Raw genomic sequence first — 72,089 nt, 5'->3', positions numbered from 1 at the left:
CCGAGCCAGCCCCCACCTCGGACGAATCTTCCTCACTTGACTCTTCATCGGATGAGGATGACCCGGAGTTCTCGGCCCGGACTGCAGCCGTGGATTGGGCCGCGTGATCAGACTCCATGGGTAACGGGGGCTCGGCCACCTCGGCCTGACGAAGCTCCACTACGTCGGGCTCATCTGATGTGGAGCCCAACAGGTCTATGGTGGGAGAGTGAATGGGGAGTTCTCGGCTCGGACTCGTGCCCTCTGCCGCCCTGGCGAGCAGTTCGCCCATAGGACTACTACAAACTGACATGCTGGGCGGAGAAGACTTACTGGTTGAGGAAGAGCTGAGCGGGAATGAAACGACAGCCGAGTTGATCACGAACGAAGCTTCGGCCGAGACGATCGCGGAAAACTTGCCGAGAAGCCTAACGAGATCTACCGAGTTGACGGACCCAAACTTGCCGAGAAGTCTGAGCAGACAAGCGACGAGATCAACCGAGGTGAAGGATTCAAACTTGCCGAGAAGTCAATAACTTAAAGCAGTGAAGAATGAATAGTTAGGAGTCACCTATTTATAATCGTTGGGTCCTACTGATCCAACGGTCGACCAGAGCTAAACATGATCCAACGGCCCAGATCAAAGGACGTTTCGAATTCCCGAGCCCGCCATAATGACTGCTGACGTGACACTGACGCCCAACCGTCAGATCGTGCAGCGTGAAATCCGCGGCAATAAATAATCTCGGCCCAACCGCAATAATCTTCCCGACAAGCACCCAGGAAATTTCACTCATCGGCGCCGACCCGACACCGATGAGTGGGGGGGCCTGTGATGAGGCATAAAACACCCCACCTGTCAGAGGCTGCCACGTGGTCGACCCGACCTCAATCCGAGAACCGAGTTTGGCCGAGAAGGAAGTTGGGCCGACCCAATATCTGAGAAGTTACCCGACCTGGCCTGTTTTGAGCGAGCTGGCCGGTGGCCGAGGCCGAGATTATACGGGTCAGCCACGGATTCCTAGCCGACCTCATGGCCGAGACCAACCTCCTCTCGGGCCGACCTCCATGGCCGACCCCACGGGCCGATCTCCATGGCCGACCCCACTGGCCGACCTCGTAGGCCGAGCCCTCCTCCATCGAGGCTCCCATAGCACCCCCCGGGGATCTCCGGGCCACGTCAGCACATCCCGAGAATCACGGGAGGAGGGCCGAACCACGATCCCAGCACAACACAGAATCACACTCTACATGGACTCTTACCTTAATAAGAGTCCGACCCCGAAAATAACTCTCCACTCCGCTCTACGCGGGAGAACCTTCCGAAACAAGGACTCCTACCATACTAGGACTCTCCCAACCGTCTCATCTCCTCCTTATTCTATAAATACCCAGGTATGGAGCTCTATTCCACATCTGGCTTTTACTACGCAGTTACGCTGTCGCGTTGAAGACCTGACTTGAGCATCGGAGAGTCCTAGGCCGGAGCCACACCGGCCCTCTCGCGCTCATTGCTTGGTTTTTGCAGGTTCATCCACGGGCGAACCAAGCACCGGAGGTTTTCACACGCAACACCTACCTTTGAGCAAAATTTATAACTCATTATAGTTTGAGTTAACTTTATTGAATTGACCAAGTTCAATATTCAATGATAGACTGATGCTCATTTTAACTTACCTTTGGGCAAAAGTTATAACTTATAGCAGTCATTTCTAAAATAATAAGACTAAGATGTTTCATAGCAAAACAGAAAAATGTTCCACACCTTTGGGATGAAGAAAATCATCGTGTCTTGTAGTTTAACATCTTATCTTATTTCAACTATCATCTAGAAGAGATAAATATTTCTTTTTTGGATGACATCCATTATTGATGTTTTAGTTTCATTTGTTAATTATTTTTACCCTCATACTAAAAAGTGTAAAGTCTTATTGACATATTTAATTTCCAGGGTTAAACCTATGTGTATTATGATTTACCTTTGGGCAAAACTGATGCCGCTCAAATAGTACAAAGGGATGAAGATGTACACAATGGTATTACTAAGTTGAAGAAACAAGTCAAAAAAACGAGGGTACCACTCAACTCTGGGTTTCTTAGTTGATGCCGCTTAAATAGCACAAAGGGATGAAGATGAAGACAATGGTATTACTAAGTTGAAGGGAAAAGTACAAGAAAACGAGAGTCAAAGAGGAACACTTAACTCTGTGTCTCTTGGGGACTCTCTCAAACCCAAGTATGGGACAATATCACCACCAAAGGACCTCTAATACTCTCAATGGGGCTTCAAGCACAACCAAATATGACAAATAGTAGCAATCTACCCATTCAAATACTAGACATGCATATTTAAAGGAGGGAGGGGGAAAGAGAGAGAGCCGTTAGGGGAAGGGAAGTGAGAGCCGTTGGCTCTCTTTGGAATTAAAAAAAAAAAGGGTGTTTGAAATGGGGGAGATGACGAGGTGGATGGATAGTGGTGGTTGGCATTTTATGCCTTCCACCAATATTGTCTTCATCATTCCCCTCTTCTTGAAAGAACTCGTCCTCAAGTTGATAATTTGAGTACTTAGATCGCTGTAGTAGGGGTAGATGTCGAAAATATTAAAGACAGGGTTAATGCTCATGTTTTCGGGCAATTCAATAAGATAAGCATTTGGCCCAATCTTCATGAGAATATGACATGGACCAATCTTCTTGTGCTTGAGTTTGTTGTAGGTGCCACTCAGAAATCTTTTCTTTCGCAATTGTATCATGGCAAGGTCACCCTCTTCAAATTCCACATGTCGTCGGTGGGCATCGGCGGCTTTTTTATAATGTTCATTGGCTTTTTGGAGTTGGACTCAAACTTGTTCTTGGATTTCCCAAATGTGACTCGCAAGCTCTTCCGTTTCAATGCTATTCTTGCTTGGATTTGGAATTGAAACACAATCCCAGATGTAGTTTGGACTTCGCCCATACACAATCTTGACTGGGCACTTTTGAGTGGACTGACATTTAGAGCTATTGTAGGCGAACTCTGCTTGTGGCAAAATAAGATCCCATTGACAAGCATGATCACTTGCAAGCAAGACAACGAAGTAAGTCGCCAAGTGATCTATTCACAATCTCGGTTTGACCATCGGTTTGAGGATGGTAGGAACTTGAGAATTGGAGTTTGGTACCCATAAACTTCCACAAAGTAAGCCAAAAATGACTCACAAACCAAGTGTCACTAATATAGCTTTCAGACAGAGAAAACCGACCAACAAGATAAATACAGTGTCCATCTAAGTGTGGGCCAACCTCTTATGCCTTCTTCTGCCATTATAGAAACATTATCATTCAATGTGCAAAATATCTTTCATGAACAAATAAGCAAGGCAGTGTGATTTATACAGATCACATAAACAAAGTCTAAAGGAAGTTCTTGCCACATGGAATCAATTACCATATAAATAACAGAAAATAAAAAACTAAACTAAGTTTCACAAAAAAAAAAAAAAAAAACTAAACTAAGTGTTCCATGTTCTTCAATCCTTTACAACTCAAAAAATGATTGTCAAGAAGATTATCTGTACCTTTAAAATCAAAGCTTCATCAAAGGAAGTACAAACCATCCCAAATTCCAATGCTGAAGCTACAAAACAGAGTAAGTTCAACATAAAATGCCAATGATCAAGGAACATGAAGAAAAATAAAACAGAACTACTCAAATTATATGTTATGAAGCCTAGACAACAAGTTGACCATCATCTTGATGCCCAATGTGCCGCAATTTATATAGTAAATGAAAAAAATAAGAACTACACAGACGAGATACACGACCTTGTCTCCTCTGCAAATGAGATCCCAGTGGTTGAGCCAAACATGCACACAACCACACTCACAACTTACTAGGACATGGCAACCACACACATACACACAAGAACACACATGCACACACACGCAAACATAAGCACAAGTAATAGCATCGCCTCCTCTTCTCCTTATTATTTTCTTTCTTTTCTCTTCTTTCTTACTTTTCTTTTCAGTTAGTAGCTGTGGCTGAGGCCAATTGAACCTCAACCAAGCAGCCAAACACCACAAAACACACACACACACACATACACACAGCCTAATGGGCAGCCACATAAACACCCAGCAAAGACAAACACACTCTCGCAGCCAGTTGGGCAGCAACACACGTGCACCTGGACTTACACAACCCACACACGCACATCAGTCTCTCTCTCTGTGCTGGCCGAGCTCCTCTGCCCCACGATCTAGGAATTTAACCAGGTCTGATTATAGCCCTTTGATTCGAAGCATATTACCATGAGGTCTTATAGTCGAGGTTTCCGAAAGAATTGGCAACATGTGAAAAATTGTGATTTGGGTAATTTCCTTGATAAGATGATATTATAATACTTCAATGGTATGCAATTTTTATAAACTCCCAATGGAATCATTCTTCTTGAAATTTAAGAATCACATATTGAAATGCAAGTCTTTTATATTTGTTTTTTGTTGGGTCTTTCTAGTTGTTACTATGCCTACTGAAGTATAACTTTTCACTATTTGTCACATGGGTTAGTCCATATGATAAAGGACTCCATATAGATTTCAATGACAAAATTTTAGTCCAAACTCCAAAGTAAGGAAAGTTGCTCAAGCTCTGAAAAGCATAGAAAGAACAAATCAGTGAATGGGTTATAATGGGACAAACAACTTTCTACCATAGACTATCTGACTATGGAATGAACCCCCCCAGAAGAAAGGGTAGACCAACAACTCTAAGAATCATTGGACACATTAAAAAGATCAAAAATCTTACATTGACATTTGACACAATTGTGTCACTTACTCCATCTTTCAAAGTGGAAATTAATGTCTTTGGCATGTCATCAAAAAGGCTATTCACTCATTGGGTCTCCTAATAGTCTTTAATTTTAGCCAAACATATATGCATGAACATTATAATGGAAAACACATTCTTCGAATCCATTTGGTGTTTGGATGATATATGACAATGTCAATGCTTGAGGGGTCTTGCAAGCAAGAGGGGACAACGACATTTCTTTGAAAACAATATTTCTTTGAAAACGCCGTTAATAAAAATATTAAATCATCTTCGCCCCGCAGACTACAGTGGCACTTGTTGAAGAAAACGCCGCGGAAATTAATTTGTTTTGCGGCGATTGTACACAAACGCCGTTATATATTCATATATAATGACGTTTGAAGCTGTACGACGTTATACCTTTATATATGAGGGCATTTTTAACAAAATATCGGTATATCTTTATATATGACGACATTTGTAAAAAATACCGCAATAGCTCAACCCAAAGTGCCACCGTTGCACTATTTTCTTGTAGTGTCCTCTTAAACCACCATTATGTAGTTCGGAGATGACTTGGAGTCTTAGGGACCCTTCTGGTAGGCAAAGTTGCTTTCTTTTGAATAGATAACCATCTATATAGCAAAATCATCATGTTTTCCATTTTGGCATGTTTTTCAAATTTTTCCAAAATATTGATCAATTATGTAATTTTTTGATAAAATTTCAAACCCAATAATAAGACAATGTCTTGAGAAGACAAAGCTTACAACTTAGAGCGCCGGCCACTTTGTTCATTGAGCCGGATTTGTGGTGGATTACAAAATTAAACTCTTGAAAATAAGAAACCCATTTAGCATGTTTTGAATTGAGTTTCTTTTGGGCATTCAAAAATTTAAGAGCCTCATGATCGGTATACAAGACAAACTCTTTGTGAATCAAATAATGACGCCAAAATCTCAACGCTTGAACAATGACATAAATTCGAGATCATAAGTAGAATAGTGTTTTTTAGCTTCATTAAGTTTTTCATTAATTTAAGCCACAGGATGGCCCTTCTATCTTAAAATGGCTCCAATGACTACATGGGAGGCATCACACTCAACTTCAAATACTTCATTAAAATTAGGCAAAGTAAGGATTGGGGCCTTGGTCAATTTTTGTTTAATCAATTTAAAACTTCTATTGGCCTCTTGAGTCCAAATAAAAGTTTTGGATTCAAGGTAATCGGTTACCGGGGCAATGATAGTACTAGAATTTCTAACAAATCGTCGATATATAAAAGGTAGCCAAACCATGAAACTCCTCACTTCTGTGATTGACTTTGGAGTTCGCCAATCCATAATTGCTTTGACCTTTGTCTCATCCACCTTAAAACCTTGAGAAGAAATAATAAATCCCAAAGAGGATATGCTCTCGGTCATAAAGGCACACTTCTTGAGATTAACATAAAATTTTTCCTTTTACAACACTTCAAAAACTTGATGCACATGGTTAGTATGTTCATCACAAGAAGAACTAAATATGAGAATGTCATCAAAATAAACAACCACAAATTTTCCAATGAAAAATCTAAGAATTTGAGTCATCAATCTCATAAAAGTATTTGGTGCATTTGGTAAGCCAAATGGCATAACAAACCATTCATAAAATCCCTCTCGAGTCTTAAAAGCGGTTTTCCACTGATCACCATTTTCAATGCGAACTTGGTGATACCCACTTCTAAGGTCAAGTTTTGAAAATTATTTTGCATCATGTAGCATGTCAAGCATATAAATCGGGGTATTGGAAATCTATACTTTACCGTAATTTTATTGATGGTTCGACTATCAGCATACATCCTTCAAAACCCATATTTCTTTGGTGTAAGAAGAACCGGAACCTCACATAGACTAAGGTTTTCTTGATTAAGCCCTTTCTTTAGCAAGTCTTCCACTTGCCTTTGGAGTTCGGTATGCTCTTTTAGGCTCACTCGATGATATGGCAAATTTGGTAAGGTAGCTCCCAGAACTAAGTCAATCTTATGTTGATTGTCATGCATTGGTGGCAAACCATTTGGTAGTTCTTCCGAAACAACATCGGAGAATTCATTGAGGAGCGTGCTCTCTAATGTCACTAGGTATTTCTTCTTTTTCTTCTTGGTTAACTTCTCTACCATTTAACACATAAGCTTAAGAAGTCTCTTTATAAATCCTATCAAATGTTTTTACCGATAAAAAATTGGACTTCTCAATCTTATGATCTTGGGAGTGTAACTTCTTTAATGGAATCAAGATATACCTTACTCCATCAAGAGATAATGCATATGAATTTTTTTTCTCCATCATGTTGTGTTTTTCAATCAAATTGCCAAGGCCTCCCACATAAGAGGTGGCAAGCATCCATTGATAAAACATCAAACCAAAGTTTATCACAATAATTTTCAATTGAAAATTTTACCAAACATCTTTGATTAATGGGAACCTCACCTCTCCTTTTAAGCCAAGGAATTTTATAAGTATTGGATGGGGTTCACATTTCAAATTCAATTTTTCAATCATGCTCTTAGCCATCATATTCTCACAACTACTGGAATCAATTAAAAGTAAACATTTTCGACCATAGGTGGTACAATAGGTATGAAAAATATTAATCTGCAACCATTGGTCATTTTCTAATTTTTTGGTGCGGACAAAACTCGTCTTATGACAAGACTTTCTGCTCCACTATGGGGATCACATATATACCTCTTGAGGTTCAACATCCTCATCATTTGTCTCATAATCACAATTATCTTCTATGTCCTTAACAAAATTTAAACGATGATCATTACTTCGCTTAGGACATTCACGCAATTAGTGAACCTTTCCTCCAAAATGGAAACACCCGGAAGAGGACCCACTATTTGTAAGTTTTTCATGTGATGTGGGTGTTTAGGTGGTTTGGGGTTTAGGTTTAGTGGGTTGGGTACCCCTCTTTTCCCTAGATGTCTCATTCTGAGAGTGCTTAACAAACCATCTAAATGAAGTTTGTTTCAATTTCTCCTTGACCTTGGAAGCTAACCCGTGAGCCTTTTCAAGATTAGGTACATAGTGCAAGGAAATTTCATCTTGGATGGTTTGTTTCAAACCACCAATGTACCTAGCTACCAATTGATCATTGGCTCCTTCCAAAGATAGTCCACTCAAATATTTGTAAAATTCCTCCGTATAGTCTCTAACATTTTGATTATTTCGTTGACGGAGGTGGTGAAACCTACGGTATAAGATTTGGGAATAGTCATCCGGGAGGAATTTATCATTTAACTTTAATTTCATTTCCGCCTATGTTCTAACAGGATGGTTTCCTTGCTGTTCACGCGACAATTGATATTGTTGCCACTAAAGTAGTGCATGGCCTTTAAGTTTGATAGCAACAAAATCAACTTTTCTCCATCGATCATTTCTTTCCATTTAAACAATGTTTCAAGTGAAGCAATCCAACCAATATAAGAATCGGGATCGAGTTTACCGTCAAAGTCAAAAACATCAACACGAATGCTCTTATCGGCACTTTCAAGTGCACGTGCAAGATGCTCCATTACCCAAGAGGATTGTTTATGGGGTGGCAATGGATGGCAGGTCAATGACCGCAACAATGGGTGTGATTGGGTTGACATGGAGCTTGGCGCGTCATCTCATTCTTCATCAAAATTGTGGATTTCAAACGGGGTAGGAGGTGGCGGATTACTCAATGAAGGTAGCCTCTTCAAGATTTCTACTATTGTTTGTCGTAACTCGTTTACCTCGTCTCGGAGAGAAATTTCATCAACGGGTGCTTTACGGGGTTGTCTTGCTCTTCCCTATGCCATGGTGCTGAAGAGTCGAAGCGTGCTCTGATACCAAGTTGCCGCCACTTAAATAGCACAAAGGGATGAAGATGAAGACAATGGTATTACTAAGTTGAAGGAACAAGTACAAGATAACAAGGGTCAAAGTGGACCACTCAACTTCGAGTCCCTTAGTTGATGCCGCTCAAATAGCACAAAGGGATGAAGATGATGACATTGGTATTACTAAGTTGAAGGAACAAGTACAAGAAAACGAGGGTCAAAGAGGACCACTCAACTCCAGGTCTCTTGGGGACTCTCTCAACCCAAGTGTGGGACAATATCACCACTAGAGGACCTCTAATACTCTCAATGGGGCTTCAGGCACAACCAAATATGACAAATAGTAGCAATCCACCCTTTCAAATACTAGACATACATATTTAAAAGAGGGAGGGGGAAGGAGAGAGAGCCATTAGGGGAAGGGAAGTGAGAGCCGTGGGCTCTCTTTGGAATTTAAAAAAAAGATGACATTTGAAATGGGGGAGGGGAAGTGGTGGATGGATGGTAGTGGTTGGCATTTAATGCCTTCTACCAATATTGACTTCATAAAAAATCCATAACAAAAAATGGCTTTAGATTTCGAATGACAAAACTAGAAGACATCACTTCAAAACAAACTTACCTTTGGGCAAAGTTATTATGGTGTTTATATTTCTATCTTATCCCAACCAACATGCACAAAAAATGAGCATTTCTCTGTTGGGGGTCAGGGAATGATGTCCATTCTTTACAATTAGTTTCAATTTAAATGCACTTTATTGTATTTAATAAATAGCCAGATATATCACTTTATGGGATTTAATGATAGTAACATGACAAAATTAATGAATCATTAATGGAAATATATTGAATCAAGAACCCAATTGGTACTCTAAGTGTCACTCTATTAATACCTTACATGATAGGTACAAGGATTCAATAATTTTAAAAACTGAATAAAAAAGCCCAAAATCGAACCTAATATATATCAAAATGTCACCAAATATACATTTGTGATACATGAGTTCAGACTGATTCATAAACCAAGTACCACCAAAAAAAAAAAAGGCTATACTAATTGCCCAAAGGCCTCAAAATATATTACCATTCATAATTTCAATATTTCTCATTTACAATTGATCATCAATTGTACCATTCAAGAAAGATACCCTTTTTTTTTTTTTTTTTTTTTTGATAACCAGCTTTATTATCTGAACCCACGGGGAGAAACAACCCCGCAGGCATCGGAGTACAAAAACGGGCAAAGAAACAAAAGAGGGGGAAAACCCCAAACAAGTTGCACTATAGCCTTCAGCTCCGACAGAAGCAGGCCAATCTGCACAAGAATTCCCTTCACGCTAAGTGTGAGAGAATTTGACAAAATCAAACGAGGACCAAAGAGCAATACAATCTTCAATGATAAACTTGATCCGCCAAGGACTAGATGTTGCAGTACCCCTGAGAATGGAGACAACAATCAAATTATCACTTTCAATACAAATATTACGCAGCCTTTGCAAATGAGCATGAATCAAAGCCTCCTTAATTGCTAAACACTCAGCTTCCACAGCCAAATTCTGACCTGATCCTTTTAGTAAAGCCAAACAGAAAATTACCAAGATTATCCCTTCCCACTCTGCCAATACTCGATTTACTTGAATTGTTTCGACTTGCTCCATCGACATTAACCGGCCTTAACCACTCCCAGACGAGGAGGAACCCAGCAAGAAGAACGTATTGAACATGTAGCCTGCTTGATATATAGGATTCAAATTGAAGTCGGTCTTCCCCAAAACGAATGCAAGGTAAGCTATCCAAATGTGCCACAGAGTACAAAGTAGTTTGTATCCTAACCTGAAACAAAGACTAGCCGGTTACTTGAATGCACAATTGCATTAGATCGATAAATTCCCCTTCACATCCGCCCAACCATCCACTAGATGCACTCGATTGAAAGCCCAAATCTATTGAGTAAAAACTAAAAAGGGCATGAAATGAACAAATAATTGGGATCCAAATAATGTTCACCACATCTTTGGCAATGGGGAGGAAGATTAGCGTGCCTCCTGTTCAGGCAAGCAACCATGCAAAAGTTAATTTCCAAATGAAAAATAGAATCTTTGGAGGAGCAGTTTTCATATGCCACATTTTAAACCAGATTTTATTTGATATATGGGTGCAAGTTATCCTTGATAACCAACCAACCTGTAAGCAGAAGACACTGAGAAAATTCCACTTGAAGTAGGCAACAAACAAATCGATCTGATTTGGGTGAGAGAGGATCCGGAATAGGAATAAAGAGGATAAGATGATAATTAAATAGAATGAGCCACAAGCAAATTAAAGGAGCATTATGTAAAGGAAAAGGAGCAATACGTACTCGGCCTATAATTTGCGATCCAGAAGTCAGACCAGGGACCACCCACCTGAATGAAAAGCCCTTGTTGAAGAAGATCGAGATCGACTGAGCTCTAATAAATAGACGACTTTCACCCCCTAGACGCAATGGATGGAGTCGTTGCATGAAGGAAATCCGATGTAGGGAAGTAGTATTTGGCCTTGATTTCTTTACCGTACCCCACAGTGAATTATCTGGATTTAAAAGCTCCCACGCCTTCTTCGCCAGCAAGGCAAGATTCATTGCTTCAAATGTCTTCAAATTTAGACCCCCACATCTCTTTGGTTGGTGAATCATGTCCCAGCCGGCCAATGGTACCGGTAGGAACTAATTAAGGATTTATCTCCATTAGACCAAAAAAATTCTTCTAACTAATGGTGAATCGAACTTGGAAAGTGAAAGCAAGGCATGTAGTATGATTGCATCATATATAGACAGAGTAGATTGAATTAAAACATGCTTCCCTTCCCTGCCGAGGTCAAGAATTTTGTTTTCCAGGACGGACTGCAATCTATTGTTAACCCGTTGATCAAATGAGATTATTATTGCAGTGCCCCTCCCTTAGTTTAATTACATGGAGAAAGATACCATCTATTGTAAAGATCGAGATGAAGCATTTTCTTGAATTGAGACGAGTGTTTCTCTCCCTCGATATGAGGGTTTGCTTTTCTTTCCTCAAGATCTGAGGTTTTCCCAGTTAGGGTTTCTTGGCCATCAGCTCTGTGGTTTTGGTTTCCTCGGTGTGGGGTTAGCTTCCTGAGAGGGGTACTGTGGTGGTGCATGTTCTCTATTTTAAGTTCAAGTTCGCGCAGTGATTCTAGTTGAGTGCAAAGGAAGATCAGATCGTGGTTTTTCGTTCTTCATCTTTTAAGTCGATCTCTTTGTTCTGGTTTGCATAGTTATTTGCTTCTTACTCTTGCCTGTGGATTGCGTAGTTTCGTTTCGGCTTGTGTAATTGTTTCTTGTTCTTTTGGTTCCTAGTTAGGGTTTTGTGTTTCGTCGATCTGTATTGTGGTTCTTGTTGTGTTTAATCAGTCTAGTTTTTAGTGTCGTGTGGTATAATTTGTTTAGTTCTTTGTTCTTTTTGTCAACTAGAGTTTGATCTGCATGTGTTTGTTCCGGTTTGTTCAGATCTGGTTAGTTCTTTGCTTGTTAGGTTTAGGGTTTTTGGTGTAGTTTCGAATCTATTTTAGGTTAGAGTTTCGAGCTAGGGTTTCTGATTAGGGTTTCAGTTAGGGTTAATTTTGTTCTCTTGCTTAATTTGTTACTTGCTAAGTTGGTTTCTTTGTGTGTTTGCAGGTTAGGATGGATGAAAACTTGTAGGCACATGATCGATCAGCTAGGAGATCTGAGTTGTTTTGATGATGATATTTCAGATCTCACTTCTGATGCTAGTGATCTGATCTTGTGAGGCGGGAGAGGCAGGGAGTGACGGTTTGATCAATTGGTCATTAATGCTGGTGGGGAAAATCTTTGCATCAAAACGAATCTGGATCTAGTGCTTCTTCTATGTCTAATTGTTTAACTATTGCGTGGGGATCGACTTTGATATATCTGAGGTAAAGATGCTTCAAATAGCATTTAAATTGTTGCTGATTCAACTTGACTCGATTTTTGTCAACTATATATGTCTATTACCCTAGGGTCGCGGAGCCCTTGAATTGGGTTCTTAAGCATGCAGCACCTTCTGCTACCTTGGAGTCATGATTCCCCTCCTCGATCATCTGCTGCGTTTTCATACTATGGAATTTTGGGTTCAACTATATGGTTTACCCATGAACCTTTATACTTTAGAGGTTGCTAATTAAGCAATTAGCAGCTGGGAAAATGATGGTACTTATTGTGTTCTGCTCGGTTGCCTTGCCTTCTGGGCTTCTTCCTTCTCTGATTTGATTAGATCCTTAATTTGCTATTCGAGTGAGCATACCTCTTCGCCATCCTTTTAGAAATGCATAACTGTAGGGAAAATCGTATACGGCCTGCCGATTTCGGACTTCCTTTAGTGCCTCCTCATTCTTGTGCTTTCTGTTTTGAGGCTTCTTTAGGTGAATGGCTTCGGTTGGGTGGGTCTGTTGCTCGAACCCCCAGCACTCTAGCTAGCAGATGAGGCTAATAATGGCTGAAGCTATTATTGTTGATCGGGGTTGTATTTTTCGATACAGTTTTTCTGTTCGTAATTAACCCTAATATGCGTGCAGATTAAACATCCAATTCATTGAGTGCATCTTTTATGCCTCTAAAATTCCTATTCAGCCCAAATACTAATTAATTCCTCTATAAAGTCCACTATTTATTCTATTTATCATTGTTAGAAAACCAAACTTTGTCAAGACGAGTCATATTTTTTTAATAAAATATGAAGAAAAGTTTCATGCACGGTCATATATATAAGAGGAATCATTTATACTGTTTTTAGTAACCGTCAGATTGAAGTGTTTTAATCTGAACTATTCAAAAATAAAGTAATGATAGATACTTTTTCGATCTATACGGTTACCTTTCAGTTACTTTTTCAAATCCGTAAAAGATTTTTGTGTTTATCTATGTGATTAATAAAAAAAAAATGAAATGAAACAAACTTCCCTTTTGTTTCGATCTCTGCAACTTTTACCTCAAAAAGAAAAATCTCTCCAACTCCCTTTTTCAAATACGCTCCCCTCTTCCTTTTGTTTGTTTCTCTCTCTGCAACTCCCTCATATGCTATTCTATCTCTTCCGCTTTTCTACATTTACAAATCCTAAGTTTTCTTTGCAATTCAATCAAGCCTTTGGAGATGGTGAGAACCAAGCAAACAGCGAGGAAGTCCACTGACGGCAAGGCTCCGAGGAAGCAGCTAGCAACCAAAGCCGCTCGGAAATCTGATCCGGCAACCGGTGGAGTGAAGAAACCTCACAGGTTCTGGCCAGGAACAGTGGCGCTTAGAGAAATCAGGAAGTATCAGAAGAGTACAGAGCTTTTGACCCTTTCCAGAGGCGGCTTGTCCGTGAGATAGCGAGGGACTTCAAGACTAATATGAGATTCCAAAGCAGTGTCGTTTCGGCTTTGCAGGAGGCAGCGAGGAGGATTATTTGAAGACACGAATCTCTGTGCTATTCATTCATTCTAAGAGAGTGACATACATTCAGTTGGCCCGGAGAATCAAGGGGGAGAGGGCTTAATCTGATGTCACCATCACTGTCCAAAACAAAAATTTCAGTTTCGAATTACCTCTTTTTTTGTTCATTTTAATTTTATCTTGTATCAAATCTGGGATTTATTTGTCCATGGATGAAGAAATCTATTACGTCTAATCAATACAATTGATCATCCTTTTGTTCGACATTTTTTGTCGATCTCTCTGATTAAATTGGTAAGTCGTCAGTCACAACCAATTCTGGTTTAAATCGGCCAATTCCTAAATCCAATTCCCGGTTCTTGAAACTGTGTTCCAATTCTATGATTCACACCACAACCTAAGGACTTGAAGAAGTCCGTGTTCAAATCCCTGGCTTTTAGAAATTCAAAGTCGAAAAAGTGAGTTGAGAAGAGGTGAGGATAGGCAAAGTTTCATCACACACGAAATGAAACCCTTACTGTCTGGCCAGAGGTAAGAGGAATTGGGCAGTGCCGCGAGTTGCAGAAGAAGTGATGAGAACGTATTTAAAAAAGGGAGTTGTAGAGAACAAAACAAAAAGGAAGTTGTTTTTTTTTTTTTTTTTTAATCAGTTAGATAAATACAAAAATCTTTTACACGTATGTATTTGAAAAAGTAACTGAAAGGTAACCAATCGTATAGGAGAAATATCTACCATTACTTTATCCTTGGATACTTTAGATTGAAACACTTAAATCTGATGGTTACTAAAAACTAGTGTAAAAGATTCCTCTAATACATAACTGTGCATAAAAATCAAATCCATAAAATATTAATATATTATATTTTTATTAATTAATTAATACTATTAAGTTTTAATCTGTAATGGAAAAATGAATAAGACTCAAGTAGTCAAGTAGAACCTCCAAATTTAATACTGTATGGGAAAGCAGCACTCATCTATGGCATGATATTAACTCACATGATTTTTAATATGGCATGATAATAATAAATAATGTTCATCACTCATATCTTCCAATGAATGACGTTAACCACTCAGACTTGTTTAACGGATGATAGTATGAGACATTACACATATGCGAGAGAGAGAGAGAGAGAGAGAGAGAGAGAGAGAGAGAGAGAATAAATAACTATTCATCAACTATACATAGGGATTTGGGGAGAGAAAATGCAGTTGAATGTAAAGATAAAAAAATTAGCTTATTGGAATTAATTCTTGTGAGTTACAAGAAAGACTTACTGAGTTCATGGTGATTCGGGTAAAAAGATCGAGTCTCATTTGACTCGGGTATTTTTTGACAGAGTCTGGTCATTTTTCATCCTGATCGAGTTTACATGACTCCTGATCAGGTATCGTTTTCTAAAATTTTGACCCAACCTAATTAGGTGACTCACCCGAGTCAAATCCTGATTTTCCAACATTGCTATTTATACGTTTCAATTTACGAGCGACTTGGGCAATGTCTTGCCTATCCTACCGATTTTGGTTGCTCAAAGTGGATGGCCCTTTATTATTGAAGCTCTTAGCGTTGTAAGAAAATCTCCTCTCCACACTCCACAGTGTGAAAGGAATTCATGACTAAGTCTGTCATTTCCTCTATTTTAGTGTTTGCAATCCATAATTCCATATTCTAACTACCTTTAAACATTTGTCGTTAGCTTGCCAAATTGCTCTGCCGATTTCGGTGGAAGGATGCATCAGATAAAACTGTTTTCAAGACTAACTAGTAGTACTAATAAAATCCCTTTTTGGTTTGTTTTCCATTTGCCTTTTCCTTTTATAACTGTGAGAATGAGTTCACCCTCAAAAATCCTCTATCTCTATAGTCTATATATATATACACACAACGAACTTGCCAAAACTTGCATCATGTGTTAGAGTTTATGGACATTATTTTCTATGTATTATCTTCTTTGCTCTACTAATGGCCATTTCCTTCTCCACTGCTTCCCTCTCTCTTATCCAATAATTTTTTTATTTTATAAATAATATTAAATATTTATTGTTAGGTTTTTTTCCAAAATGGGAAATATCTTAAAAGCCATTCATTAAAAAAACAGATTCTAATATGAAATTTAGTGTTTACCAAATTGTTATGTATGTTGAACCCTCTAAAGACAAAAATTATAGTCAATATCCTTTTTATTACAATATTTTTGTTCTAGAGTATTGAAATGTTTAAAAAAAAACTGAAATTTAACTTGTTGATTTAACTTTATCGGTAGGAAGAGGATTCTTCGAGCCACCCTCTTTGATGGCATAGCAAAGAACTATATCATCAACATAGGGTCCATAGGGTCAGAATAGGAGAGAGAATATAATTTAAAAAATTCCATATGAAAGGACCTATGGTACATTGTTTTTGTATGAAACTTTTTTTTTATCTGTATATAAATATCTGGATAAATATATGAACATTAAAGAGTTGAACTTTTTGTAGGTAGTTCTAATACTTTGATGGTACTAAGAACTTTTGTAATTCTATGATTCTAAAACAACTAAAATACCCTGAGAAGGTGTTACTCGAAATGGATTTTTTTTTTTTTTGTTTGGGGGGGGGGGGGGAGAGGGGATTTAATGGACATAAAGGTTTAAGCGGGTATAGATATTTTGACCATTTAATTTAGTATTTAGGTAGCATATGTTTTTTTTCCCGATACTACAGGTCCCATATCAATGTAAATGTGTAGATGGCGAGCGCGACGCAATGGTAATGTTGCTTACATATGACCCTCCCCATATCCCACAGTAATGGGAACCTCGTACACTAGGTATGCTCCTTTTGTAGAATGCAAATGTGGTTTTCCACAATTCCACACCAGGTTACTAATTAACACATTTATTGTGAGTCTCAAGGATAATGGGCTTCATATTAGAGAGAATCCCACATAGACATTGAGAACCATATAGTCATGCCCTATACGGATATTCTAATTATGTAATAGGCCCTATCATTCTTCAAAATAAACTAATAACTATGAAAAATGAAAAGATCATCCATCTAGGGATGTGAGTGGGCCAAGCACAGATAGGCTTAGTATCATAGCCCAAGAGCTAGCGGGTTTAGAACGGCCCATCCAAGTAGTGTGTACATAAGTGGGACTCTCTTTATTTGCTGCGAAGCATAAGATTATGTTAATCATTTATATGATAAGCCCATTACAAATATAATGTTTTAAAGCTTTAAATTGATTACAAAAATCCATTTATTTCAATATAAAATGAATGAAATTAAAAAAAAAAAAAAAGATCTTATTTTTAAATTATAAATATATTTAATAGTTTTCAACACTAGAAAGAATTGTGAATTAAAAAGCTTCCCAGTATCTGTTAAAGATAGCTTTTGACTAAAGAATCGTGGTTTTGATTAAAGAAGGAAATTAATAAATAAATGCTAAATTAAAATATAATAATAATAAAATAAAATCACTAGTCCGAACTGGATGGTTCACAAAAAAGTAGATAATTTTCAAAATCACCCGATTTTGTGTGGTTTTGAAGAGGGGGTCTTAGAGAGGACCGGACCAAAAAAGAGAGTAATATTGATTTGGTTTGGTTTATAGTTTGGTCCAATTTTTAAAATTATGGATTTTTCATCGGAAGCAATAGCAAATGATGCATGGTTTTATGTTTGAGGCATAGTTGGAAAACCAGGTTTTTTGATACGACTCGCTCTCTTCAAAACTTGGTGATTCAGACGAGTCATACATGGTCAAACCGACTATTACATTTCCATGTTTTACATAAACTGCTATTAATGTCACAGTAAGTTAAAATAAAGAAAAAAGTTATCGTCATTCACGATACATATTGGGAAAGACCGAAAGAGGATAAAAGTCAAAAGAAATCAAAGCACCATCACGTTTAGTGTTTACTACTTGTAGACACCACATTTTGAAACCTTGGAAGTGTGTCTGGGCAATGATAGTTAAGGTCGTAACTCGTGTGGTGACTGAATGGCAAGAATTACCAAATTGCCCCTACCTCACTTTTTATAACCAAACTATCCCAAATAGAGCCTAAACCCTTAACATAGTCGTATTTAACCATTTTAAGTCCACGTTTGAAGTTTCACTCAAATCCAACACCTTTATAAAAATGACCATTTTGCCCCTGGCACGGTTCTCAGTATCTGGACCACCCAATTTAGTCCGAAACACTTTGGATGACCTCATTTGGTCATATTAAGCTTTCACGTAAAGTTTCGGCCAAATCGGATAACTTTTATAAAAATGACCATTTTACCCCTGGCACGGTTCTCGGTATCTAGATCACCCGATTTAGTCTGAAACACTTTGGATGACCTCATTTGGTCATATTATGCTTGCACGTAAAATTTCGTGTAATTCCGGTATCATTTGGACCTTGATCAGCGTGAAACACCATTTAAGTGCTTTTCTCAGTATCCGTGCCACTTTTTGGAAATATCCGACCATATCTGCCACACGGATGGAAATTACGTGTTGAGACCTTCGCGTCGATAGGTGATGCATCAAAATCGGCCATCCGGATCAAAAGATATTGATGTTTGAATGTGGACCCTTAAAATGGAATCTTTGTTTTTATTAAAAATAAAATAAAATAAAAAAGGAGGGAAAAATTCTGGTCAATCCGGGTTGACCCGAACCAACTTGGGCCAACCAGAACTGACCCAAAAAACCAGCCACCAACCCCACATGGGCATGGGCCGATGGGTGTGCCAAGGTCAAGCCTGCACCGACCATGACTCAGCCATCAGCCTACGCCCAACCGCCCTGCAGGCCTAGCCCAGACGCACAAGTCGCGCCCGCTGTGCGGGCAAGTCAAGCCCGCCAGCCCTAACCCCCTTTTTTGTCAATCTGCCATTAATGCCCAGGGTTCATTCAGTCTTTTCATCGAACACATTTTTTCCTACAAATAGTCTGTGTTTTGGAAGGTTTAAGGACAGATAAAATTAGTGAAAAATTATCTTCATGCAGTCCTTGATCCCCTCTTTCCAACTCTGGTTTTTTCATCCATAGGTTATGCTTCATTACTGATATAAAATTCCGTAAATACCCCTTCTTCACCACTCTTGCCATTCGGAGCAACCACACTTGGGGCGGCTTTTGGAGGTCTCCGGAGACTATTTAAGGTAAAAAAAGGTTACTCAAGCTGAGCCTAGGCACTTCCACGCTTCAAGGGTATTTTCCCATATTTTTTACTTATTTTTAAGTATTTGGTTTGATTTTCTTTACAACAAAGGTTGTTTTTCAGTTATAAAAATGTTAAAAATAATTCAAGAGTGATAAATTTATGAAATTTTTAGGGATGATTCTTACCACTATGTTTGATATTCAATAATTTTCTCAAGCTCTAAATCATTGTTTTTGAGACATTTGTGTCCCTATGAAGGATTTTGGATTATGTAAAATATGAACATGTGGTTGGGTATTTGGACAAAGTTATTGTGACCATGTTAAAGATCATGTTTTGATTAGTGGCAATGGGCTCTGGTTGATCCAATTCGGATCAGTGATGGGGATTTTGTATTTTTCTTTGTTTTCCCTTCTTTTTCAGCATTTCAGAAAATATTAAAAATAGTATAAATGCATAAAAATTCACAAAAAAATTATGGAATGCATATTTCATCATGCTTGATTTTATGGAATCATTATCCACTGACATGCATGAGTGATCGTTTTTATATGTGTTCTGCGCCCCATTTAGGGATATAAGTGTCATTTTTCTAATTAAAATGAAAAATTCTGGAAAAATAAGAAAAAATATTTTCATTCATGATATGCTGTTTTAGGATGTTTTAGGATGTTTTCATATGCAAACGTAACCATCATGCATGATAAATATGCATAAAAAGTCATTTTCGCCCTTCGGGGGCATTTTGATAATTTACCAAATGAGGGCCCAGACTATCATTATGGAAATATCATTTGGTGTGTACAGTCATTTTAGGATGTTTAACATCTTTCGATGCCTACAATGATCCTAAGCGTCTTTTTGACATTTTTACCATTTTGCCCTTAGGAGCATTTTGGTCATATTGTGACCAAACCTTGTTTAGGATACCGGAAAGGCTCCTGCTACTTTTGCCGCATGTTTTAACATTAATAAACATGTTTTAAGCATAATTCAGCATTTTCATGAATTATCATGCATTTTCTATACGTTTGCCATAATAGGGGTATTTTGGTAATTTTTACAAACTCACATTTCCTTAGCATTTCATATGCTTTTGATGATCCAAATGCATGATGTTAATGTTATTAAATCATGTTTTGCTTATTTACAGCATTTAAATATGATTTCATGCCTTTGTACATATTTTGGCCCTCTAGAGGCATTTTCGTAATTTTGACCATTTCGGCTCTTAATTAAGTTTGTATTCTAGGTAATTGTCCTTCTTCATGATATAATCATAGGATTAGGGTCTTAATCACTTTTGTACAGTTAACCTTATTTTTATCATAGGGTTAGGTTTTCTAACTCGAATAAAACACAAAAAAATTAGTTTAATTAAGTGCATAATATGTATAACACAACAGTACACAACAGAGTTTGGTCTAGGAAGACCGGTCGTCGGCCGGGCGGTTGCTGGGTGCCTAACATCTTTCCAGCCCATAACTTGATACTTACCCAGAGATCTGGGGTAGACCATCCATTGAGTCATTGGAGTTAATTTAGCGCCCCTTCTGCAAAGGAGGGGCACCATTCATGGGTTCTAGACCCTAAATCTAGGTGGCGACTCCCATTTTCCCATTTTCCTTCTTTCCCCCGGGTGCACGCCCAGCGACCCTCCGTCTGCTACACCTACACTACTTCACTCTTAAAAAAATGTCTTTTTACCTCCCCTTTCTTGAATATTCTACAAATGGCTAGTTGGATCCAGTTGCAACTCCACAAAAGTCATCAATTAGTATATGCACGTCCTCTTCCCATGTAAATGAATTATGTAATTTAAACTCCCCCTCAATTTCTGTCACTTTCCCCTTTGCATCACCATGAATGTCTGGTAGACGACTTGCAGACTTGCAGTTGCACTGTCTCCTTTTCTTGCTATCCTATATTGTGTAGCACCACTAGTTCGATCTACAGATAGTCCTCCCTTTCATCGTCACTCTCCATCGTTATATAGCACCACCAATCGTATCTCCTCTGCCTACCATTTATATACCTTCACACATATGCAACCAATGATAGTAGTGTGGGTCTGAGGGAGAGAGAGAAGCTGTGATGTCCAAACCAATACCATTAAAGTTGTCATCCCACCTCACTATTGCAAGTTGGTTCAAAGAAGAAAGCAATAAGTCTAAGATTTGATCCAAAGGAGAAGGGAGGATGAAGGGCTATGTATCAATTCGTAGACCATGTAAAAAACAAAAGGCTGAACTCGAAGAGTTTCTTGTAACTCAGATCAAATCACAGAGTCTCAACTAACTCGGACTGATTTAGACTGAGTTTGGTTACTTCTTATATTAACTGAGTCCATGTAACCCATGACTAAGTTTTGAAAATCTTTGACTTGACTCGGCCTAGTGGTTGGATAGAAGTTAGTACAAACTAGATCTTAATTTTTGGGATTGGTTCGAGCTAGATAAATTAAAGAAGTAATTTTAAGGTTGTGTGGTTGATTGGACTTTAGACTAGCTTATCCCAAGAAAAAAAATCTAAATTTACGAATTGATAATGCTCCTTCAATTATTAGCAATTCATAATCCAAATAAAAAACAAAAAAAAAAAAAAAAAACTAAATTAACTGCTATTTTTATAGATATGTTATTTACCCTATTAATTCATTTTGCATTATCTTTGGACTGATTACACTATTCAGTTTGTTCATCTTTTGTTTTTTCAATGAGCCACTTAAAATAGTATAGAAACCACAATCCAATAATATATATTCAAACAAATAAATTCCATAAGCCCAGGACCATCAAATAAACTCCATCGTCAATGACATACATATAGGTTCTATTGTTACTTATCGTAACTATAAAATACATGTGTGACACATAGCCTTATATATTGTATCTATACATAATGGGAGAGGACACACCAATCAGGTGCAACAAAATGGTATCATACATTAGAGGGCAGCGAGGTCATTTCATGTGAAGAGGAGAAAGATAGATACAACTCCAATTGTAAAGAGTGTGATGTTTTCATCACGTACGGCTTAACATCTAGTCATTGTATAGGTATAGATTATTGGAAAGGTATTGACTAATGGATTTGGCTAGATAGAGCCCATTAGTGAGCTTATTTATAGTTATGCATTATTATAGGGGCTTCAATTAACCCTCTATAAAGTATAAAGTATTATTTTATGCGGCGACCTATTGACACTTAATATAGGAGAGACACCAACTGTTCATAATTATATAGTTAGTCTATACTCACAACTATGAAATATTAGCAATGCCCATTAGTTGGTAATTCTAACCATTACGTAAAGAAAGGAGAAAACAAGATCAACAGAGAAAGAATACCAGAGTAAGTTGAAATACAATTTTTTCAATCGATATAGATTCAGGTATGTCTAAACTCATCTCCGTGTGCATACTCATTTGATATCCACGCAGTATGTATATATTCTTTCAATTGGTATCAGAACAGACATGACAAATCTTTGGTTTATAAGTTTTTTATTAAGAGGTATATAATATTAAAAAAATGACCACGAGCATAATCATTGCCAATAAAACAATCCAAGCCACAACTAAAGTTTTTCTGATGCATGCAACAAGTAAACCCCGAGAATCGAACTGAATCGCTTACATTGAAACTTTTTAAAATCGGGACCATTTAGTTAAATGGTTTAAACCAAATTGTTTAAATCATTGGTAAACCGTTTAAATCAAAACATATACTAGTAATATGTAATTACAATAATTAACCATTGATGCCATTATACAATAGGTTGCTGTTTAATTTAAAAATAATGAAAACCAAACATGGATTGCTAGAAATGTACACGTGGAAATTGTTATAAAATATTTGGGTTTGATTCATTCAAACACATTAATATCATAGTATTCAATGCTTCTATGAATATTTTGGCTTTTCTATAAATTAGAATCATATATTTTTCAATGTGGTTTGTTGAGTATATCCAGCAAGCATTAAATTCAGTGTAAAACAGGCAATCTGTATAGAAACAAATATGACAGATCGTTGGGGTATAATTATTTTATTAACAAGGACTATCTTTTTTGCTTCTAAAGCTCTAGAGCATAGGGTTTCTTAAGTTTGGTGGTTGCACTCGTCCTGTTTTTTCTTTCATTCTTCTCTTGAATCCAAAGGAGGGAGGGATCAGTAAGAAGACACCTCCCTAACTTGAGGAGCAAGGCCTTACTGTGAGTTAAGCTTCATTGAAAATTTAAAACTCCTAGAGATTAAAGTCGACAGATAGTCATCCACGGGACTCACATCAATTTTTTCTCTGCTACAATTGTTCCCCTCTTGGAAGCTAAATGATAAAAACAAAGTACATTATAGCCTTTTGAAGAGAAAAGAAAAGAAAACATCAAATAAGATGGAATTGAATTTAATACTGTTTTAATCAAAATTGAACGCTTATTTTGAGATAAAAGGTGGATCTGCTACCCAATCACTGTATCTTTTACTCCATTAACCTGACACTTTGTCTTGGGAATAAACATAGGGGTCCTTAAGTAAAAAGCCATATTGAAATCCTTATCACCTAAGTCCTTCTTATTAGGGGTTGTTGTTTGGGAACCCACTTTCCCCTCCATTCCGTTGCAACTTGAATCTCTATTTAAGCAACATCTCGTCTCCCTTATCGTAAATGTACCCATCTTCATCTTTTTCAATGCCTTAACCAAGATTTGTGGCATGTGAGCCATCTCACCTACTGGAAGAGCATTCTAGAAGAATTAAAATCCTCTGCAGTATCAACGGGGCGACAATGCATATCTGACTGCACGAAAAAGGACAGTGCAGAGGATTCTTGTTTTGACAAAATATGGCAAATTCCAACAACTTTCTGAGTGTCCTCTTTCAAAAACAACGAAGGCCATCAAAGAAGTCCTTAGACATTACAGCTCTCACACCATTTTTGTAAGAAAATACTTTATTTTAAGAGAATATTTTGGTGTAATTGCTAATGCTTGTGCCTGCCGTCTCGTAAAATACATCTGTCTTTCAGGCGTATATAGAATGCCACAATCATCTAGCATTGGTCACCTCATCATCCGATTCCCAAAAAGACACAAATAAGATTAATAAGTGTTGTTTAGGCTTAGCTCCATAGGAAGTAGTATACTTAGTGGATCTTCTCCATGACCCTCTCTTTAGTCAAAAGCCCCGTTTAAGCACCTCTTTAAGCTGTCTCAACTAGCAACACTGACCCGATATCGTACCACTACAATGTTGCAATCCTCTCTCCTTTGTGGAATACTTTTGCAGTTTTAGGTTTATATTTGGATTGGATCTAATGAATTTGGCAGAGAAGGTTTGAAAGTCAGGGATTTCCATGCAAAACTGAGAAGATGAGGATGAATGGAGATGAAATTCCCAAGTAAGGGAATCTCAAAATTTCATGTCAAATTAGGCTGGTTGTCCCTCTTTTTTTTTTAATGCTCCATTATGCCTGACAAAATATGGTGGCAAATTTTCTTGGGTCAAATTTAGCTAATAACACATGCAAAGAGACCTTTGTTAAGGAGAAAGAGAAGATCAAGGTTAGATAAAAGGTCAAAATTACTCCCCTCCACAACCGCCCCCCCCAAAAAAAAAAAAAAAACCACTTCTCTACAAAGTTCCAATAATGCCCTTACAATGCCCAAGAGTCCCATCTGACCTCAATAAAAGGTAATGACGAAGAAATTATAGGTTGACCAAGTGCATGTTTCATATTAGTCTTCACGCCATTCACGTTTGCAGTTTTCATTGCAGCACTGATAAAACGTTGACATGGGCTCATCTGCAGACCTAATTTGTAGTTGCCTGTAGTATGCTTGTCCAAAGTTGCAATAAGGACAGGTCGCTGCATAAATAATTTAAAGCATAATGAATAGATGAAGCCAAGAAAATTGGGGGTAGGGAATGGGGAGAGGGAGAGGGAAGAAAAAAACACAAATATGTATATAGTGAGGGGTCTTTGATACCCTCTATAACTATATCTAATGTTCTAAATGTCATGTTGTTGCATGTATCAAAGATGAATATCAAGTAAGTTGGGGCACCATCCCACTATTTGGTGAGAAATAACGTGTCCAAATCATAGTTGTCAGGGCGACAAGACGATCCAGTTCGTTGGAAGGGTGCTTATTGGACACCCTAAGTATGCATTAATGACATATAAAATGTAGTAATGATAATTTGCAACACAGATGCGATACCAATGCAATATGATATAAATATACTAGAAATGGCCTAATATGAGAGCCTACATATAATAAACAAAGCATAGGACATAGTATAAGCATAATCATCAAAAAACAAGCAATAAATATAAATAAATGTAAAATCATGAAGTGTCAACAAGACGTGATATCACTTTGAACCCAAGAAAAAGCCTGGACACCTAGATGATGCCTTGACAACTATGGTCCAATGGATCTTATCAAGTATACTAGGTAGTCCTTAAGATACCATACTTTTGGTGACATACTTGTTAGCTTACGTAACCTATCTACAATGGGCGTACATAATGTGGTATGTGTGTACATAACATGATGAGGGGAATGCCCCCATCGTGTTGTGTTGGACAGCTAACTTAGTAAATTAGTTCTGCTTTTACATTTTCTTTTCTATTCTCAGTTTGTTTCCTAGTTAGACTAGGGAAGCTTCTAGTTTGTATGGACTGCATTACAGAGATATGCAGGTTTTCTTCCCCAGTAGTGCAGATTTAAACCTTCTGTCTACACCTTTATGATAAGCAGCCATTCCCCTCTTTTGCCAACATATAGTTAAGGTTTCTTATAGTAAACAGAATCGTACAACTCTCGTCACAGATACCTAATTCGAAACCCTCTTTAACCATCTATTTTTACACTCCAAAAATGCTGCAATCATTGAGATAATTCAAAGCTGAAACTCTGAATATCATCCTACTTGTTTAGCTTAAAGAAAAGCCATAAATTTATTCTACAGAGAACAGAGAACCACTAAAATAGGAAACATAGTACATAAACTCAACTCAACTCAGCCTTATCCCAACTAAATGGGGTTGGCTATAAAGATTCTCTTTTGTCAATCAACTCTAGTCAAAGTCATACTTGTTAGTTGTTACTAGTCCCAAGTTATGCACTTATAAATCTCTTTCCTCACCTCATTTTAGGCCCACCCTTGATTCTTTAAGTTCTTCAATCTGAATCATATTAACCATCCTTATGGAAGCATTCAAAGGCCTCCATCGCACATGTCCATATCATTTCTTGTTTTATCTTTTCTATTCAACCTCCGAAACAAGAATCTTGTCACCTAGTTTTGATTTTATGCAGAAGAAAACTTGCTATTCCTATACAAGATATGGAAAAATGATGCAGCTTGCTCTTCCTATACAAGATATGGAAAAATGATGCAGCTTGCTCTTCCTATACAAGATATGGAAAAATGACGACTTAGCCTATGAACATTATTGTGACCACAAGCAAACTGATTCACTTAGTACGTCTATGATGAATGTGGAATTCAAAGCTCATGTAAAAATAAACCATTGGTATTGATGCAATCACAGCAATAGTGCCTATGATCCACAATGTGAAATGATGGAATTAATAAGGCCAAAATATCTTTGGCATGATGATAATAAATATATAGTTCACCAGAACCCAGAAGAATCACCAACTGATTTTAAGAGAAGCCAAAAAGAGTATCTACTTCATAGATCTACCAATGATGTGGTCAATTTGCAATAACCTCCAAAAACCGACTGTGAAGCAGGTAACAAACTAAACGAAGCATGGACCAACACAAATGCTATTGCAATGCGATTCTATGAAATCAAACTCCAATGAGATAGCATTTGGATAACTAATGATGCTGAACAAATTAATGATTTTCTTTACAAATTGATGAGCAGATAAGAAGGGACCCATAAATATGCCATCAGAATTTCTCCATACTTTAAATAGTTCAATCAATCATATAGCTTTGCTTTGTTGTCCAGAACTAACGGATGCAGATACAAGAAAAAAAAAGGAGAAATTAAATCTTGCTGGTAGAATTTCAGCAGTTGGAGTTAGTATGGTTTGGTCTGATCATGGGTGAATTAGCTTTGGAGTTAATTTGATTTTTGACTGTCAGTATCCTAGTATTGGCTGTGATTAATTTAGTACTTTACCAGATGGTTTTTAACCTAGGAGATTAAGAGTCTTCAATGGCTGGGCAACAGGTTTAAGACTTTAAGCTAGTAGTTTTGGTTTTTGGTTTTTCAGTTTCAGTGATTCCAAATTAGTCTTGGAACCTATAAACACATGTATTGGCCAGGGGCCACAGACACACCATGATTTGATGAATAGAAAGAAACTTCAGTTTTTTTTTGGTTAAGTTGCAGTGGATTCAGTGCTTTCTGAGTGGGATTTGTCAGGGTATACTTAGTAAATCCAAGCATGGTTGTCTTGGCATCAAGGCAAGCCCAGGCAGCAACTAGGCTACTAAGGCGTGCATATACCAAGGGGGTTTAGAGGTAAAATGTGAGAATTCTTCCCTTCGAGATGAGGGGGGCTCATATGTAAAATGAAAATTTCATATGTTTTATTTGTAAACATGAGGGGGCAATGTATAAAATTAAGCAATATCTTCTCTAAAGATAATTTTACCAAATAAAACCCAAAGGAGGCAGTTTTGTTCCTCTTCGATGTCGAAGGTGGAAGCAGGGGCTGTTGCAGCGCCAGTTACAGGTACAGTTACATGTGTCCCTTCTCTTCTTTGTTCTTCCAGCAGAGGTGGCTGTGTTGGTCACAGTGGCAATGTTTGTTGCATATCCAGCTTCAACAGCTGCTGCTACTTCTATAGTCTTCTTCTTCTACCATTACATTTTATTTTTTTTTGTGGGGGTAGTGGCAGCTACTATTGTGTCCCTTTTTCTCCTTTTTTCCATGGTTTCTTGGACCTGGGTAGCCAAACAACTTGACGCCCAGTCACCTAGTACCTAGAAAACCACCTAGGCGACACCTTAACAACTATGATTCCAAGTGAGGATTCAGGTAGATTCTTGGTCCATTATTTTCTTCTAAATTCCTTTCTAACTATTCACCATTCAACAAGTCAATTTCTCTGCTCTTACTACACTTGCGGCACCCCTGTTGTCTGTCAAGTTTTCAATTAGTTTTCTGATCTCATAATTCCCAGACTACTGCTTGGATCTGTCTCAAATTTAAAATACAAGTTTCTAGACATCTATTCTATTGATTCATGCTGGAGATGAACTGCTTAGATATTAGTTCAAGAACAACCGCTCTATTTTCTTGGATACACTAGTTTACTGAGATAATTTGTAGTCAATCAACCTAGAATAACAACCGACTTGAATATTAGGCAAATCTTATTATTCTGCTGCAAGCTAGTTATAAAAAATTCTAACTAATTCTCTAGTTTTCTCTGTTTTGGTGATCCTGTGCTACATGTTCCTTTCTAGTTCTCCATATTGGAACCGGGGTTTGCATTATGCTATGTAACAAAAAAGCCAAATTTAATAAAATAAAAAATAAAAAAAAAGTGGGTGTATGGTTTGTTAGGAAAGAAACAAAAAAATATGACATAAAAGAAAACTAAGGGGATGCTGAAGATGATACCATCTGTTTTTTGGGGCGAACTTCATGGCATCTTCCTCACTAAATATTGGCTCAATCTCCTTCTTGACCAGATGCTGTCTTTTCTTTATCTTTAACTGTAATGTAACAAAGAAATGCCAAGAAAAAGGAGAGTGCATGTATCACTCATTCATTCATTCTCAGATGGGTTAGGGTTTTGGTTGCTGAGATGAATTTACCTTATCTTCTAATTCAGAGATGTATGGACATGTCGGACAGAAGAGCCTGGCTCTGCGGCTCATGTAAGCCGTCTCATACTGCAACATGTTACCACAAGGTGGGCAGAACTCCATTCAGAACTGGATGATGTTAACTCCTCTCCTCTCCCTACTGTTCTTCCTTTCCTTCAAGTATACATGGATTTAATCACACAGTGAAACAATGTATAAGTTAGAGATGATAAAAAAATAGCTCCACGTTGATAGAGATTAATTAGATCAATAGAAGCAAATAAAACACATATCAATCTAATACTAAATACTAATGACCACTCTAAGACCCTTTTTGGTTAGAAGCAAAATTATGTAAAATGGATTTTTTTTTTTTTTTTTTTTGGGTAAAGTGAATCCAAAAAGAAAGAATAAAAATCTTTGCAATGGGAAATTGAAACATTAGAGACGAAATTAAAAAAGAAAAAGAAAAAAGAAAAGCAATATGATATACATTTCAAGTATATCAATTTGAATTCCCTCAAAGTTTCCCAATAAAATACAAAAATAATCCAGACTGACCACAGTTGAACAAGTAAAATGTACTTTCAATAAAATATTATGTCAACAATGAACTCTGAACTGAAAATCAAATAAATGACAAAGGAACTATGAACTGGACTGCCAATTGTAATAACCAAGTGGTTCCGCAGAATCCCAAGATTCCACCCGACAGGGGGGTCGATTCTTCTCGATATGCGAACCGGATCTTGCCGGTGAAACCTAAACCAAAGACCCTATTTCCTCGTGAGAGGGGAACGATTCAATAGGAAGTCGCCACCTAAAAGGGGTCTAGGACCCATAAATGTTCTCCACTAGGGAACGACTAGTGACTCAATGGATAAGGCTAAGGTCCAACCAGGTCATCGGGTAGCTGTCAGGTTACGAACTGGGAAGGTGTTAGGCACCCAGTCCGCCCAGCCCAGAGCTGGTCATCCTTCTTTTGACCATTGTTACTCACAAACCGACTTGCAACCCCTAAAGCTAGGCATTCTAAATTTAGGTCATCCTAAAACTAGGCACCTAAGACTACGCATCTATGTACATAGAGTTGCATCCTCAACCAAATTTCTAAATTATTCTAGGCTAAAGTGTAAACAAATAAGTCATACAATTAAGCTATCTAAGCACTACACTAAACATGCACAGATATAATAAGATATAATAAGCACGGAGGATGGAATACAAAACAAAGAGCATGGAGCATGGCACAAAACAAATCTAACCAATCACGTCGTGGGGATTTTTAAAAACATTCACGGGCTAGATGACAGGCTAACCCAACTCCCGTACTAAAGATCATGCATCTACGTCCAAAGGAACCCCAAATCAAACGCATTCCAGCTCGGGCCACTGGTGGGCACCCTCCCTCTCACATGCGTTCTAATTCTACCCAAAATAGATTTTAGAAATTCACTTGGAATCCCTTAAACCCAATCGAAATGAAATGAATTTGGGGGAGAGTGTTCAATTAAAACCTAAATTACAAGCTAAGCGCACCCATGGGCCCAAAGGAACGGGCCCAAACTCTCCATACATGGCTTATCTTCAGCCAATGGGCCTAAATCCTAGACTAAGTCCAAATCCACTTCTAGGCCCAAACCAAAAACCCAAATCGATCTCACATGGCTTTATCCCCTAAAGGACCACACCCCCATCCCAATTAAATCACATCCATATCTTAAAGCTTCGGGCTCAAGCCCAATTCATGATTAAATGACTTATTAATATCGGAGGCCCAGCCTGAATCTACGCCCAAACCCACATTCCGATTCATTCATATCGAAAACCAAAACTTAAATTATTTTAAATCTCCCAGAGCATGGATCCTTGCTCAAATGTCGTTCAACCCGGATTAGCCTGAATATAGGCCCAAAAGTAGGGGTGTCAATGGGTCGGGTTGGGCCGGGCCTGCCTAAACCCTGACCCGACCCTAGAGGCCTTAACCCTGACCCTGACCCTGACCCGACCCTGTCAGGGTCAAGAAACTCTCAACCCTGACCCGACCCTGCCAGGGTCGGGCCGGGTCGGGTTGGTCTTGATTTATGGCACCGTCCACGTGTCTCATTAGACCATGTTTTTGTAACATAGGATCTCAACCTATGGGACAACTAATAAATATGTTGAAAAAAATGGCGTGTGTATAAACTCTCTCTCTACAATTGTAACTGTGTCCCCTCAATAGGCCTGGAAGCTTATAGGGGCTACAACTAAATAACAATCATGTCAGTGACTCTTTTTATGGTCCTGATCAAAATAGTAGATGATCTACTCTTTTTATGGGTTCCCACTTCATGATGATGACAAAGCTAGTAGTTATCTCTGTACAATTCTCTTCTATTTTTTTTTTGTCAAGAAAATACTTATATTAAGTATATAATATATATATATATATATATATATATGTAATATTATATACCTATAATTAATACAGGGTCGGGTCGGGCCGGGCCGGGCTAGGTCGAGGATCTAAACCCTGACCCGACCCGACCCTGCCAGGGTCAGACTATAACTAAACCCAAACCCGCCCTCAGGGTCAAAAAATCAGGGTCGGGCCCGGGCCGGGCTCAGGGCGGGTTCGGGCGGGTTCGGGTCAGCCGGGCTTTATTGACACCCCTACCCAAAAGCCCAAAGGACAAATAAACCTCAAACCAAAATTAAGACTAACCAAGACTTGATCGCGGCATTCCCGACTCTAAAAGAACCCAGCCCAATTGATCACATAGCCCAATATCTAAGGCTATGCCCATTTCCGATGGGCCGACTCAAATTTTGAGATTAACCATTTCGAAATGGACCCTATGGTTCAGCCAAATCCAAGACATACTGATTTTAAAATCTGAAAGTTTACAATCTCAAACCGAACTTTAAAATCCGATTGGCTTGATCCATGGGGGTCACATCATGCATCCCCAGCCCGAATCCTCATAACCCAAACCAAAGGTTAAAATCAAAGTTACTTAAAATTAATTAATTCAATCTAACCCATTGAAACCTTAATGATACCAATCCCATGATAATCAAAGTTAGAATATAAAATAGAAGACTAAATCAAACTAATAAATATCAACCGAATCATAAACTAAACAATTGAGGAGGAACGGAGAGATTACCTGCACACTAATTGAACTGTGAAGCCAGCAATAAGAGCGAAATCACCGGCGACTGGTCACGGACAGGAAACGAACGGATCGGGCAAAGGATATGGGGAATTATTACAGACAGAGGAATCAAATTGGGGAAGGGATTATTACAAACCACTCAAAGAAAGAAAATAGCAGAAGCCAAACGAAGTAGAAAAATAAGAAAATTAGAGGATGAAGAGAAGGATTCACGATCGATTGCAGCGGTTCCTTTTTCCTGGCTCAGGGAAGCTCGCTGCTCTCTGTCTCAGTTCCCATTTCATCATATCCGATTTTGTGTATTTCGGTCTCCTTCTTCCACTCTCTGCTCCTTCTTCTCTCTCACTTCCTCACTCTCTTCCGTCGTCTCTTACATCCTCTGTCTTCCTGGTTTCTGCTCCTCTCTGTTCTCTCCTTTTTTTTTCCTCTCTGTACCCTCTCTTCTCGCAATGACGAGATCACTCCGTTTTGCTTTTTTCCAAATCCTATCTCCTGAAATCCGTGCTCCCCCAATTCCTTTTTGCCCTTTTTGTTTTTATCCTCTCGTCTCTCCTCTCTCCGTTCTGACTCTCTCTAACCCTCTTTTGTCTCTCTTTTCTCTTCCATTTTTTCACTCTCCCTGTATTCTTTTGCTCTCTCTCTTCTCTCTCTCCTCTCCCTAGCCTTCAATGACGAAAGACCTCTTCCTTTTTTAATCTTTCTTTTATATCTCTCCCCCACCCCTAGTAGTCTAGGGGTGTCAACCGGTCGGGCTCGGTCGATCTTGTTCGGGCCTAGTCGGGCCTCACCAATTTTACAGGCTGTATCGTGTCTGACCGTTTAGGCATTTGGGCTTGCCTTGGGCGAACCTGGTACGGTTTCATTTCGGTCGGTCGGTGTTCGGTCAGCCTTATTCGGGCTAATTAAACGGGCCTAAACCGAGGTCAAAACGGGCTAATAAGCCATTTAACTCTAAACGGTGTGAGTTTACTAATAGATATGCAACCAGAATTTTAAGTTCAAACCATCACACCGTTGGGCAGTCACGATACACCTCAACTCAAAGTCAAATAAAGTTTATCCCAACTAAAATAGTAGCACAAAACCGAATAGAAGCAGGGGAAAAAAATTGCATCACAACACCGAATAAAAGGCACATCTAACAAAGTAAGTAGAGGGGGAAAAAAAATTACAGCACAACACCAAATAGAAGCACATCTAACAAAGTAAGATCTAAAAACTAAAAACTAAAAACTAAGCCTCATTTCGCCTACGTTAGTGTATCTAACCAATAAATGTCAAAGACCAACAAAGAAAGAAACAAAAGCAGAAAATTTGGAGGGAAGGGGAGGGGAACTTTATAAGTTAAAGGGTCGGGTTGGGTCGGGCTGTAACTTGTCGGGCCTGGAATCAGTCGGTCCAGTCAGGCGTCCGATGGGCTAGGACCTCACACTGGGACCACCCGATTACGGCCCAACACGTTTAGTCCCGGGTCGGGCTGGGCTTTAACCCGGCGGGCTCGGTTGGGGCTGCCGGGCCGGGCTTGGAATTGACACCCCTAACCCCTACCTTAGGGTTTAGATTTTTATCCGGTTTTCCTTTTTTACCCCATTTTAGGTTAGATACCCCTTTCAAATGGATTTCCTTTTTTACCCCTCCCCATTTTAATAATTCCTTCTTTTACTTTTTTACCCTCCCCTTTAAAGGTTTTCCTCTTTTGATTTTTAATTCTCTTTCCATTTTAACCTCTCCACTCTTTTAGGGTTATTCTTTTCCAATTCTGTCCTCACCTTTACCTTTTCTTTCCCATTTTACCCTCTTAGGGTCTAGGTCCCTATTTTTCACTTTCCACTTCAGCCCTTCCCTCCTTTCTTTTATTTTCCTTTTTATTATCATTTTTGGCTTCCTATCCTGCCCCTTGCGGGCTACAATTTAAATGGGCCCGATCCAATAACCTTCATGGGCCGAGGGTTGGAGATTTTGTTCTGGTATCCGAGACGGGGAATGTCGATGCTCCACGTGTCATCATCACCCGGGCGGGTGACAAAAATCAGGTGTCTACAGAAGGCCCCTCTTTGACCAAGATCTGTGTACCAGTCGAGAGGCAAAGACAAGAATCACCATATTTCGTCACCCAGAGCATCAACTGCCGACACCTTGCTCATGGATGGCAGAGGTGCAAATGCAAATGCAAAATCAAACGATAAAACCAAAATTGGAAAGATCAATCGACAATTCATGCAAAATCAAGCAGTACGTGTGTGCTACTGTGATCGACAATCTACCATGGCCAGCCAATACTCACTAGTATCGACCAAACCAAGGATGCTGATGCAGAATCAAATGCAAAAATGAGATGCTTCTGAAAAATCTGAGGGAGTATTCTGGCTTCCAAGGACTTAAAGGAGGAATTCCCATTCTGATTAAGATTTTCAAGAAAAAAAATAACTAGATTCCAAAGGACAAAAATAAATAACTCAATCCTTCCAATGGTAAAAAATAAATAACTCAATTCATTCAATGGTCAAAAATAAATAACTCAATTCATTTGTTGAGAAAGTCCGTGGAAGATTTACTGGCTTCTAAGAATTTCCAAGGGACAAAAATAAATAACTAAATTATTGCTGAGATTTTCTGAAAGTCCGTGGAAGTTTACTAGCTTCCAGGAATTTCCAGGGACTGAAATAAATAACTGAATCCTTTTCCTGAGATTTTTTGAAAACCCATGGAAGTTTACTGGCTTCCAAGAATTTTCAGGGACAGAAATAAATAACTGAATCCTTTTCCTGAGATTTTCTGAAAACCCATGGAAGTTTTACTGGCTTTCAAGAATTTTCAAGAGACAAAAACTAACTGAAAATCCATGGAAGTTTTACTGGTTTCCAAGGATTTCCAAGGGACAAAAATAACTGAAAATCCATGGAAGTTTTACTGGCTTCCAAGAATTTCCGAGGGACAAAAATAACTGAATATCCATGGAAGTTTTACTGGCTTCCAAGAATAACTGAAAATCCAAAAAATCCATGGAAGTTTTACTGGCTTCCAAGAATAACTGAAAATCCATGAAAGTTTTACTGGCTTCCAAGAATTTCCAAGGGACAAAAATAACTGAATATCCATGGAAGTTTTACTGGCTTCCAAGGATTTCCAGGCTTCTAATTCTAGGTACTAATTCTGGTTCCGGTGCTGATTCTAACTCTAATTCTAATTCCGACTCTCTGGTGCTGATTCTAACCCTAACTCTGATTCTGACTGACTCTGGTGCTGATCTTGATTCTGACTCTAATTCTCTTGGATCAGTTCATGTACTGAATCTAAGACCCTGCATCTTATGTCTAACTGAAATTCTTCTAGGATCACTACCTCTTGTGAACCTAAGACATTGTTCTTCATGCCTAACTGAAACTCTTCTCCAAGGATGCAATCCAAAGGATCATTCTAAAAGATACGAGTGTACACCAACACTCAGAAAAATTCTACAAGAGCTAAACAGATTCACACTTGATGCCCCTACACAGAACCCAGATGCCCCTGCTATGCTTGATCGTATATTGTGTTTCTTAGCCAGCTATGAAATAATCACTTACTCTCAAGTGATCTCTGGTGGTGATGATGATGATGGTCAAGTTCAAAGGTTGTATGGTTTAGCACCTGTTTGCAAATACTTTGTTTCAAACCAACATGGAAATTCCATGTCTCCTTTACTCCTCATGATTCATCACAAAGCTTGTATGTGTTGCAACTCATCAAATACACAAACCCTTTTCATTTTTTTATTGATTTTATCATCCGATAATGCAAAATCGACCTAGAATGTGTTCCAAGATTGCATACCAAACACAGCCTTAATCTCTCTGATAATCTTGACATGAAAATTTTTTATAGGTACTATTTGAAAGATGCAGTTCTTGAAGGAGGAATTCCTTTTAATAAGGCTCATGGAATGGAATTCTATGAGTATCTTGGTATGGATCCAAGTTTCAATGAAGTTTTCAATAAAACAATGTTTGACCTCTCCATTACACTTATGAAGGGAATACTTGAGATTTATGAAGGGTTTGAGAAGGCCAATGTGGTGGTTGATGTGGGTGGTGGATTAGGGGAAAATCTTGACTTGATTACTTCTAAGTATCCTATGATTAAGTGTCACGCCCCCATCCCAGACAAGGGATACAATACATTATAAGGGGTGACTAGGACGACGCGTGTCATCCTACTAAGCTGCCAGGATCGCTGACACAGTGTCCCAATGCACAGTCATAACCAATATTAAAATAATATAATATCAAAGTGCGGAAACGAGAATATTACATTCCAAAAGATTAATAGTTTTGCGGAAGCGTATAAAATCAAATAGTTACAAGATGATCAAAGCCTAAATGATAAATACTGTAATTAATCCATTTTTCATTACCATCTAATAACTATTAACAAGGGTATAACAGTAAATGCTTATACATGGGCCTACGCCCTAAAATAAACAAAAGGGGAATAAGTCCCTAGAATTCTCACGGCCCGTAGGCGCAATCGTCACAAGGACACTCGTTGCCATGTTCCTCTAACACAGCTTCTGGCTCCTCCGTACCTGCATCATAATCTAAAAAGTGTGTATACGAGGGGGTTAGCTCCACTGAACTAGTGAGGGGATGGGGATGCACAAACACACAATTCACATAGTCCAATTATGCATGCATATGTTAAATAAATTTTCCACCTAACATCACAACTAAGTCAGAGGTATATGCTACTGTGACAACTCGGGAGACACTGTGGGTCACTTAACTTATCGCCACAATGAAACCTCAATTGTCACCTGGGACCTACGCCAATCGAAGCCTCCAAGATCACTCAGTGGCAGACCCCTGATAACCAATACTACCATGACTGGCCTCTCCCACCTCCCCAGAATCCGGTGTACTGATTACCCAACACCTAAACCCCTGTTGGTAAGGGGCGTAGCATAAGGGTGTAAAATCCTAGCCGCAGATATACTACATGCAAGTCCTATCGTCCCGAGAGGTAATCCGGGAGCATCAACTTTTCATCTGGTTTAGTGTTCGGTTACCAGCACTGCACGGCGTATACAGTTCAACATGACATTCAACATAATTACTTCATAAATGTATATAGTATCCGGGGTTTCGGCACCGGCACCCACCGGCACCGAGACCCATCAAAGTAAAGCATCTCTAATCAACATCATAACAATCATATATAAAAGTATGCAATATGCGCAAGCATGCTTAATAATTTATAATGATGACATAATATACAATGCAATAATAATATCAAGCCCAAATAACCAAACTCACTCACATATAAGTTATGTTCCGATGTTATGAGTTGTTGCCGCAATTAAGTAACACGTCGCAAGACGAAAACTTTAAACCCAAATAAAGAGTGAAAACAGGGTTAATTAAGTAAAGGGACGGATCCCCAAAAAGTCTCCCATAAATCATTTAAGTATAAGGTCTCAGAGGCAGGGTGGTTTTATGGGTGGTTTCATGCCCAATTCCTGCAACCACATGTAAATCCTAGCTAACCAGGGGCTTAGGAAGGTCTCTGCCAAGGGTGGTTTTACAGGTGGTTTATCTCAGAACATGAAACCGCACCTAAAACTGACTTTAACAGGGGCTTATTCATGGGGTGGTTGCAAGGGTGGTTTCTCGTAGGCCTTGAAACCGCATGTAAAACAACATACCTGCAGAATTGAAAATTGAAAGGCTTCTCACCAGGGGTTCCTTTCCCAAGGGGTTTAAAGGTAAGGAGGCTTCAAGGAAGCTTCCTCCTTAGTCCATTAGAGTTCTAAGACCTCATTAGGTCCATGTAATCCCAAGGATTTAAGAGGGAAAGCAAAGAGAACCTAGTTTAGGACATAATAGGGTAGAAACCTTAAATTTCTCAAATGGAAAGAGATTGCTTAGGCTTAGAGCTTGTAATGGAGTGAAATAACTCCACCATAGTCTAAGTTTAGAGGTTCCATCGATTCCTTGGGTTCCAAGAGAATCCTAGGTCGAATCTCTCCCATTTTCCAAACCCCAAAACCCAAAATAGAAGAAAAGATGTGGGATTTAATGGCTTACCGACCCCCAATATAGAAAAGCTCCACGTAGAGGGCTCCACAAGGTGAGGTTCCAAGCCTTCAGCCAAGCTTTTCCATTCTTCTTCCTCCTTTTCTCCTTCCTTCTTCCTTCTTTCCTTCTTTCTTCTTTCTTCTTTCTCCTTTCTCTCCTCTTTCTCTCCTCCACGATTTTGGTTAGATGGGAGAAGTAAAGAGAAAGAATGCTTCTCCCCCCTTTTGTCTTATTTATAGAAAGTGACTTGGGTCCCTTAAGTCAAATGGGTCAAGAGTTAAATGGGTGGATCCAAGACAAATGGGTCATTAGGCCAAATGGGTACTTTAAGTTAAATGGGTCAAGTGGGCTTAATGGGTTAACCCATTAGTTCTATTTGTGTAAGAGAAAGGAATACCCAACCTTGGGTCAAATAGAGTTAGATAGACCCTTAGGTTAAATTGTCATTTAAGCCCAATGGGCCTCTTAAGCTAATGGACCTGCCCACTAGTTATAATTAGGAAAGAACCTAATTAAAGATGACCTCACATGATATGGGTGTAATTGCTCTTCACATGTTTCCCCAAGGCAAGTGGGACCCATAAGTGAATTATTTTCAACTCAACTAAAATAGCCCGGATGGTCCAAATCTTGGCCCGCACTTCAAGGGCATCGAGGGAAAAGGTAAATAAATAAAATTAAGGACTGGCACTTACTATTTTCTTGTCATGGTTTATCCCCCATGACCCCAAATAGTTTCCTCCACAGGCAAACTCGTACTATGATCAATAATTTTGTAGCTGGGTTTGACCACCAGTGAGAACAGCTCACCAACATATGTGACAATGATAACTACACGTCACGGGGAAGAATTAATAATTAATTATGATCCGGGGTACGGGTATAACATCCTCCCCACCTTACAAGAAATTTCATCCCTAAAATTTGAGGCAACTAGGGTTTCAAGTGATAAGGGTTGTTGGATAACAACATCCCAAGTCACCCACATCTTGAACTAAGTCAAAGGTCGGGTCAAGATGAGGCAGTGCCTACATGGCACAGTAAGTCAGGTTCCACAATTCTCTTTTCCTTACAGGGTCATATTACCACAGGGGTGTGGTTCACAATAATCCTAGGAAAACAGGATTCCAACTACTAAGTTGAGTCTCACGGAACAGAGGTTGCGTAGATCTTCCAGATCAGGTGATACTACTCTAGCCTTCACTACTCTGGTCATTCTTGGGTTACAGGATTTAACCTATCCATTTCCAAACATAGGGTTCACATTTTGAAGGCTTTCACATCTGGTTGTCTCATTACCTAACCCAACTTTAGAATGATTTGGAATATTGATGGAATCTCCTATTGTTCACTCCCAATACGGAGGGAACGCATTTGGTGATCCATTACCCCATTCATATCTGTTGTTGGAGAAGGTCTTGTTACATCCTTCCGTTTTAGCTTTCACAACCTTTAAACCTACTACACAATTATCCCACAAGGAAGAATCCACATCAGTCCTCTTTCGAGAACCAACAACTTTTATTAGCTTTTGTCCAAGTCAACTCTTCAAGCAGTCTCCATAATTTAACCTATCCGGTCATTAAATTCATTATTCATTATCCTAAGGTTTGGTCAACCAAGGTCAGGGCACCAACTAGTTTCACAGCAAGGTCGAGGTAAGTCATACTTGTAGTACCAAAGAATCACTCTAGTCACACAAGTCCAAGGTTCTAAGGGATATCTATATATATTTATCACACCAATATGGAGGCATAGATTCAATAATTACATTCAAATCCCTATGGACATATCTGTCATCTAGGTCAATCCACAAGAACAAGAAGTTCTCAGGTACAGTTCACTAAGTCCTTTTTTTTTTTGGAAAGTCAAATCACGGTATAGGACTTTCTCTATGAGTCTAAACAAGGTTTGGATGGACCAAGTAAAGTTCAAATAGAGTTGTCACTAGCTTGAGGTGTTATGAATGACTTCCAAATACACGTGACCTTTATGGCTTACTCAAATAAACCAGCCTAATATTTTCCCTTCCTAGTACCTACCCACAGGTTTAGATTCTACGCACCCCATTAAGGGTCTCTACCCACATAGGTTTAGGTTTCCCTATCCATAAGGTTGGGGTCTTTAAATTCACAGGATCTAAGGTCTTCATCCTCAAAGGTAACTCTTCTCCTTTTATGTAAGAGAGGAGTCACAGCGGTTACCAATGTCTGCTAGTTCTTATTAACTAACCCAGTCGGGTACAAGTCCTAACCTCTTTCAATTTCAAGGTATTAACTAGATTTAAGTGGTCCCCATAAATGGGTCACACAACAGGGGTGTCCGATCTAGGGTATAGGCACATAATCATTACATATAAGTGTGGTCAAAGGTCTCCAAAATAAGCTCAAAATCTTAAAAGAAATCGGGTGGACTCACGGGCGGTGTCAGCACTCTGAGTGCGTTCGTGGCTCCTCCACAAAAATAGGGAGAGCGGACTAACGGGCGGATGTGGAATGTGAATCCGTTCGTTTGTCCGATCTCAAAAGTCTCAATGGCCGAGAAGGTTTAAGTAAAACGGATCTACTGACAGACGCATGAGTGTGGATCCGTTCGTTGATCAGCATAGCTTTAAAATGATAATTTCAAGTTTTGTGCGGAGCGGATTCACGACAAGTGGATCTGTTTGTTCGTCTGTTCGTAGAATTTTAGCAAAACAGAGCCACGAGTTTTAAAACTCACTTTTGACTCCAAAGAAAGGAACATAACCGCAGGGAGAAAAAGCTCTACAGGGACTTCCTTTCAAGCTTCCCTTGGGTGGTTTTCTTGTAATCTTAAGCCTCAAGGTTCAACTCTCAGTTGTTCAAGATATGGCTTTCTTCCTATTTTTACTTCCTCTTTTCTTGGATTTAGAATGAATCATCTCAAGTTGTGATCATGTCTTAATTTTGCTTGTAATCCCATAGCCATGTACACCAAATCCATACCAAATCGATTGGAACTAGGGTTTTTGGGTGTAAATCAAGCCCTATTTGATCGATGGCACTAAGTTGTTGGATCCTTGTTTGATTACTCCATCTTTTATAAATTTTCAAGTCTTTGTAAGCATTTTAGAGATTATTGCTATGTTCGTCAAGTCAAGTTGAATTTTACTTGGATTATGTTCAAGTTCTAGCTGTGGTAAAATCCTCAATTCACAATATTTTGGAAAAACTCTCCAAGTTCAAATCTAATTCTTTTGCATGCCATAAAATCTCATAAAAAATTATCACATTGCCTTATCCTCAAGCATATTCTCTTGTATACATGATTATTGATAAAATCCTTAGAATCTTTCATCTTTTTCTTAGATAAATAATTCTTATCTCTTGTTGGGGTATTTTCATCCAATAACTTGCTTGTTTGGTATTGGTCGGGATGTAAAGTAACCAAAAGTACATGTTGTTCACATTGATCTCATTATTCACGTCCATGCACTAGGGATCTCACATAGATTTTTCATGTGCATTGATCTTATTCATTTCTCTTTACTCCAAACATCTTCCTATGGTTATCATGTCTCATTTTTCCTTTTATGCTCTTGTCGCAACACAGTTTTCATATCTTGTAGACATTTCACTTTTATAATTTTATTTTCCAAGTATAATGCTTAAATGATTGGGGTAAGATAGGTCACAAGGGGTGAGGAAAAACAACATATGAAGGAAATAAAATCCTAACATAGGGTGGTTCATCAAGACAGGATAAGAAAACTCTTTCTAGCTTGGGCGGTTTTATGCCTGGTTTTACTCAAATATGAAACCGCAGGTAAATCCGCCTGAGATTGAAACTAAAATAAACAGCCTCAGTTAATCACGGATTTACAGGTGATTTGTACCCGGCCTGAAACCGTATGTAAAATCGTCGGGCCTTTTTTTATAAATTTAGAGCCTACGATTTAAAGGCTCATTTTCCCTTTTTCAAAACACAACTCTAAAGCTCTAAGGAAATCCCAACTGCGACCGTACTTGCTCTCTCCTCACTCCTTGGTGGATTTTAGTGCTCCAAATTACTCCTCAACAACATCCAATCGCATTCAGGTAAGATCTCTCTCTCTCCCATCGATTTCTCTCAAGGAGAAACCCCAAAATCGATTTCAGGTTTATAAAACTTGGGGTTTTTGTTTTCTTTTGCTCGGTACGCTACTTTCAACCTAATCTTAATCATTTTCTCACCATATACAGTCTATGTAAGGGCTCGAACACGATCTTTGCATCAAATCCAAAGATTTGGGTTAGATTTTGGAAAACCCAACCCTAATCAAATTTTCCTCTTCTCTTTTGTCATATTTAAATTGGTCTTACTAGATAGGGCTTAGTTTACATCCTTTGAGTTGTCACAAGCCATATTTACTTATTTCTCATGATTCAATCTCCCAACCACAAAATCTGAAAATTTTCTTTAAAGTTTATAACATGTTTCAAGATCAAATAAGTCCATATTTTGCTTGAACTCACTGTTTTGCATAAAACATTACTTTCTAGGCATATTATGACAATGAATCTTCATTATTTATCATGTCATTCACATAATGGTCATGCCTTTCCTTTTTTCCCAACTTCTTAGATCACAATTTGATAAAAATCAGAATCTTCTAGCCTAAGAATCCTGTTGTAACTTAATTGCCTTGGGAAAAGAATCAAAGGCTAGGTTTTAAACCTCACAACCATACATTGATCATCTACTTAGGCCTTAGTATTCAAGGTATTAATTTGCTATCTACATGGCTTTTGGCTGCAGGTTAAAACAATCAATGACTCCAAGAACACGACGTGCACGCGTGGAACAAGTTGCACCAACTGTGCTAGATCCACTATGGTTTCAAAAGATAGAGGACCAAGAGCCTTACCAAGACTACTTCCGCTTCAAAAATATAGTGGAAGGGGCAGAATGTAGTGTTGGATGATCTCAAAGCTTATAAGGTGGGGCAGCGATTCGAAGCATTGGGGTGGACCAACATTCTCAACCTCTCTGAACCATATTACCCAAAACCCATCCGACATTTCTAAGCAAATCTGGACACCAAGAACCCGGGCACACAAAATTATCGGGTCGTTTCATATGTCAAGGGGGTTCCTACAGCCTTTACAATAGCACAGTTAGCGGGGATTCTTAATGTGTCTATTGGGGAAGCGAAGACCTATTGTTCACCTCGAAGGACCCACGTACCTTCATCAAGCGGGAGGTATTGACATTCTGACGGTCATCAGGCGGTTGAACTTGCGAGTGGTGGATGGCTTCGATGAGGTCACGAAGCAACCCTCCGACCAGACTAGGCGCCTAGAGGGTATCAAGAGAAGGGTAGATGACATCAACACCTTTCTTAGTCGCGGTGGTGGCAGTGGTGCAAATGACTATCCCAACTTTCTCTCAATAAATTGAAGTTATCCAGAATCAGTTCTTCTAGTTCTTGTCTTAGGATGAACAACTGGGGACTTTTAGAAATGGTAGACTTGTATATTTAATCTGAGATGAACAGAATCAAATATTTTGATTTGGAACAAATGGGATCTTGCATTCTGAGTTGGGAAAGGCACAGTTATGCCCAAACAGAAAATCTAAAACAATTATGGTGTTTAGATTGGTATCTTTTGATTAAGCATGATGGAGTCATATGTTTTTTTTGGAATGGATGAAATCATGAATGTTGAAATGAGAAGGATATGATTGCCTCCCAAAAAGATTTGAAACAATTGAATATTTGTAATTAATCTTATATGTATCTCTTTGTATTTGCTTAATTCTCTCTTGTTTAAATCATTGATGATAATTGTGCATGGTTATAATTGATTCATTATTGTTTATGAATTTTAACATATAGTTGCCCATTTATGACCTACTTAAGACTCAACCAAGCAATTACATAGTTGTAGCTTAACAACCTATGGTTCAAGTCCTAAGTTTCATGTTGCCTATTATTAGGGATGTAAATGGATATTCGTAAATCTGTATTCAATCCGCGTTTGTATCTGTTTAGGAGAATCCGAATTCGTCCAAAATTAATCGGATACGAATATGATAATCCCCTTATCCGACCGATTATTATTCGATTCGTTTAGCAGTCTGACGGTAATAAAATATCTGAAATATAACTCTGTGTTTGTCTATCCTTTTAAGTTACCTTATTGGATTTTGTTATCTTATTTTTATAAATTTATAAGTTAAGATAATGTGATTATTTTTCTAGATTTGCTATTGGTTTATATAAATTGTTTTATGCAATGTGATACATGGAATTACATATCTATTAAAAAATCAAAAGTAAAAAACGTAAGAGAATAAAACACTAAGAAGAGTAGAAGAAATGGTGGTTACTGAACTCTCAAGTCTCAACCCTAACCTTCATCATAAAAGCGATAAATATGTCAACGGATAGTCGAAAAATCGTATTCGATCCATATTCATATCTATTTAGGAGAACCTGTATTAAAAAAATCACTATCCGGAAATTATCCGAGTCCGTCCGAAAATCGGTAGGATATTATCCGAATCCGTCCGAATATAATCGGATACGAATATGATAATGCCACTATCTGACCGAATTCGATCCGTTTACATCCCTACCTATTATCTTCTAAGTTCTTGTTTCACCACAATCAGTCTTCTCCTATGTCTGCACATAATCATTTATATTCTTGAAGATTTTTAGTTTAGAACCTAATTGTGGAGAGTAAATCAAGAGTCCGCAAGACTGTGGTCGGTGCAGAGCATCATTGCTCTGATACCACTCTGTCACCCCTCATCCCAGACAAGGGATACAATATATTATAAAGGGTGACTAGGACGATGCGTGTCATCCTACTAAGCTGCCAGGATCACTGACATAGTGTCCCAACGCACAGTCATAACCAATATTAAAATAATATAATATTAGAGTGCGAAAAGAAGAATATTACATTCCAAAAGATTAATAGTTTTGCGAAAACGTATAAAATCAAACAGTTACAAGATGATCAAAGCCTAGATGATAAATACTATAATTAATCTATTTTTCATTACCATCTAATAACTATCAACAAGGGTATAACAATAAATGTTTATATATGGGCCTACGCCCTAAAATAAACAAAAGGGGAACAAGTCCCTAGAATTCTCACGGCCCGTAGGCGCAATCGTCACAAGGACACCCGTTGCCATGTTCCTCTAACACAACTTCTGGCTCCTCCATACCTACATCATAATCTAAAAAGTGTGTACACGAGGGGGTTAGCTCCACTGAGCCAGTGAGGGGATGGGGATGCACAAACACACAATTTACATAGTCCAATGATGCATGCATATGTTAAATAAATTTTCCACCTAACATCACAACTAACTCAGAGGTATATGCTACTGTGACTACTCGGGAGACACTGTGGGTCACTTAACTTATCGCCACAATGAAACCTCAATTGTCACTTGGGACCTACGCCGATCGAAGCCTCCAAGATCACTCAGTGGCAGACCCCTGATAACCAATACTACCATGACTGGCCTCTCCCACCTCCACAGAATCCGGTGTACTGATTACCCAACACCTAAACCCCTGTTGGTAAGGGTCGTAGCATAAGAGTATAAAATCTTAGCCGCAGATATACTACATGCAAGTCCTATCGTCCCGAGAGGTAATCCGGGCGCATCAACTTTTCATCTGGTTTAGTGCCCGATTACCAGTACGACACGGTGCATACAATTCAACATGACATTCAACATAATTACTTCATAAATGTATATAGTATCCGGGGTTTCGGCACCGGCACCCACCGGCACCGAGACCCATCAAAGTAAAGCATCTCTAATCAACATCATAACAATCATATATAAAAGTATGCAATATGCGCAAGCATGCTTAATAATTTATAATGATGACATAATATACAATGCAATAATAATATCAAGCCCAAACAACCAAACCCACTCACATATAAGTTATGTTCCGATGTTATGAGTTATCGTCGCAATTAAGTAACACGTCGCAAGACAAAAACTTTAAACCTAAATAAAGAGTGAAAACAGGATTAATTAAGTAAAGGGACGGATCCCCAAAAGATCTCCCATAAATCATTTAAGTATAAGGTCTCAGAGGCAGGGTGGTTTTATGGGTGGTTTCATGCCCAATTCCTGCAACCACATGTAAATCCTAGCTAACCAGGGGCTTAGGAAGGTCTCTGCCAAGGGTGGTTTTACAGGTGGTTTGTCTCAAAACATGAAATCGCACCTAAAATCGACTTTAACAGGGGCTTATTCAGGGGGTGGTTGCAAGGGTGGTTTCTCGTAGGTCTTGAAACCGCATGTAAAACCACATACCTGCAGAATTGAAAATTGAAAGATTTCTCACCAGGGGTTTCTTTCCCAAGGGGTTTAAAGATAAGGAGGCTTCAAGGAAGCTTCCTCCTAGGTCCATTAGAGTTCTAAGACCTCATTAGGTCCATGTAATCCCAAGGATTTAAGAGGAAAAGCAAAGAGAACCTAGTTTAGGATATAATAGGGTAGAAACCTTAAATTTCTCAAATGGAAAGAGATTGGTTAGGCTTAGAGCTTGTAATGGAGTGAAATAACTCCACCATAGTCTAGGTTTAGAGGTTCTATCGATTCCTTGGGTTCCAAAAGAACCCTAGGTCGAATCTCTCCCATTTTTCAAACCCCAAAATCCAAAATAGAAGAAAAGATGTGGGATTTAATGGCTTACCTACCCCCAATATAGAAAAGCTCCACATAGAGCGCTCCACAAGGTGAGGTTCCAAGCCTTCAGCCAAGCTTTTCCATTATTCTTTATCTTTTTCTCCTTCCTTCTTCCTTCTTTCCTTCTTTCTTCTTTCTCCTTTCTCTCCTCTTTCTCTCCTCCACGATTTAGGTTAGATGGGAGAAGTAAAGAGAAAGAATGCTTCTCCCCCCCTTTTGTCTTATTTATAGAAAGTGACTTGGGTCCCTTAAGTCAAATGGGTCAAGAGTTAAATTGGTGGATCCAAAATAAATGGGTCATTAGGCCAAATGGGTACTTTAAGTTAAATGGGTCAAGAGGGCTTAATGGGTTGACCCATTAGTTCTATTTGGATAAGAGAAAGGAATACCCAACCTTGGGTCAAATAGAGTTAGATAGACCCTTAGGTTAAATTGCCATTTAAGTCCAATGGGCCTCTTAAGCTAATGGGCCTGCCCACTAGTTATAATTAGGAAAGAACCTAATTAAAGATGACCTCACATGATATGGGTGTAATTGCTCTTCACATGTTTCCCTAAGGCAAGTGGGACCCATAAGTGAATTATTTTCAACTCAACTAAAATAGCCTGGGTGGTCCAAATCTTGGCCCGCACTTAGAGGGCATTGAGAAAAAGGGTAAATAAATAAAATTAAGGGCTAGCACTTACTATTTCCTTGTCATGGTTTGTCCCCCATGACCCCGAATAGTTTCCTTCACAGGCAAACTCGTACTGTGGTCAATAATTTTGTAGCTGGGTTTGACCACCAGTGAGAACAGCTCACCAGCATACGTGGCAGTGATAACTACACGTCACGGGAAAGAATTAATAATTAATTATGATCCGGGGTACGGGTATAACATTAAGGGTATTAACTTTGATTTGCCACATGTGATAGCTACTGCTTCTGCTTATCCCGGTACTATTAATTTGCATGCAACTTCATATCTTTCTATCATAATTTTATTTATGGGAAAAAGAACTCTACTTGGTAGTGTTTCCTATGCCGTCTCACAAGGCACAGTGAAATGCCGCCTCTGTCCCCTGGGTAGATACCCAGGCATGCTCCCCCTTGGCCCAGACAATTGTGTAGAGACCATACAACCAAGTAGAGATCTCTACCCCTTTATTTATTTATTAATAATATATTTATAATTACATTTTTTTCAGGGGTGGAGCATGTTGCAGGGAATATGTTTCTGAGTGTTCCAAAAGGGGATATCATTTTTATGAAGGTGAGTAGGGGATTTAAATCCTCTCCAATTACCCAATGGTGCAGTGCGGTGCAGTTCGGGGTACATGCAGATGTCGACCCCTGGTAGGTGCGACATCCAATGGTCCGAGCTCATTGACCCTTTTTTTTTCTTCTCGAACTCGGCACTATTGGATTTCACACATGCCAAGTGTCAACCTCTCCACCCCAAACTGCACTTTAAGGGAATTGGAGGATTTTTTTCCATGAGTAGGGAATCACTGAAGCTAACTAGTTTTTTTTTTTTTTGGAGATTAAAATATATTCAAACAAGCCTAGAATTCTCCCCCCCCCCCCCAAAAAAAAAAGAGAGAGGAAATAATAAAAAAAAAATACATGGAAAGAGCTCAACAACAGAAACAACGACCTATACTTACAGCCAAATCAAGTTTGAAGGAAAATCCAATGGGATACAAGGGCAGAGCCAACCGAAAATAGCCAGACCCCTGAACCAACAAAACTTAGCCGACTGAAAAGACTCGTCAATGGAGCACACCCCTCCAATTCCAGAGCACTACCACATCTTTTTTAATAAAATAAGTCAATAGTTAGGCCCTTAGTTAGTAAAGTCGCGTATCATACGTGTATTATACGCGTTCCCGTATTTTTAAACGTATAATACTCCCGTCCCCGTATTTTCCCATATTTTTATAAAAAAACGCATTTTTTAAGCAAGCACGTATTATACTCGAATAATACACGTATTATACATTTTTTTTATAAAAAAAAAATTATCCAAAAGATTAGAATTTAGGGAAACGATTTCACTTTCCCTTTCGTCCCTTTCGATTTGCGTTGAACATCCAACCGTAGCAGGCAAAAGTAGCCGCCCTCCATCTCCAATCATCCTCGCCATCTCCGTTCAACAAAGCGGCACTTAAGTCTTGTACTCTCCTCTTGTTTCTCTGGTCTTTCAACTTGCTCATGTCATTTTCAGACAATCTACATTCATTTCTTGTAGATTATTGATATTTTGGTATGTTAAATGATAATCTTAGAGATGTTATATAGCATATTATATTATTGTGTTTATTTTAGTTAATAAAATCATGATATTATTTTGTTTATTAGGTGGTGAATGCATGTTATATAATGAATATATGTCCGTTTTTTTTAAAGTATTATTGCCGTCTATGCCGTATTATATCCGTATTAAACGCGTACCGTATTATTACCGTATGCATTTTATGAAGCCGGATTTTTGAAAAGTATTATTACCGTCTAATCCGTTTAACTGCCGTACGTATCCGTTCCCGTTCAATTGCCGTTCCCGAACTTACTAACTAAGGTTAGGCCTACTCCAATATCTCTGGCCGTTGGAGGAGGGTGAGAACTTGATAGAGCTAAATTGGCCTTTTTTCCATTTTGATTTTTGGGAGGAAACACCCAGACCCCACGAGATTTTTTGAAAGAATGTACGGACTCACTTGATCTACATGCACTACTTCAGATGGAAAAATGACCCCAAAAGAATCCATCAAACACTAACTAGTATTCCTTGTTGAATAATTCACTTCATGACTTTTATATTCTAATGAGTTAACTTCCTTTAACTGCCCTGCTTATTTTTTTTTTTTTTTCTTAAAAACTTGTATGCAGATGATACTTCATAACTGGAGTGATGATCATTGCTTGAGGTTATTGAAGAAGTGTCACGAAGCATTACCAGATGATGGAAAGGTGGTAGTTGTAGAGACAATTCTTCCAACGGTCCCTGAAACTAATTTTCTGGCCAAAAATGTCTTTGGATCGGACTTGCTCATGATGGCTCAACAGGTTGGAGGAAAGGAGAGGACGGAGAAGGAATACAGGGCCTTGGCAATGGGTGTTGGATTTGAAGGCTTTAAATTCATCTGTCGTGTTGTGGCCGCTTCTATCATGGAATTTCACAAAATGACGTGATACTATCACTTATGTTTGGTTTTTTGTTTTGTTTTTTTTTTTTTTAATAAAACTTGTGTGTGGTTTGTACTTTAAATTTTAATAAAAGCACATTGGCATTCTGTCTTTGGATGTGATTCTTTCTTCTTTTTATTGGGGGGGGGGGGGGGGTGGAACAGGCGGTATCCTATTTTTAGCCGATTAAATCCCCTAGGGCTCGTATATGACCCTGCAACACACAATCCAGGAGATTATGGGGCCCATATGTTCAGCAGGGAGTTTCCTCTCAAACGGGTGGCCCCAAGGGGGGATGCGGAGTCGAGCTCTGGACCTTCAGCTTCTAACTTTGCATGTGGTTCTATGATTGAATATATCTACCTTGCACTTAAGAGAGCTCTTTTTATCTTATCTCACATCTTTTTTTTCGCTAGAAAATCCTTGTAGTAAAGAAAAGGCAAAAAGTTCACAGAGCCAAAAACAAGAAGAAACCAAAAAACCACAAGCACAGACAGGACCAGCTAGGCCCCTCCCCTAATTCATAACAAATCTATAGCTAGGCAAGCCCATAGCATCACGAGCCTACTGATCTTCAATATGACTAGGAAAGAGTAGGTTTGATGAAGATACTCTGTTAATCGCCGCACGCTTAGCCAAATAATCTGCGATAGGATTTGCTTTCCTATAGCAATGCGTGATTTTCCAATTGCAAGAGTCAAGGAAAGGCTTTAGAACCTACCATCTTTGGAGCACAAACCACGGAATGTTTGAGTGTTGAATGGCCAACACCAAAGTTTCCGAATCAGATTCAATCCAAAGGTCCATGAAGCCACTCTCCCAAGCAATAAAAAGCCCGTCTACCAGAGCCTCAAACTCAACCACAAAGCTATTCGAAACCTCTAGGTATCTGCAGTAGGAATGCACGACTTGGGCTTGATAATTTCGAAGCACACCCCCCACGCCCGCCCTTCCTAGATTCCCGATCGAGCTGCCATCAATATTAAGCTTAATCCACTGCCTAGCCGGCTGCACCAAAAAACCTCCAGAACATCATGAGATTTGACATTAGAATCTTATCTCACATCTGAGATAGGGATGTTACTTAAAATAATGCCTCCAATTTTTAAGTAAATTAGATACAGGAGGGTTGATTTTCTGTTTCGGGGTTCAAATTGACTGCAAGAATCATGGCTTTAGCGGCGGATTTTTATCTCCGCTAAAGGTATAAAAACCGTTGCTATAACTTTTCCAAGCAGTTTTTTAAATTGCTGGAAATTCATCACTGAATGTGACACTAAGCAATGTCATTTTCAGTGCTGACTGGGACGTCCTGCCCAATGAGTGTCGTGACACTCCTTCAACAATTCCCTACATATGTTTTTCCACCTTGAGACCAAAAGATTATAGGGGCAATTACTATCACTACCCTACACGTAGTCTATATTTACTAAAACTACCCTATCTTAAACTTCTTTTCTAATACTACCCTGCTTTTAAACTTTTACATCTCCTTCTACCTCATGTTTTTAAATACCCAAATTGCCCTTCCTTTTCACCTAGTAACCCGCTAATCTATTTAACCAACCATTCTTCTTCTATGTTTGACTATTTTTATCATTAAAATAGTAAAATTTGAAAGCACCCACCCACTTCTTCTCTCTCCTATTTTTTACTCCATTCAATTTTATTTATTTATTTATTTTTTGATTTTTCAATTAAATTAAATTTTTTTTATTGACAAGAAGGCAGAGACGGTCCGATGATTGATCTTGTGCCGTTCTATCCCATGGCTGCGAGGTTGAGGAGAGATGAAGATGGTCTTGTAGAGATCAATTGTAATGGAGAGGGAGGGTTGCCTTCTGCTTTTGCGAGTATGAAGAGGGAGAAGAAGAGTGACGACTCAAGAATCATGTTCTAGGTTAATAAAAAATAAAAAACACAGAAGGGTAAATTGAATAAAAAGTGGAAGAGAGAGAAGAAGTCGAGGGCTTTGAAGAGAGTCGATCTGTTCCATGGCTTTAGTGCATGGTATCGAAAAGGTATCGGTAACTTGCAAAACCAATACGTTACCGATATGGTATCGGCTTAGATCGGCTGTATCAGACAAAATTATCCATGAATCTCCTTAAAAAAATGAGTTTTCTGATCATTTAACCCCTTGTCCGTACCATGCTATCGATATGGTATTAGTATCGATGACTAGCAAAACCGATACGGATGATATGACTCCGATACTTAGAACCATGATCTGTTCAAAGAAGAACAGTGAGGATGAAATGTTGAATAAAAAAATTGAAGGAAAAAAAAACGAATGGAATAAAAAATGGGAGAGAGAAGAAGCGGGTGGATGCTTTCATTTTTTATTATTTAATGACATAAATAGTAAACAAAATAGAAGAAGAATGGTAGGTTAAATAGATTAGCAAGTCACTAGGTGAAAAGGAAAGGCAATCTGGGTATTTAAAAACATGAGGTTGGAAGGAGGTAAAAGTTTAAAGCTGGGTAGTATTAAAAAGAAAGTTTAAGATAGGGTAATTTTAATAAATATAGGCTAAGTGTAGGATAGTGATAGTGATTACCCCAAGATTAATTTTTTTGATGAAACAAAGTGTAATCACACAAACCACACACCAATCCCAAAAGGTTAACCAATTGCCCCAAGATTATATATTCCCCTTGGTTAACTCAACAGATTGTCTTAGTAAGTTAACTAAGCCTGGGAAAATTAAACTGGATTAGCATGTTGGGTCAAAAGTTCTTACATCGATTTAATTTCCAATTGAGCTAAAAATGGATCAACCGATCGTCTATTTGAATTGATTATCCAAGTTAAAGAACCGCAAATTTTAAAAAAAAAATGTTTTTTTGTAAATATATTTTGAATCATGTATTTTCACTCATGTATCTGATAATAAGGAAGTTGTGTCTTATTTGCATATGGGAATCGATGCATCTCCTCTTAGATTTCGTGCTATTGTAGATGATATATGTCATTTATCCACCTATTTTAAATCATGTATTTTCACTTATGTTCCAAGGGAGAATAACAGCTTGACTGACTCCCTGGTAAGGAGGGTACTATCAATAATGTGCTTGATGGTGTGGCTTACCTGAAAGTTTACAACTATTTTTGCTGACGTGTTTAGGTTGATATAACTGTCTTGGACGTGATTTTCCAGGATTCCTTTGTGGAACGGTTTACTTGTAACCCAAGTGGAGCCACGTGTCAAATAGGGATTGAATTTATAAAAATTGGTGTATCAGGTCGGAACCATCAATTAAGATCCTTCACATGCAGAGATGATGTGATGAATGACAAGTCTCTCTTGGGGCCATGTGTCAAATAGGGATTGGATTTAAAGAAAGTAATGTATCAGGTTCAATTAAATTCCTTCACATGCAGAGACGATGTGAAGAATGACATCTCTCTCTCTCTCTAAATAAATATTTATAAGATTGCTATTATCTGCATGGGGATGCAGGGGATCATCATCTGCTCCATTTCCCTGCCTGGAAAATTTCCCTAAGTTCCTCTAATAGGGGTTGAAATGACCACCATACCCCCTGCCCAGGTGGGGTCCATCACCTATTACAGGGACTTGGGGAAATAGACCGGGTAAGAAATTGAGTAGATAATTTTCCAGGCACAAGTGCCACGCCGCCCACACCAGCCAATGACAACACTCACGCTTGCACATTGGGGGGCGGAGTTTCCACCATTCATTGGGGGTATAGTGGTCATTCCACTCCTGTTGTGTGTGGCCGTGGCCCCTACATCCCATGCAGGAAACATTTCTCCATACGTCACTCTAGCAAGAAGGTCAATGAAGACTCTTAATTGGCTCAAAGATTTTTGTTAGTCATTAAGATAGAAGTTAGTTTGTGATTAGTCATTAAGATAGAAGTTAGTTTGTGGTTAGTCATTAAGATAGCTGGTTGTATGGACACTCCTTTTCTCTAGTGTTTATATTTATCTTTGGTTTCATCAAAAAAAAAGAGCTCTTCTCTTCTGTAACCTTGATATAAATAAGGGGACCCATTGTACTAAAACTCAAGTAAGAATTAAAACTTGTTTTCTCTTTCTTTTCCAATTCTCTGTTCTTTGTACTCTGTGCTTCCTACTTTTCCTCAACACCTCAATTCTTATTTCTGACTCAATATGACTTCAATATATAACACAAAACCATTCTGAAACATTAAACGATGGCAATGAAGAAGGCTTATTTGCAATTCAACTAGCTATGGGTTCTTTGTTTCATATGGTGTTCAAAGCAGCTATAGAGCTTAATCTGCTTGAGATCATGGCTAAAGCTGGTCCAGAAAAGCAACTTTCAGCTTTAGAGATTGCAGCTTTGCTTCCAACACAGAACCCAGATGCCCCTGCTATGCTTGATCGTATATTGTGTTTCTTGGCCAGCTATGAAATAGTCACTTGCTCTCAGGTGATCTCTGGTGGTGATGATGATGGTCAAGTTCAAAGGTTGTATGGTTTAGCACGTGTTTGCAAATACTTTGTTTCAAACCAATATGGAGTTTCCATGTCTCCTTTACTTCTCATGATTCATCACAAAGCTTGCATGGAAAGCTGGTTAGTGTTGCAACTCATCAAAAACACAAACCCTTTTCATTTTTTTATTGTTTTTATCATTCGAGAATGCAAAATCGACCTGGAATGCGTTCCAAGAATGCATACAAAACATAGCCTTAATTTCTTTGATAATCTTGACATGAAAATTTTTTATAGGTACTACTTGAAAGATGCAGTTCTTGAAGGAGGAATTCCTTTTAATAAGGCTCATGGAATGGAAATCTATGAGTATCTTGGTGTGGATCCAAGTTTCAATGAAGTTTTCAATAATACAATGTTTAACCTCTCCATTACACTTATGAAGGGAATACTTGAGATTTATGAAGGGTTTGAGAAGGCTAATGTGGTGGTTGATGTGGGTGGTGGATTAGGGGAAAATCTTGATTTGATTACTTCTAAATATCCCATGATTAAGGGTATTAACTTTGATTTGCCACATGTGATAGCTGCTGCTCCTGCTTATCCTGGTACTTTTAATTTGCATGCAACTTCATATCTTTCTATCGGAGTTTTATTTCTGGGACAAAGAACTCTACTTGGTGGTGTTACCTATGCCCTCTCACTTGGCACCGTGAAATGCCGCCCTTGTCTCCGGGGTAGATACCCAAGTGTGCTCCCCCATTGGCCTAGACGGTTGTGTAGAGACTATGCAACCAAGTAGAGATCTCTTGCCCTTTATTTATTTATTAATAATATATGTATAATTACTTTTGTTTCAGGGGTGGAGCATGTTGCAGGGAATATGTTTATGAGTGTTCCAAAAGGGGACATCATTTTTATGAAGGTGAGTAGGCGATTTACGTCCTTTCCAATTACCCAATGGTGCAGTGCGGTGCAGTTCAGGGTGGAGATGTCGACACCTGGCAGGCGCGACATCCAACGGTTCGAGCTCAAAGATCCAATTTTTCTTCCTTCTCAGACTCGACACCGTTGGATGTCATGCATGCCTGCCAAGTGTCGACCTCTCCACCCCGAATTGTACCACACTACACTTTAAGGGAATTGGAGGATTTTTTTCCGATCATGAGTAGGGAGTCACTAAAGCTAGCTAGTTTTTTTTTTTTTTTTTTGGATTAAAGAATATTCAAACAAGCCCAGAATTCTCCACCCCCCCTCCCAAAAAAAAAGAAAAAAAATACATGGAAAGAGCTCCACAACAGAAACAACGGCCTATACTTACAGCCAAATCAAGTTTGAAGGAAAATCCGACAAGGATACAAGGACAAAGCCAGCCCAAAATAGCCAGACCCGTGAACCAAGAGAACTTAGCCGACTAAAAAGACTCGTCAAAGGAGCACACCCCTACAACTCCAGAGCACTACCACATCTTTTTTAACAAAAGAAAAAGGCAGGCCTACTCCAAGTTACTCTGACCGTTGGAGGGCGAGAACTTGACCAAGCTAAATTGGCCTTTTTTCCACTTTGATTTTTGGGAGGAAACACCCAAACCCCATGACGATTTCTTGAAACAATGGACGGACTCACTCGATCCACATGCACTACTTCAGATGGAAAAATGACCCTAAAAGAATCCATCAAACACTAGCTAGTATTCCTTGTTGAATAATTCACTTCATGTGTTTTATATTCTAATGAGTTAACTTCCTTTAACTGTAGTGCTGATTTTTTTTCTTTCTTAAAAACTTGTATGTAGATGATACTTCATAACTGGAGTGATGACCATTGCTTGAGGTTATTGAAGAAGTGTTACTAAGCATTACCAGAAGATGGAAAGGTGGTAGTTGTAGAGACAATTCTTCCAGCGGTCCCTAAAACTAATTTTCTGACCAAAAATGTCTTTGGATTGGACTTGCTCATGATGACTCAACAAGTTGGAGGAAAGGAGAGGACTGTAGACACCACATTTTGACACCTTGGAAGTATGTCTTGGCAATGATGGTTAAGGACGTAACTCGTGTGGTGACTGGATGGCAAGAATTACCAAATTACCCCTACCCCACTTTTTGTAACTAAACTGTCCCAAATAGAGCTTAAACCCCTAACATAGCCGTATTTAACCATTTTAAGTCCACATTTGAAGTTTTGGCCAAATCAGACACCTTTTGTGAAAATGACCGTTTTGCCCCTAGCACGGTTCTCGGTATCTAGATCACCCGATTTAGCCTGAAACACTTTGGATGACCTCATTTGGTCATATTAAGCCTTCACAGAAAGTTTCGGCCAAATCAGATAATTTTTATGAAAATGACCGTTTTGCCCCTAGCATGGCTATTGGTACCCGAGCCACCCGATGTGACCTGAAACCATTTGGATAACTTTATTTGGTCATGTTGTGCTCACACTTAAAGTTTCATGTAATTTTGGTATCGTTTGGACCTTGATCGGCGTGAAACACCATTTATGTGCTTTCCTCGATATCCGTGCCATTTTTAGGCAAAATCCAGCCATATCTGCCATACAGATGGAAAGTACGTGTTGAGACCTTCGTGGCGATATGTGGTGCATCAAAATCGGCCGTTCGGTTTTAAAGATATTAGCATTTGAATGTGGGCCTTTAAAATGGAATCTTTAAGAAAGAGAGAAAAATAAAATAAAAAATTGACCGACCCGAGTCAGACCGGATTGACCCGATCGGATCAACCCGGCCTGACCTGACCCACCTGAACTGTCGGCAGGGGACAAAGCCCCACCATTTAGGTTGAGCCACACAAGGCCCATCACCCATGCCCACCTGCCCAGCAGGCCTAGGCACACGCAAGCCCAGGCTGCACAGCAAGCCTAGGCACAAGCAAGCCCAGGCTGCGCAGCAAGCCAGCCCATCACTCTTTATCCTAGTCATTAATGCACCAGGGGTCTTTGAGACCTTTCCTCGAACACTTTTTTCCTATAAATAGGAGGTGTTTTAGAGAGGTTAGGGACAGAGGGAAATTAGTGAAAAATTACCTTCACGTGGTCCTTGATCCCCTCTTTCCATCCATGGTTTTCTTATCCATAGTTTATGCTCCATTAGTGATATAAAATTCCGTAAATACCCCTTCTTCACCCCTCTTGCCATTCGGAGCAATCACACTTGGAGCGGCTTTTGGAGGTTTCCGACGATACTTACGGTCAAAAAAAGGTTACTCAAGCTGATCCCAGGCACTTCCACGCTTCAAGGGTATTTTTCCATATTTTTTACTTATTTCTAAGTATTTTTTTTGATTTTCTTTACAACAAAGGTTGTTTTTCAGTTATAAAAATGTTAAAAATAATTCAAGACTGATAAAAATATGAAAATTTCAGGGATGATGCTTGTCACTATGTTTGACAGTCATTAATTTTCTCAACCTCCAAATCATTTTTTTTGTGATATTTTTACCCCTGTAAAGGATTTTGGATTATGTAAAATCTGAACATGTGGGTGGGTATTTGGACAAAAGTGTTATGACCATGTTTTGATTAGTGGGAATTGGCTCTGGTTTGATCCAATTCGGATCTGTGATGGGGATTTTGTATTTTTTTTTTTTCCCTTCTTTTTTAGCATTTCAGAAAATATTAAAAATAATATAAATGCATAAAAATTCACAAAAAAATTATGGAATGCATATTTCATCATGCTTGATTTTATGGAATCATTATCCACTGACATGCATGTTTGATAGTTTTTATACATTTCCCACCTCATTTAGGGGTATAAATGTCATTTTTCTAATTATAATGAAAAATTCTGGAAAAATAGGAAAAAATGTTTTTATGCATGACATGCTGTTTCAGAATGGTTTAGGATGTTTTCATATACATACGTGACCATCATGCTTGATAGATATGCATACAAAGTCATTTGCGCCCTCTAGGGGCATTTTGGTAATCTACCAAACGTGGGCCTAGGCTGTCATTCTGGAAATATCGTTTGGTGTGTTCAGTCATTTTAGGATGTTTAACATCACTTTCGATGCCTACAATGATTCTAAGTGTCTTTTGACACTTTTGCCATTTTGCCGTTAGGGGCATTTTGGTCATTTTGTGACCAAACCTTGCTTAGGACCCCGGAAAGGCTCCTGTTACTTTTGCCACATGTTTTAACATTTAATAAACATGTTTTAAGCATAAGTCAGCATTTTCATGAATTATCATGCATTTTCTACATGTTTGCCATAACAGGGGCATTTTGGTAATTTTTACCACCCCACATTTCCTTGCCATTTCATGTGCTCTTGATGATCCAAATGCATGATGTTAATGTTATTTAATCATGTTTTGCTTATTTACAGCATTTAAATATGATTTCATGCCTTTGTACATATTTTGGCCCTTTAGTGGCATTTTCGTAATTTTGGCTATTTTGGCCTATAAGCTATTTTGCTTGTCAATATAAGGACATAATTGTCCTTCTCCATGATATAATTAGATTTGGTTTTCTTTTTTACAGTCAACCATGTTTTAGACCATAGAGTTAGGCTTTCTAATTTAGGTAAAATCCATTAATTAGCTTAACTAGGATGCATAATGTACATAACCATCTAGCCTAGTGATAGTAATCAGGATTAAAACATTAATCTTAATTAGCCTAACTAGGTTCATAAATTTCAATTAAGATAATAAAAAATCTTCAAAAAAAAATTAGTTTAATTAGGTACATAATATGTATAAAACAACAGTACACAACAGAGTTTGGTCTAGGAAGACCGGCCGTCGGCCGGGCGGTTGCTGGGTGCCTAACACCTTCCCTCGTAACTTGACACTTACCCAGGGATCTGGGGCAGACCATCCATTGAGTCATTGGAGTTAATTTAGCGCCCCTTCTGCGAAGGAGGGGCACCATTCATGGGTTCTAGACCCTAAATCTAGGTGGCGACTCCCATTTTTCCATTTTCCTTCTTTCCCCTGGGTGCACGCCAGCGACCCTCCGTCCGCTGCATCTACAGTGGGACTCCAGTGGGGATTCTCAGACTTCTGATTGACCACTCTTTGTTGTATACTTATTGTGTTATACATAATTGTTTGTATATATTGTGATTGTACTAACTGCATCATGCATTGTGCTCGGAATGAAATCAAACGATGAGGGTATTCCCTGTTGTGCCTCTACCCCCGGGGAGGTGGGGCACATCATACTAAGTACTATGAGGTTGGATGATAGCCACTTCCTGCATCACATTCGTGCACACACTCACTGCATGGAATCACTCAACCTCGTGGTTAGTCCTTGGAACCCATGTGTAGTCATGGGTAATCCGCGGCGAAGCCACAACCCTTGATATCGTACCTTTGGTATATCAAAGGAACCACGTACCCTCGACTCGCTTCGTACATACGAGCGATAGGTATATCGGTTCTGTCAAGGGTGACCTTTTCTGTCCTATAGCCTACCCTATGGATGCATCATGTATTGAACATAGGCCCAATGCGTAGGAGCGCCACAATTAACTATACTTTGTCTGCGGTCCATTCCGGAATTCCTTTATAGCCAATCCTACTAGTTTCAGTCTCCCATCTATTGACAAATGAATAAGGATTTGACTTTAACATTAGGGCGCAAGTGTTTATAACTACATCAGTGTTGGTTTTTACGTCCACACCACAAGATTGGAACTATAGGGTGATGCCTACTCCTCGATAATCAATCCAATGTGGCGTAGATCTCAACCTGGTAGTAGATCTCAACCTGGTAAAGGTTTTACATTTTTGTCCTGGTATTAGGGGAAGATCCGAATTTATCCACCATATGGTCCATATGGTCTTTGGTGACTGTCTCAAGGTAGTGTTGGCTACATGAAATTCTTGTTTGGACCACCTTGTTTGTTTTGTCAAAAGAGGGTTCCCGCAATTTGGGTATGCCTTTCCTTAATGTGCCTTTGAGTTGGTGGCACTCTCTTTTGGACTAACTTTTGTGTGTTCAAATCTCGTTGTGCATGCTTACTTTCTATAGTCATGTTCAAAAAGGAGAGTCTATCTGTTACCATCTCATCACTTCGTCTTTTTTCAATGCACTATTTCAAATCTAGGGAAAGGGTCTCACTGAAATTCCACTCTTTCAACCTTTCCCACTCATTCGAGGTACCATTTCTCATGAAAGAGAGCCCTGGGTTAGGGATTCCACTACCGGTAGACTTGTCAAAGTTCCTTTTTTGCCTCCGTCAAGTGTCGCATCAGAGAGTTCAGAAAGTTTCAACTGTTCAAGCAGAATGAGTGAGCATGGTGATCCCTCGTCCAGTTGGGAGACGATGGAGAATAGTTTAATGGTCAAATTGGAACAGATGATGGTCAACATGATGGCCACTATGAGGATAAAAGAGAATCCTGAGCATACACCAAATGCACCTATACAATCAGACCCTCTTTATCCTCCTGCATTCTCTCCGTATCGGTCTACTCCTCCAACCTTGGCAGTTGATGACGAGGACCAAGTTGTAATCGATTCCACTCCTACCCAACAAACACATCAGAGTCAACAAGATAAGACTTGGGAAGATAAGTTTTATCAGCTAGAGTGCACAATCCAAAATCTGAAAGGAGATGAAGATCAAATCATTGACACTGATGGATTATGCTTTTTCCCCAATGCTATACTCCTTGATAAGTTCAAGTGGAAATCTGATAAGTTTGATGGTAGAGGAGATCCTCGTACCCACTTAAGGTCTTTCATTGGCCAGCTGAAGTCCCGAGGTTTCACAGATGAACAGTTGGGGCAAGCTTTTCAGTTTTCATTGATCGGTGCTGTTCATCGTTGGTTAATGGCTCTAGATCCATCTTCAATCCATACTGGGGAAGATATGATGAAGGCTTTCTCCCACCAGTATTCCTACAATACTGAGGTGGAACTAACTCGACGAGAGTTAGAGACAACAAGGCTGCTTTCTGACGAAGGGTTCACTAGCTACCTGAAAAGGTTTCGTGACAAAGCAGCTCAGATGTGGGATCGACCCAGTGAGCGAGAGCAGGTCGGCATACTTATGAAGGGGTTGCGACATCCATACCGCACAAACATATTTGGGCAAGGCATCACCACTTTTGATAGCTTGATCGTTGCTGGCCAGCAGGTTGAAGATGCAATCAATGATGAAAATCTCCCACAAGGTAGCAGATATCAAACAGGTTCGCCAAAAGCTAGCAGTAGCTCGAGAACCCCTCAGCCAGGAATTTCAGGAGTTAATACAATGGCAGTTGTTGCTCCCCCGTCTCCAGCCTCATCCCTGAGGCCATCACCACGCACAATGGGGCAAAACATTATTCGTCCTCCCCGTCATCCTAGAAGGCAATTTACGAATCTAGGAATGCCCTTGGGGACACTCTTTAGCGGTTTGCTAGAAGCCAATTTGATTGAGAAGGTAGAACCCATACCTCTTTCGGATCCAAAACCAAAGTGGTGTGACCTAGACTTATTCTGCCATTACCACGATCAGAAGGGTCATGCAACAGACAATTGTACCAATCTCCGACATGCAGTGCAAGACTTGTTGGATGCGAAGAAGTTTGAACTCCGTCCCAAGCAGGATAAGTAGTTCTCTTAAGGAGCAATGTCAGGCCCAACAAGGGCGTTTGAAGGTTTTGGACAACATTAGCTTTTTGACACAGAAGTTGCTGGAGATGGAGGAAACAGTTTCCCACCACACATCTGTTGATCCACCCTACTATGGGTGCCTTTTCGGATTGAAGTTTCCTAGATGATTCTGTTCATCCTATGGAGTTGGATTCAGTTTTGGTCATGTCTGGGTCGAAGTCTGTTAGTGTTGTAGGCAGTCATATTGTTGTTTTTTCTTTTTTCCCTGTTTTTCTCATATGAAAGATGCTATCTTTCCTTCTTGGTGTCGTGTCAGTCCTAGTGAGTGTGTCTGATGTTACCTTTTTAGCTTTCAATAAAATAGCTTCTTTTGAGTATATTATTTATTTTTCCATTTTTCCTATCTTTTGATGATGAATCTTGCGACCGCCCGTTGCCTAGCTTTCCTAAAAAAAAAAAACTCAAAACCATTCATTGTCCATTTTGGGTATCAAAGTATTGATAATAAAAGATCTTGAGCTTTCCATACATCTGATCCCCTTCCAAGGAGAGTGGAGCTTAGACGGGATTTCACCGCATTGAACCTATTAAGGGAGGCCATCTTCAGCCGCTTGCTTTCCCAAAGAATCCATAAACATTTGAATCCGCTAGTTCCCCTGTTGTAGCTTGGCATTTTTTTTGAAAGCTCATCTCAACTTACCTACAACCCATTAACCAAATACCCTCCTACTTGTAGCATGTCCCCATATCTTCTAGGGTCTGATCAGGAGAAATCTCTGTATTAAAACCTAATGTCACAAAGGCAATGAGGCCCCCAGGAATGAGAAAAGAAAAGATTTTCAAAACCCAAGCCGGTGCAATCTCAAAAACAAAAAAAAAAAAGATCAAAAACAAAAAAAAAATGTAAAAAAGGAAAAAAAGAAGATAGAATCAAAGATCAATGAGATGCATTGGTTCAAGTGACGTTGGGAAAGATCTTACAAGTAACCATGGGGTAAAAGTTTTCAATCTTCTCAATTAAGCCTTTGAGGCAAAATTGTTAGTCTATTCAACAAATCACAGGGTTAGAAACTTCTTGATTAAACCTTTGGGGCCAGAAATGCTAAGTTTTTAGTTAACTTGTTGGAGCCAAAATTATCAAATTCTAGTTAGACCCTAAGGGCATATTTGAGCTATTACCATTTTATGCAACCAAGTCCAAAGCTCCATTATAACCTGCTAAGTCCTCCTAGGCTAGATACGGTGAAGTTTTCTTCGACAGTTTCGAGCTCACCTGGCTATGATGGAACTTAATTATCAAGGCTTTGACACCAACATATCATCAGGCACGAACTACGTTTGACCTGATTCCCAACTTGAGATACGTAGGCAGCTTTCAAGCTCGGTCATACCAAACATCATTTTCACTTCATTAACCATCATTGTCACATTACCCATCATTTTAGGGCTTCATAGGAATTTCCCACTTTCCTGTTTTAAGGGAACGACGGGTTCATCGATATTTTCATCATCTAATCCTCTCACCATCTTAGTTGAGCTTTTTCCACCGCCCACTTCATCAGCAGAATTCCCAAAGAGTTTTATCCATCTCTAGAGTCGACGGGTTTGCTCTTGCAATCGTGCCATCCTTTTTCCTTCAAACCACTGATTTCTTTCTAATGGTGCGATTTCTCTCACGAGCTCACCATTCCTGTTAGTCTCTCCGTCCATGGTAGACTCATCGGACCTCTCTATGGTGTCTTACAAAAGTGTATCATGTAGCCAGTTTAGGTTTGAGTGGGTCTAGACATAGCCTGTTGCCTCTTGATGATAACAACATGAACAGATCACCCTTGAACGTCAACAGGAACGAAAGAGGAGTATTCCAATAAAAAGATCACAACATGTTGTAGTTGGTTTCACCCCTATGTAGTGGATTATTGTGAGGTGGGAAATTGACCGGGGCAACTGGTAGCCCTTGTAGTTGAAGACATCAGATGAGATCGCCATTGATGACAGCTAGAGAACCAAGTATTGCATGTTTTGGACAAATGGTTATGACAGAGTAATGCGGATGACTCACACATGTCTCCCTACTTCAATTGTTGGTTCAATCTAAATCAAGGGACTCCAAATAAAATCATGTTTTTACACCCCATAGAGGAATTGATGAAAAATTGGCATATTTCATAGCAAAATTGGGGAGTTGGAATTTTTCTGAATTTATGTTGAGTGGGTCGGAGGCAGTTTGATCTGGGGTAATACTCATTAATGGGTTTCCTTCTTATTTCTCCAATCCTCGTTCCCTAGTGACGAATTACGCTCTCCTACATAAACATGCTGTTAGACCGTGTCTGTAAATTAACTATTAATTGTGGTCATTTACCCTAATCTGCACCTATTTCATGCCTACATGTTGATTGCATTTGTGTTTATTCTATGTTTAATTTAATAGTTTTGCATGTTGATTGCATTTATATATTTCATGTTTGCATTTGTACTTATTCCCAATTTAGTTTAACTTGGCATGATGTTTAAAGAGTCCAATTTGCATGTGAATTATGTTTACACTTGTATCTTGACCCAATAGAGTGTCAATCCATCTCTTGACCCAGTAGTGCGTCAACCCATCTTTTGACCCAGTAGTGCGTCAACCCATGTCTTGACCCGGTAGAGCGTCAATTCATTCATGACGCAGTTGAGTATCACACATGTCTTGACCCGGTAGAGCGTCAATTCATTCGTGACGCAGTCGAGTGTCACACATCTCTTGACCCGGTAGTGTGTCAACTCATCTCTTAACCCGGTAGTGTGTCAACCCATGTCTTGACCCGGTAGAGCGTCAATTCATTCATGACCCAGTAGAGTGCCACACATCTCTTGACCCGGTAGTGTGTCGATCCACCTCTTGACTCGTTAGAGCGTCAATTCATTCGTGACCCAGTAGAGTGTCACACATCTCTTGACCTGGTAGTGCGTCAACCCATCTCTTGACCCGGTAGTGTGTCAACCCATGTCTTGACCCGGTAGAACGTCAATTCATTCATGACCCAGTAGAGTGTCACACATCTCTTGACCCGGTAGTGTGTCAACCCATGTCTTGACCCGGTAGAGCGTCAATTCGTTCATGACCCAGAAGAGTGTCACACATCTCTTGACCCGGTAGTGCGTCGATCCATCTCTTGACCCGGTAGAGCATCAATTCATTCGTGACCCAGTAGAGTGTCACACATCTCTTGACCCGGTAGTGCGTCAATCCATCTCTTGACTCGGTAGTGCATCAACCCATCTTTTGACCCAGTAGTGCGTCAACCCATGTCTTGACTCGGTAGAGCGTCAATTCATTCGTGACCCAATAGAGTGTCACACATCTCTTGACCCGGTAGTGCGTCAATTCATTAATGACCCGGTAGTGCGTCAGTCCATCTCTTGACATGGTAGATAGTCAATCTGCTTCCCTAACTCGTTAGGGGTCAACCCTAGATTGACTCGATAGAGTGTCAATCTGTTTTCATGACCCAGTAGAGTGTCAACCAATAGGTGACCCGTTAGAGTGGCAACCTTATAGACTCAACCCATTGGAGTGTCGCGGTCCTCTTCCTTAGATGGAAGGAGAAGGCAAGTGATTAGAGTTCTTTGATTCCTGCCCAATTTTCATCTTCCACATGATTTGTAGGCCGCGTTAGGCCAAGTTCTAACAGTACAGGTGATCGTGGTTTGGAGGCTTTATCCCCCAGTTGTTAATTAACAAGGCGAAGGAACTGTAAGTTTCCACTTCCATCAGGTTCAAAGTTGTACACTGCTACCAAGATGGATAATCTACACATCTGTTGAGAAATCCTCAGGTTCAAAGATGTACACCGCTGCCAAGATGGATAATCCACACATTTGTTGAGAAATCCTTAGGTTCAAAGCTATACACCGCTGCCAACATGGACTATTCGCACCTCTGTTGAGAAATCCTCAGGTTCAAAGCTGTACACCGCTACCAACATGGACTATCTACACCCTTGTTGAGAAATCCTCAGGTTCAAAGCTGTACACCACTACCAACATGGACTATCCACACCTCTGTTCAGAAATCCTCTGGTTCAAAGTTGTACACCGCTGCCAACATGGACTACCCACACCTCTGTTGAGAAATCCTCGGGTTCAAAGCTGTACACCACTGCCAACATGGACTATTCGCACCTCGCTGAGAAATCCTCAGGTTCAAAGCTATACACTGCTGCCAACATGGACTATCTGCACCTCTATTGAGAAATCCTCAGGTTCAAAGTTGTACACCGCTGCCAATATGGACTATTTGCACCCCCAGATCCTTTGGTTCAACATCACGCGGCTACCCCCAGATCATTTGGTTCAAAGTCATATGACTACCCATAGATCCTTTGGTTTAAAGCCATGAGGTTGCAAAATAAAAATAAAATAAAATAAAAAAGTAAAAAAAAATAAAAGTAGTATTTTATCTTGAACTTTCATAACGAGGTATTAAACCCTCAAGGTATTTAGTCCCAAAACGGCGAGGCAGTTAACCCTCTGGGTATTTAGTCCCAAAACAACGAGGTATTTAACCCTCCGGGTATTTAGTCCCAGGATAACAAAGTTTTTAGCCTGCAAGGGTCAAATGGTGCAATTGATCGCAGTTTGGAACTTTCGTACTCATTTTTACTAGCGTAAGAGCTGTAAGATTCCACTTCACCAGGCATTATTCTTTTGGAAATTCAGGTAAGTATCTGACCTCCTTCCTTTAAATTAAGCAAGATTTGCCGGATGTTTAGAATAGTTAAGGGATTTATCGGGTTTTCAATCGAGTAACCGCCTATTTGGGTTATTGGGTATCTCATATTGCTGATCTTTAACGACTTCTTTTTCGATCTACCTTGCTTATTTTTCTCTTTTTGAAATTCTTGGAATTTGTTTGCCGAGGGGGCTTTCGGTTTTCGGATTTTCATTTTAACACCTGCATCCTTGAGCAAGGTGCAGGTCGTATTTTCGCTCCCCTGTGACAAAATGCAGAATCATTCATTTGACTTTCGTCCACTGCGTGCCCTCAGTCAAATGGGGCATTCTGTAGACACTACATTTTGACACCTTGGAAGTATGTCTTGGCAATGATGGTTAAGGACGTAACTCGTGTGGTGACTGAATGGCAAGAATTACCAAATTACCCCTACCCCACTTTTTGTAACTAAACTGTCCCAAATAGAGCTTAAACCCCTAACATAACCGTATTTAACCATTTTAAGTCCACATTTGAAGTTTTGGCCAAATCAGACATCTTTTGTGAAAATGATCGTTTTGCCCCTAGCACGGTTCTCGGTATCTAGATCACCCGATTTAGCCTGAAACACTTTGGATGACCTCATTTGGTCATATTAAGCCTTCACAGAAAGTTTTGGCCAAATCAGATAATTTTTATGAAAATGACCGTTTTGCCCCTGGCATGGCTATTGGTACCCGAGCCACCCGATGTGACCTGAAACCATTTGGATAACTTTATTTGGTCATGTTGTGCTCACACTTAAAGTTTCATGTAATTCTGGTATCATTTGGACCTTGATCGGCGTGAAACACCATTTATGTGCTTTCCTCGATATCCATGCCATTTTTAGGCAAAATCCAGCCATATCTGTCACACGGATGGAAAGTACGTGTTGAGACCTTCGTGGCGATATGTGGTGCATCAAAATCGGTCTTTCGGTTTTAAAGATATTAGCATTTGAATGTGGGCCTTTAAAATGGAATCTTTAAGAAAGAGAGAAAAATAAATAAAAAAATTGACCGACCTGAGTCAGACCGGATTGACCCGATCGGATCAACCCGGCCTGACCCGACCCACCTGAACTGTCGGCAGGGGACAAAGCCCCACCATTTAGGCTGAGCCACACAAGGCCCATCACCCATGCCCACCTGCCCAACAGGCCAAGGCACACGCAAGCCCAGGCTGCACAGCAAGCCTAGGCACACGTAAGCCCAGGCTACGCAGCAAGCCTGGCCAAACGCAAGCCAGCCCATCACTCCTTATCCTAGCCATTAATACACCAGGGGTCTTTGAGACCTTTCCTCGAACACTTTTTTCCTATAAATAGGAGGTGTTTTGGAGAGGTTAGGGACAGAGGAAAATTAGTGAAAAATTACTTTCACGTAGTCCTTGATCCCCTCTTTCCATCCATGATTTCTTATCCATAGTTTATGCTCCATTAGTGATATAAAATTCCGTAAATACCCCTTCTTCACCCCTTTTGCCATTTGGAGCAATCACACTTGGAGCGGCTTTTGGAGGTTTCCGGCGATACTTACGGTCAAAAAAATGTTACTCAAGCTGATCCCAGGCACTTCCACGCTTCAAGGGTATTTTTCCATATTTTTTACTTATTTCTAAGTATTTGTTTTGATTTTCTTTACAACAAAGGTTGTTTTTCAGTTATAAAACTGTTAAAAATAATTCAAGGGTGATAAAAATATGAAATTTTCAGGGATGATGCTTATCACTATGTTTGACATTCACTAATTTTCTCAACCTCCAAATCATTTTTTTGTGACATTTTTATCCCTGTAAATGATTTCGGATTATGTAAAATCTGAACATGTGGGTGGGTATTTGGACAAAAGTGTTATGACCATGTTAAAGATCATGTTTTGATTAGTGGGAATGGGCTCTGGTTTGAACCAATTCGGATCTGTGATGGGGATTTTGTATTTTTCTTTGTTTTCTCTTCTTTTTTAGCATTTCAGAAAATATTAAAAATAATATAAATGCATAAAAATTCACCAAAAAATTATGGAAGGCATATTTCATGATGCTTGATTTTATGGAATCATTATCCACTGAAATGCATGTTTGATAGTTTTTATACATTTCCCACCTCATTTAGGGGTGTAATGTCATTTTTCTAATTATAATGAAAAATTCTGGAAAAATAGGAAAAAATGTTTTTATGCATGACATGATGTTTTAGAATGGTTTAGGATGTTTTCATATGCATACGTGACCATCATGCTTGATAGATATGCATACAAAGTCATTTGCGCCTTCTAGGGGCATTTTGCTAATTTACCAAACGTGGGCCTAGGCTATCATTCTGGAAATATCATTTGGTGTGTTCAGTCATTTTAGGATGTTTAACATCACTTTCGATGCCTACAATGATTCTAAGTGTCTTTTGACACTTTTGCCATTTTGCCGTTAGAGGCATTTTGATCATTTTGTGACCAAACCTTGCTTAGGACCCCGGAAAGGCTCCTGTTACTTTTGTCGCATGTTTTAACATTTAATAAACATGTTTTAAGCATAAGTCAGCATTTTCATGAATTATCATGCATTTTCTACATGTTTGCCATAACATGGGCATTTTGGTAATTTTTATCACCCCACATTTCCTTGCCATTTTATGTGCTCTTGATGATCCAAATGCATGATGTTAATGTTATTTAATCATGTTTTGCTTATTTACAGCATTTAAGTATGATTTCATGCCTTTGTACATATTTTGGCCCTTTAGTGGCATTTTCGTTATTTTGGCTATTTTGGCCTATAAGCTGTTTTGTTTATCAATATAATTGTCCTTCTCCATGATATAATTAGACTTGGTTTTCTGTTTTACAGTCAACCATGTTTTAGACCATAGAGTTAGGCTTTCTAATTTAGGTAAAATCCATTAATTAGCTTAACTAGGATGCATAATGTACATAACCATCTAGCCTAGTGATAGTAATCAGGATTAAAACATTAATCTTAATTAGCCTAACTAGGTTCATAAATTTCAATTAAGATAATCAAAAATCTTCAAAAAAAAATTAGTTTAATTAGGTATATAATATGTATAAAACAACAGTACACAACAGAGTTTGGTCTAGGAAGACTGACCGTCGACCGGGCGGTTGCTGGGTACCTAACACCTTCCTAGCCCGTAACTTGACACTTACTCAGGGATCTGGGGTAGACCATCCATTGAGTCATTGGAGTTAATTTAGCGCCCCTTCTGCGAAGAAGGGGCACCATTCATGGGTCCTAGACCCTAAATATAGGTGGCGACTCCCATTTTTCTATTTTCCTTCTTTCCCCCGGGTGCATGCCAGCAACCCTCCGTCCGCTGCATCTACATGGACGGAGAAGGAATACAGGGCCTTGGCAATGGGTGCTGGATTTGAAGGCTTTAAATTAATCTGTCGTGTTGTGGCCTCTTCTAGTATGGAATTTTACAAAAAGATGTGATACGATCTTACTTGTGTGTGATATTTTATTTTTTTTTTTAAAATAAAACTTGTGTGTGGTTTCTACTTTAAATTTCAATAAAAGCACATTGGCATTCTATCTTTGGATGTGGTTCTTTCTTCTTTTCTTCTTCTTTTTTCTTTTTCTCTTTTTTTTTTGGGGGGAAGGGGGGGGGGGGGGGGAACAAGTGGTATATATCCAGTCTTTGGCCGACTAAATCCACCAGGGCTCGTATACGACCCTGCAACACACACAATCCAGGAGATTTTGGGGCCCCTATGTTCACCAGGGAGTTTCCTCTCAGATGGGAGGCCCCAAGGGGGGATGCATAGTCGAGCTCTGAACCTTCAGGTTCCTACTTTGCATGTGGTCCCATTGATGGTGGGAGATCGACTCTGGTGGTTAAATGTCATTGGAGAGGATCCGGACTCGCTCAAACCACATGATTGCACTCATCTCTGAAGCTGTCATGGCCAACTTTGCTAGAGAAACAGCCACCAAAGTGTACCCAGTCGCAACCCATGTGCGGTGAGTCCAAGTTGAATCGTTGATTGCAAGTCACGATCGGTAGTCGTTGCCACAATTGAGTTGGGGCTGGGGGTTCTGAAGGGCTTGGTGGCAGTGGTAGCCGCACAACGAATGTTGTGTGGTGAGAAGAGGGGTGTGCCACTTGGGCATGATGGTGGGATGAGCATCTAGTCAAGGGGCACTTGTGATGGGGTATATATGATGTACATGGGTGTGTGTGATTGAAGAGGCTTTGGTGCCTAAGGGGAAGCTATGCTGACTCACGGGCAGCAAAAAGTAGGCGGCACTAGCGGTTGTTGATCGTATGAGGATGAGAGGGCTGGAAAATAAGGGGCAAGATCAGCAATATGGTGTGAAGAGTAGCTGCGTGGGGCTCCCAACATCGGTAATACCTTTTAGGGAGAATGTTCTCTATGCCGCAGCGCAGGCTACGCCCAGGCACATGGGCAACCTGTGCAGGGGGGCAGGGTGATCATTACGCCCACCCCATGTGCCTGGGCGCAGCCTGCGCTGTGGCACAAAGAACAGTGCCCCTACCTTTTATAGACAAATCTTTATCACACAATACACATCTATTGGAGTTCTCGAAGGTGTCTTCACTGTGTTGATAAAGTTTTTGCAATAAAACCATAAAAAGCATAAAGTTCGTGCAGATTCTCTCTCTCTAGGTGGTGGGTGTGGTCCGTGGGATTTTTATCGTCTCAATTACACCCTCTCAATTACATTTCAAGTACATACCTGCGATGAAGACACGTGGCGTTAAATGATCTGACGGTCTACATTAAAAATCCTAATTTATCTTTCATTTGATTCAGAATCGAAAGTTTCCCTTTCCCTCCATTCTCTCTTCGTCTCTGTTCTCTCCAGACGACGAACTGAACTTGTGCTCCACGGTGGACTCCTCTTCACGATGACGACGACCTGACCAGACTCACCGTAAACTGCATCCTCACGCCGGCGTTCACCTTCCTCGTGGTTTTCGTTTCTAAATCCCTAACTCTCTCCCATAATTCCAGGCGTTCATCTTCCTCTCACGAACGAAGCTCTCTGCCACTGGTACTTCAAGAGGTAAATGGGAGTATTTCTAAATCCCCAACTTCCTCTCCTCGTTCATCTTTTTTGCACAAACGAAACCCTAACCCATTCTGACTTTGGGTTTGTTTTGTAGACCCTCATCTGCAAACTCCGCTCCCCCAAGGCGCTGGAGGCGACGACGACTCCTCTTCTCCACACGCCAGGTATCGCTGCTATCTCTCCCTCTCACTTTCT

At 39.3% G+C, this 72,089-nt stretch overlaps 2 protein-coding genes, 1 long non-coding RNA gene and 2 pseudogenes across 3 annotated transcripts; 3 read left to right on the top strand and 2 right to left on the bottom strand.

Moving 5' to 3' along the window:
* The first annotated feature begins 13,763 nt into the window (after positions 1–13,763).
* LOC122641764 lies at positions 13,764–14,162 on the top strand (annotated as a pseudogene).
* Positions 14,163–24,886: 10,724 nt separating this feature from the next.
* On the bottom strand, positions 24,887–29,200 carry LOC122641765 (annotated as a pseudogene).
* Positions 29,201–35,227: 6,027 nt separating this feature from the next.
* Positions 35,228–50,090, top strand: LOC122643587 (caffeic acid 3-O-methyltransferase-like). Its single transcript, XM_043837201.1, has 5 exons — positions 35,228–35,799; positions 36,051–36,293; positions 47,791–47,855; positions 48,107–48,171; positions 49,788–50,090. Exons 1-5 carry the CDS (start codon positions 35,228–35,230, stop codon positions 50,088–50,090), a joined length of 1,248 nt encoding a protein of 415 aa, XP_043693136.1.
* A 4,215-nt stretch (positions 50,091–54,305) lies between these two features.
* On the top strand, positions 54,306–56,502 carry LOC122642835 (caffeic acid 3-O-methyltransferase 1-like). The gene is made up of 4 exons (XM_043836439.1): positions 54,306–54,654; positions 54,811–55,121; positions 55,374–55,438; positions 56,309–56,502. Exons 1-4 carry the CDS (start codon positions 54,308–54,310, stop codon positions 56,366–56,368), a joined length of 783 nt encoding a protein of 260 aa, XP_043692374.1. The 5' UTR covers positions 54,306–54,307; the 3' UTR covers positions 56,369–56,502.
* Positions 54,980–71,542, bottom strand: LOC122642836. The gene is made up of 3 exons (XR_006330108.1): positions 71,530–71,542; positions 65,388–65,393; positions 54,980–55,049 (listed from the first exon to the last, which is right to left on the bottom strand). It is a non-coding gene; the product is annotated as an uncharacterized LOC122642836 (long non-coding RNA).
* Between the last annotated feature and the right edge of the window lie 547 nt (positions 71,543–72,089).

This window comes from Telopea speciosissima, chromosome 10 (assembly GCF_018873765.1).
Source record: "Telopea speciosissima isolate NSW1024214 ecotype Mountain lineage chromosome 10, Tspe_v1, whole genome shotgun sequence".
NCBI lineage: Eukaryota > Viridiplantae > Streptophyta > Magnoliopsida > Proteales > Proteaceae > Telopea > Telopea speciosissima.
The sequence above is the reverse complement of the archived record's forward strand: the minus strand, read 5'-3'. Positions and strand labels throughout refer to the sequence as shown.

Coding starts and splice junctions, on each gene's coding strand:
- LOC122642835 (XM_043836439.1), top strand. CDS start 54,308: ATGGGTTCTTTGTTTCATATGGTGTTCAAAGCAGCTATAGAGCTTAAT. Junction 55,122..55,373: donor TGCTGCTCCTGCTTATCCTG/GTACTTTTAATT, acceptor CTTTTGTTTCAG/GGGTGGAGCATGTTGCAGGG. Junction 55,439..56,308: donor GGGACATCATTTTTATGAAG/GTGAGTAGGCGA, acceptor ACTTGTATGTAG/ATGATACTTCATAACTGGAG.
- LOC122643587 (XM_043837201.1), top strand. CDS start 35,228: ATGAAAGTTTTACTGGCTTCCAAGAATTTCCAAGGGACAAAAATAACT. Junction 36,294..47,790: donor CTTGACTTGATTACTTCTAA/GTATCCTATGAT, acceptor TCCGGGGTACGG/GTATAACATTAAGGGTATTA. Junction 48,172..49,787: donor GGGATATCATTTTTATGAAG/GTGAGTAGGGGA, acceptor ACTTGTATGCAG/ATGATACTTCATAACTGGAG.